Here is a 60,859-nt window from a genome sequence, read left to right on the forward strand (position 1 = left end):
AACCACACCAGCTCTCCTGGACTGTAATTTCACTGTCTGGAAATTCCTTTCTGAGAAAAGAGCAGCTAAAACGAAAAGTGCTGCATTTACATTCATTGCCTCTTCTATCTTTTTCCTAAAAAGATGGAGTAAGTGATCTAGTGCATGAGTTCTCTAGGGCTTCACAGCCCAGCTAAGGTTCTTCAGCCTAATAAATGTTGAGAGATGTAACTCTTCTCCTATACTCTGCTCCCCTAAGACCCCGCTTGGAGTCCTGGATCTAATCCTCAGGAAGGACATGGACCTCAGTACAAGAGAGATATGAAGTTCCTGGAGATCTAGCAGAAAGCTACAAAGGCGGTCAAGGGACTGGAGCATCCTTCTTATTAAGAAAGGCTGAGAATTGGCCTGTTCAGCCCCAAGAGGAGGCACTTGAGAGGGGACGTCACCAATGTCCATCAGTCTCTGAAGGGACGGTGACAAGAGGACGGACCAGGCTCTTCACGGTGGTGCCCAGCAATTGTACAAGAGGCAATGGGCAGAAACTGATGAACAGAAGTTCCACCTGAACATGAGGAAAAACTTCTTAACTCTGTGGGTGACTGAGCATGGGAACAGGTTGCCTAGAGAGGTGGTGGAGTCTCCCTCACTGGAGATATCAGGAACTCTCTGCACACAATCCTGTGCCATGTGCTCTGGGATGGCGCTGCCTGAGCAGGGAGACGGGACCGGATGACCCTCGGTGCTCCCTTCCAACCTCACCTGTTCTGTGATTCTGTGACCTGTTGGAGCAAGTTCAGAGGAGTGACACCAAGATGAGTGGAGGGCTGGATCACCTCTCCTGTGAAGAAGAGGCAATCCCCGAGAGAGTTGGGATTGTTTAGCCGTGAGAAGGCTCCAGGGAGACCATGAAGTTTTCCACGGTGAGGGTGGTGAGGCACTGGAACAGGTTTCCCAGAGGAGCTGTGGCTGCCCCATCCCTGGGAGCGCTCAAGGCCAGGTTGTAGGGGGGCTGCGGGCAGCCCGGTATGGCGGAGCTGTCCCGGTCCAGGGTCCGGTGACGCCGCCACGGCCCCGCTCCGGCCCGCCCGATCCGCCCCAGTCCGCGGGGGCGGGGCGAGGGGCGGGGCGGAGCCGCCGGGCCCCGCCCCCTGCGCTGCCCGCCCGCCCGTCACGTGCGTTAGCGACAGGCGGCGGCGGCGCCCATTGGTGGAGGGGCGGGGGGGCGTGGCCGGCGGCCGGTCCGTCAGCTGCGCCGGGCCCTGACAACAAAGGGCTCCGCGGAGGCGGCGGGGCAGGGGCGGTGAGGTGGCGGTGAGTTCGGTGCGCGGAGGGCTGCGGGCACCGGGCGCGCTGCCGGTGGCCCGGGTGGGATGGGCTCCCGCCGTCTGAGCGGTGGAGAGCAGCAGCGGCGGAGCCCCCGTTTTCCCGTGCGCCCATCCCGGCTTCTCTCCGCTGGGGCGGCGCCGGGGCCGGGGGCTTTTGGCGGTTTCCCGGCTGTGGAGCAGCCGGCGGTCTCGGCCGCCCGCCTCCCGGGCAGCCTCGAAGCGGGGCCGGGAAGGTGCGCAGCCGCCGCGGCTGTGCCGGGTCAGCCCGCGCCGCTGGCCCGGCCGTGTGGAGCCTCCTGGCGGCGGCCGCGGGGCTGCGAGCGGGGGGCGCGGGGCATCGGCGGCTGGCTCCGGCTCGGGGCTGCTCTGGGACCGACTGGGGGGTGGCTTCTTTGGTTGTGTTTTCTTTTTGCTTAGCGCATACCTCATCTCCTTTGCTAGGTTAGAAACAAACAAAAACCCATAAAAAAGGAAAAAAAAAAAACTTTTTTAATTGCAGCGATACTGTATTGTTGACATTCATTCGGTGTGTTATCTGTAACAGCCTCTTAATCATTACTGTCGCTGAGTCAGTTGTTCCCAGGCTTGTGTTTTCCTGCCGCTGACAGCTCCTGACTAAGAACCCGAAAGCCTCTCTCGGTCTCTGTCCTTTTTTCCTCCCCGGACGATGGCCCTTGATAGCAGCCTGACTTCTCTTGTGCTGCCTGGCTTGCACAATAGCACACGAGCGTGGCCTTTTTAAAGGCGCTTGTCCAAAAGGATGTCAAAGCATCAACCACTTTCTAAATGTGCCGTGGTTTTAAGCCCAGCTGGAGATGAAACCAGGACAAAATGATTCAGATGTTTTTTTGGATCCTCCTTGGGGTGGGGGAAGGGAAAAATGGGACAAACTGCTTTTGATCTACAGAAAGTCATTTGTGGGTCAAAAGCTGAGGTTTGTTTAGCTCACATTCTCAGGAACAGGGATCTCTCTCTTAACTTGTTAGAGGGTAATTATTTTACGTTGCTGTGATGCCTTGGGAGCCTTACTAGGGGAGTGTGAGCTCTCATCTTGCTCCACTCTGCACAGAACAAAAAGGCAGCCTCTGCCTGAAGGTACCTCCAGGCTTGATGTAGTAAAGAGACAACACACGTGTGTGGGAGTACAGGGAAAGCCAGTGCTGATCAGCAGCCACACAATGGCTTACTAGTTAGCCTAAAGAAAAAATAAACTCATTTTTTCATAGGCCTGGTGCCAGGAGAGAGTTAGGGAAGGATGTGGAAGGTGACTGGAAAACTACAGACTTAAACTTCCACTTAGAATTCATTTCCTTATCCATAGTAAGCTCTGCCTATAACTGAAGCATTCAAACCTTCTCAAGAAGGTACTTGGGAACACTGTAGGCATTTGGCATTTCCTTAGGTAACCCATCCAGGGCTTAGAGACCTTAATGGTTAAATGTGTTTCCTGCTAGTAACCACTGAAAGTTGAACTTTACTGCAATTAAAGCCACTTCTGCTTGCTCTGGGTATAGAAGACAGTAAATGTTTGCCTCTTTCTTCACATAATTGACTACTGTTGTAATTTTTTCTTTCCCTCTATTAAGATTTACCATTTTTAAAGTTTTGTTGATTTTCTTTTGACTTCTGATAATTTTTGTAGCTCTCTTTAGGAGAGACCTAATGTTTTATTTTCATGTGTGGTCCTTAAAAATAGACCTGTATCACTATTGCAGCTGAGCCTGTTGTTTCTAGTCTTGTGTTTTCCTGCAGTCAGTCATTTCTCTTGAGCATAACTTCTTGAGTTTCACTGTAGCTTTTCATATTGCTCCTGAAGACTACTTTAAATTCTGCTCCTCTCCTCCTGTGCTGTCTGAACAAGGAGGAAGCTGCATAAATGTGTACAGGAGCAGTGCTGCGTGGAGCAAGTGCTTGTCCTTCCCTTGAACAAGTGGGTGATGGGGTCTGGTTTCCTGGAGTAAGATGACACAGGAGGCCAAACAGCTCTTTGGTGTGGCCTTAGAGTTCTAGGGTAAAGCAAGGTATAATGGTCTATATATAAGTAATATTCTTCATGAGTTGTATCTTTTAGTATCTAGGTTTGTCCACTGTCATGTGTCTTGCTTCCTTTCTGAATGCAGGCACTCATACTGTCTTACATGGATATATTCTTTCCTATTTAATAATCAAATAGGTATTTAATCAGTAATAATTCTGCTGTGATGATTCAAATTTTGCTATGGGCAAAAATAACTTGTTAAGTTGGTGAATATTTTTCCTCATGGTTTTTGCTTTTTTACCTGCTTTAATGGCTTCTATTTATTGGTTCATACATAAATATCAAAGGCAGTTCTGGGGTGTTTAAACATTCAGTTTCTTGGTACTAATGGGATTTTTCATATTCACTGCCAAATGCAGAGGTCAGGCTTACAGTGACCAACTACATGTAGATTTAGGGGAGTGAATTGAGAAATAAGCACTAGGTTTAGTTAAACACATCCAATACTTGTCCATGTTCCTTCGACTTAGGATACCTGACTAGTTGGGTGGTTGCTGTGAACATGATCTCGCTGGTAACTCTGTGGTGTACTTTGAACCTGAAGACAGGATGTGCCTTGCTACTGTGTTAACTTGCAGTCAGGGTGGAACAGAGAAGAAGCCCTGCTTTGGGCTTCCCTGGGAGCGCTCACAGGGGCTCCTCTGTGTCAGCAGGGGAGGTGAGTTGTCTGGAGCAGAAAACCTGCCCTTGCCCTTGGTGTCTCTCTGACATGGAGGGAGCTGGGGGAGTGTAGACACAAGAGTCCTATACACCTCCTCCCTTAGGAGAAGGGGGGACTGACACCTACACAGACCTTTTTTGGGGGAGGAGGTGTGAGACAAAGGCACTCAGCTCCCAGGAGAGACTTAGGATTGTGTTTTTTGTTTGTATCTAGCTGGGAGGGGATGGCAGATGCCACTGAAGCTGCCTCTCTTCAGGGAAAAATGTTCACTGGTACCTCAGACTGCACTAACAAGGGGCTTCTAATTTGTTTCCCTAGGGATGTTACCTGTGGTTTTGTCATTAAGATGCTTGTCATCATTTTTTCCAGGTTTCACGTAAACTGTTTACAAGTCATGCTTTTGCATGTCCTGTACCTAAGCTGATAAAGCATCTATGCACTTTAATCTCAAGTCTGTGCCACTCTGCTAGTAGTGTGAGCTGTGCCTTGAACCTTGGATATAAAGACCTACCAGCCAAAGTCTTGTTCCTGCCTTAGTAATGTTCCAGAGGTTAAATAACATGCTCATGGGAGAGATTGATAGCTTGTCCAGCCAAGAGCCAGAGTTCAGTGAGAAGGAAGATGACGAGTGGATTCTGGTTGACTTTATAGGTAAGATGTCTGTCAGACATGAGTTCTGCCTTTGTCTTGCTCTGGCTCTTGCTTGTCTTACTTCCATGTGAACAAACCAGCATATTGGGGAAACTATATCAGCAAAACCAGTGTGGGATTAGAGTGTAGGGCGTCTTCCAAACAAATATTACATGTTGTGTAAATTGGTGAGAAGAATGATGTCAGGTTTATAAGCCTGACACAGGCTTCAGCAGAACCGCTTGTACAAATAAAACCTATTTGACTTATTTCGCAATTATATAGCTTTACTGATAATGTTGTTTCACATGTCTAACATGGCTTGTCTGGGAGCTCCCTTTTCCCCTCCCCTGCTTTTAAAAAGTAAACATTTGTGTATGTGCTAACAGGGCTCTTTTTTAAATTTTTCTTTTTTTATTATTATTTCATATCCCGTTTCTGGCTGTGTGCGACTGTGTTGTTTTTGACCTTCTGCTATCACCAACATCCATGGTTCCTCTCCACTGATGACTGGTCCCCTGCAGCAGACACTTGCACTAATTGCTCCATGGAGGAAGCAGACCTCGTTGAAGCATCGGCCACGGACAGCTCGCCCGTCTTCTCTTGTTTATCATCTCCCCTGGAACACTTGCCGGAGGCCAGCGAGTCCTGCTTCATCCAGTTTGAGTCATGTCCTATGGAGGAGAGCTGGTTTATTACCCCTCCCCCATGTTTTACTGCAGGTGGATTAACCACTATCAAAGTGGAGACCAGTCCCATGGAGAACCTCCTGATAGAGCATCCCAGCATGTCTGTGTATGCTGTCCACAACACCTGTCACAGCCTTAATGAGGCTGCATGTGGGGATGAGGAGTTTCACAGTCCAGGTAGCCCCAGGTATGTCTGAATTCTCTTGTCAAGGAGTTCTGGTGCTGAAAATATCTGGTTTCTCCTTGATCAGCTTAGACACTTAATACTGAATTTTCCAGCTTATTTCAGGGGCGGTGAATAAAGCATGAATACCGCACAAGGTGTGTAGAGTGGTCAGGTGCCTGCCTGCTCAGAAAAGTGTTGTACAAGATGGCAGTGTTGGCAAACAGCTGGGTATGCATTTTGGCACTGCAGTGAATATTCATGGAGCCTTGTTACTCCCTTGCAGAGTGTGTTCCAGTCCTGTATAGACTGGTGGCAGTTAACTGTATAGCCAGTAATGTAGATATGAAAGCACTTTGCCCCCTTCACAGCTATGTGTGTTTTTCATAACTGCTAGTCAATATTCTTTCGGTCACCTTGTGAGATGAAACACAGAACTTTAATGATCCTGACAGGGAAGTAGCTTTGGTGAGAGGCTTCTATGTTTTTTTTTTTCATTCCTCAACCTAGTGATAAGGACAGGATTAAATTTGCACACAAGTGGCTTGTGGAGCAAAAGTAAACTGAAAGATTCCACAAAACTTAGTCCCCTCAATGTGAAAATCTGTGCTGCAGCCTTCTACTTTTAGCAAAATAAGTGCTTTTGGGTCCTGAAAATCTATCCGTGTGGGTTTATTGTAGAGGCATGTTTGCCATGCCCTGCCATTCTTTGATGTTGGTGTATGCAGCTGTACCAGTACAATGAACATGGCTGTATGCAAATAGAGGATTCCTTTGCCATTATGTCCCCGTGTGTTCATTGGGTTTGAAATAATTGGGTGTTTTGTGAATCCCAGTTAGTAACAAAGACTGACTTTTCATACCATCTAGTTCTTAAGTTTAGAAACAGTAGTACTAAAGAAAAAAAAAATCACAGTATACTGAGCTTTGATATTTAGGAAGAAATTAGTGTAGCTCTTGAGTTGCTGTAGGTAGATGCCTATTGACTTGTCCAATCAGCCCCTTGCCATATTTAAGTTTTTAGCTCAAAGAAGCAGGTGACTTTGAAATTACATACTGCTGTATAATGTTGAAATATAGTGCTGATACTATTGATCTTGGTGTGGGATCTGTATAATTATTTGGGGAGGACAGTTTATGATGTTAAGCATCAGGGTCTAGTTTAAGTTAAATTGGAGGAAACTATGAACAGACAGCACCTTTAAAATGAGAGTCTGAAGGAATCTGCAAGAGTGCTGTAGGCTGCAGGACATGCCCTAGCACTTTATCGAAAATACAATTTTCAGTGAATAGTAACACTCAAAAGTTGGATACTGACTTTTCAGTCACTTGACCTGGGGATCCTGATGTAAATTCAGCCAGAGAAGAATCCTGTCTTGTGTTACACAGCACAGTTAAGCTGCTTCAGTGCCTGGGGAAGCTAGAGGTGTGCTCTTCAGCTGGTGTGTAATTAAGTTTCTTCACACTGAACTCTGCGCTGTTGCTTTATCAGAGGATCCAGGCTCTTGTACAGGATATTTTGTGTGATAACTGGGGTGAGACTTAGGTCTAAAGCTGAGGTAGACTGCAGAATTTGGGAACATTGGTTACACTAATACTAGAGTAAGTTTCAAAAGCTGTTATGAAGTCTCTAGTGGTTTAATGGTTGGCCATTTAATATTGTAGGGCCAAGAAAAGCTGCTTAAGGCACACTGGCACAGTAAGTACTACTGTTTTGGAACAGTGCTTTTTGTTTGATCAGGCTGCTAGCAACACTGCTTCCTCTAGAGCCTTGTCTGCCAAAGCAATACTGGTTTTAGGACTAACCTTTGTGCCAAATGATTACTTGATCAAGCCTAACTACATCTGCTTTAACAAGCCAAAATGCTAAGTGCAGAAAAATTACTGAAATGATTGGGTTGGGTGTCTGAAGCCTTTAATGTTTGTTGTGAGCTGTGGTTGTGTAGCACGATGAGCAGGACACTTCTGCTTTCTGGCAAAGTAGACACTGGAAGCACAGCAGCAAGCGCATGTAGTGATGGTCTGGCTTAAGACACAGCCCCTCTAAAACTGCATTTTGACAATGTGATGGAGTCTCATCAACCCTGTTCTCTCAGTGCATGGAGCTCACTAGTGCCAGCCTACCAAATGCACCTAAGGTACTGAAAGGCTGCATTTTGGAAGAACCTGTGGATGTTTAGCTCATTCAAACCACCTCTGCTATCCCAATGTCACTTTGATGACAAATAAAGTGTTGGTTTGCAAAGCATTGCTGGAAGAGTATTTGATAAGAGGGGGGGAAAAAAGCTAAAGTATTTTCAGCCAGCAAGTTTAAACCAGTTTTTCTCCTTTTGTGGAGGAAATCTCTTTTTTCATTTTAAATTCCTTTCAAAGCAAAAGGATGTTGTATAAACTTCCCTATTTGTCAGATTAATCATATTTTTCCATAACAAAACCACAGCAGTTTGTATTAACAGTTGCTGCCTTTTGCTAGTTAAGGGTATACTTAGGAAATACAGATTGCAATAACTGTGGTGTGGCTTCCTGCCTCTGTAATAGCTTTCCCTAGAAAGGCTTCACTTGCAGTTCCACCTCCAGCACTGTTGGATGCACTAAGGGATTGCTCCACAAGGAAAATAGTAGTCCCATATTTGCAGGTACCCTCATGTAAATTAAACTGGTGTAATCTGCAAAGAATGTCTTTACAAGGCACTGTGAATTGATCTGTGCTTGTTACTCACTTTTTGTTTGGTATTTCAAGTGCTAGGTATAGGATAATAACCCGTGAAAAATAGGGGAAGACCAGCATGTCACATATGACTGTTCTGCAGTCTCTACTCTTCAGTCATTCATATCAAACTACCCAAGGATCCAAAAGCAAGATTGGGATATTTGAAATAAGAAAAAAGTAGAAGGGAGGGAGTATTCCCTTGATGACAAGGAGTATTTCCCTCCAGTGTGCAGTGGGAGGAGGCAGAAGAGTTTACTTCATGTCAAGCACCTGCAGCCTCCCAGAGTAAGGCTACAAAGGGTACCATGGGCATAGCAGACCTGACTTATGTCTGCAGAGACATCATACAATAATTGCTAGGTAAGCTCTTCCAGAAGAGACTTTATATGACAAAGTCATGCTAATGTTGACAGACAGATTTCCCAAGAGACCTCCTGCTCATGCCTGGGCAAGTTCCTGGTCTTGCAGCCATCTTTCCTGGGCACCACTGACCAGTTGACAGCTGGTTGTTGGGCCCTGAGTGGGGAGAGAGAAGGCAAGAAACTCTGCTGCCACTGGTCTCACACCAGTTCTAGCACTCAGATGAGGGTTTTGCTTTATTTTTAAAAGGGCTAGGCTATTTTTAACTTTACTTTGGAAGTTTCAGGAAATGCCAGTGATTGTTCTGTCAAGTAGGGAAGTCCTTTTTCAGTTGCTGCTTGCATAGGCTGCTGGTTTGTTTTTCACTAGTGCATGATGAAGCAAGGGTTTGCCAAAACTGCTGACTCACTGCTCATGACATTTAGGGGGCTGGTTGAGGAAAAATCTGAGTTATTTTTCATGTGTGTCACAACTGGTCTACCTTTCCATTCCTCTGCATGAACATTGTTTGTTTGGATTTACTTGTGTGGCTGGCAATTGAAATGCACTTTTGTTAGTGTGCTTCTGTTTTCAGGCTGAACCACCAGTGTTCAAGATGATTTTAAACCAAACTTTGCCTAATGGAAAACTCTCAAGTCTTCTAAAGCTGGAGCAGTGTGACACACATTGCCCTACATGTCTGATCTCTATTGCATCTTGGGCTTAGGGAGGTGGTGTGGGGAAGAAAGAGCACAGTAGAGTAAGAGCCAAAAGTCCTAAGGCTGTTGTGGGGCCCCCACACAGAAAGTGATTTAGCAGCACTACAGGTTACTTACCGGTGGGGTAAGTGGCTTGACCTTACCTCAGCCCAAATCTCTGTCCAGTAGAATGAGGGTTCCCTTTTGAAGTGCTGGATGCTGATATCCCTGTTCTCCCCTTTGTTTTGCTTGTCCTTCCAATGCTCCTCAGTGGTGACTGATACCTGCTTGTTACATTTCTAGACAGGAGGCCCAAAATGAAACAGGACAGCGTGTTCACTGCTATGTCACGGCTCTTGCTACTAGTTCAACTTTTCTGGAAAAAAGCAAGAGCTTTCGTCCTACCCACTGGATAAAAGAACATAATGAAAGACACTGTCTCAACAGGAGCAGTCTCCGTCGCCAAAACCTCGCCAGGGATTGCCACTCTCGGCAAATCAAGCACAACGGACTGTTGATTCACCAGCCTTGCCAGCGTCAGTTCAATTACTGACGGCTCTTGTGGTTTTAATCTATGGCCTAATTGTTTCTTAGGTTGCTTTTGTTTTCATGTGTAGGTAAGTGTGGTCAATCTGAAGCTGATTGTCAATCCCTCAAACACAATCATAACTAGTGTTGCATAATTTTCAAAAGACGCGTAAATCTCCGAACATCTTGCATCAAGGTCTAAATGTTGATGTTAAATATCAATGTCTTGGAAGCCTATCAGTATGATAGTTTGTGTGCTGTTTTATAAACTTTGATGTATAGATGGGTTCTTAGTTGGTATTTTAAAGAAATTTAACTGAGATGGAAATCAGTTACATTTTGCATTAATCAAAACGAAGTTAGAAAATTTGAGGTTAGCCATGTGCTTTAATGACCAGTACTTGACAGCTTGTGTATCTGTCTGTATTCAGCATATATGATTACTTTCTGACAAGGAATTTCTACAGCTGCCAGTGGATATTACATAGCTGTGCTGAGCTGTTTCAAGAAGGACATCTCATCTAAATTCCTAGAACTTACTTGTGTTAGTGGGGGCTGTGTAGGTGTGCTGGGTACTTGGTATGGATATTGAAAGAGGGTTAAATGTCCCACCAACATTGTTGCAGTACAATATGGCACCAGTGTTACAGATGTAGTACCTCACATGGAGTGGGAAGAAAAGTAAACCCTTGGGTAACATGCAGATGCACAACACAGAACTGAACTGGGCTTTACCAGATAAAGTTTGAGTTTCTCTAACTATTTCTGTCTTTGAAGCATGTATTTCCCCTACCCTATCTCATTTAATCTCTAGTCTAGTTAAAGAAGAAAGATGGTGGATTGACCATTCTTTTGACCTGTCAGTAGCTGACTGCTCTTCAAAGAAGTCAGACTGATAGACAGCTATTTCTGAGCTACAAATTGCTATTAGATTGTCTCATATTCACAGATTGAGAGTAGCTCAGAAGTCGCTAGAAGGAAGCTTTTATTCAAAGTTCTCCTAATTTTCTCTCCTTTTCTCTATGAAAATGAAATCCAAGTTAATGGGGACTGGAAATGAAGGGCAGTGTGAGGTAGGGGGAATTGGATGCTGAGCTAAATACAGTGATAGCAGTATATAAAAATTGATCAATCAGCTGTGGTTGTTCTCCTAGCCCACTGGAGGGCTTAATAGCAATTCCACGGGCCAACAGGAAAGAAAAGCCATTCAAAACTATCAAGTAGTTTTCTTAAGAGCACTGAGCAAGATGTTTTGGGAGTTGGCAGGCAGTGCCAACTACAACTACAGGTAAAGTTCACCTGTTAACAAAAGCTGTGTTATACAGTAGCCAGTGGTATGCTGGACCCTGCTAGATCAGTCTGGGAAGTGGATTGAATGGGAATGGACGTAAGGAAGCAGAAATCTTCAGTGAGTGAAGGGGGGAGGAACCAAAAGTAAGTTTATCTTCCTTTCTGCCAGTGCTTAATGTGATTTGCTGTTTTCCCACGTGTTTAGTGCCTAGGGCATTACAGTGTTAACATTACACTCAGCTGTGTCTTCCAGTAGTCCTTACACAGAAATTGGTACAAGGAGTCATGTGAGGAGTCCTTGAAATAAGACAAGGTCGATAAATGTGAATTGTTCCAGACTTAAGAAGTATTTAAATTCAGCCAGATGCTTCAATTTCACTGAAGCAAAGCCCCAGCAATTCAAATTGACCTTGATGTAGTGGTACTGTTGTGTGTTCTGCAGCTGAAATTGTTGTGGAACCTACTTAGCATACAGGGAACAGCATTCATAGCCTATGTTTCGCTGCAGATGTCCTGCTTCACTGCAATTAGGATTGTCACAAAGGGATGTTGAAAATAATTAAATGTACAAAAGCAAGAGGTGCTTTCCTGGATACGCTAGTTTTTGGGGTTTTGTTGTTTGGTGATTTTTTTTTTTTGACAAGTTGAATTCACATGGACACTGAAAGAAAACAAAATTGGTCACACCATAATTTTCCGAAAGAGATATTTTGTTACTGCTGTTTTAGCAGTATGTGCCCATGTCCATACAACAATTCTCATGTGGTCCAAATACTTTGGTTTATCTGCAAATAGCTGTAATTTCACCAGTCTCTTATCTGTTCACAAGTACTCTTACTTGCCTCAGATTATCTACCTACCTTTATCACTCCAACTTTTTGTCTAGCTTAAACTTCCTTATCCTTGGTGCCAACTTTCTAGCTCAGGAAAATTCTTTGCTTTCCTGTATTACTTTTCTTTATATAAAAGTAACTACTTTCCTTCAGCTTTAATTTTCTTAAAGTGCAATGAAGGAAGATGGAGTCTCCACCTCCCTGTGTTGGAAGGAGTAAGTAATCCCTTAACTCCTAATGGGGAGGTGGAGTTGAGAGTATAAGGCTCCCAGGCATTAAAATGAGAGCCTTGGTCTGTTCTTCTCAGTAGGCAAGTAAATGCAACTTTAGACTGCTCCTAGAATTGGGAGATACTGATCTTTTTATACTGCATTACTAGATGACTTTCTGGTGATGAAAACCTATATCTTTCAGGATATAAACTATTTTGTTGCACAAAGCTGTGCTTCTCAATTTGTAATATTGGAACCATATTATTGTGTGAGATAGTACTACATCAATGGCTTTTTGTTAATTTGTTTTACGTATTTATGTTGGTCTAGCCCTGTTTTGTGCCTGGAGCTATTGGGCATTTAGATTTGTTTTGGTTTACTGTTTTAATAGTGAGCTGTGTGGCTTTTTATATGGTTTTTTGAATTGTATTAAAGTGTGTGTTTTTTCTTGTAAAAGTGGAGGCCTTGCACTGTCTCATACTGATTGATATTCATGAATCTTGCGAAATTGTATTTTCATATGTATTGGTCAATGGACAGATTTGCATTTTAAACTGTGCCTTCTACACAGCAAACTTGAAGATTCAAAAGGGACATTTCAGTTGGGATTAATACTGTACATCAGTCTATGCATATATGGCAGCTTCTCTCCAGAGCCACTTCTCTATTTGTAGCAGTCCTTTTGATATGGAAGAATCTGTGGCTCTTATTTTTAATAGTTTAACACAAGCTGAAAACAGACAAAATACAGCACTTTGCCAAAAAAGGTAGCATTGCTTAACCAGTGTGTATTTACTAAAGTGATCTTCTGTATTTTGTTTTCATGGTGCGTTCTGCGCACTGTGGGGAAACATGATCTTAACTCTCAATAAAAAATGGCCTATTAAAAGTTGTCAGTCTGTTCTTTAATGTTATAGGTTAATGAAAATCCAAATGTCTGAGCATCTTGTGCAGGTGGCAGGTCCAATGTGTGTCTCACTGCTAGCTCTAGTACAGCAGTTGCTCTGGGCCTTGGCTTGCATTGCTGATCCAGTGACATCCAAGCAGTGTTGCACATCTCTGCTGACTGCTGCCTTTCCTGACCAACATGCAGGAACTCTGTAGGTGAGCAGGACAGAGATAAAACCCACATGAAATGTGCATTGTGGGGGGGATGTTTTTCTGTATCTTAGCTGAACCTTTCTTGTGTCAGCTCATACCCCACTGCCTATCATTGCCCTGCCATGCACCACCATGAAAATCTGTGGAAAGCTGCTGGTACAGGTGTCCTATGAGGGGGCAGAGACCCTGTGCAGATGCCTGGGGATGGGGTTAAGGAAGGCAAAGTAAAGCCACTTGCAGCTGAACTTGGCAAGGGATGTGGAGGGGACCAGAATCCATGTGACAAAGGACATGGAGAAGGCTGAGGTACTCCATGTCTTTGCCTTGGTGTCTACTGGAAGACCACCCTTTGGGACTGCAGGCCCCTGGCACATGTGGGAAATGTGAAAGCAATGAAGATTGACCCTTGGATGAGAAGTCTCAAGGTAAGAAAAGCTTAAAGAAATGCACCATACAGTTTTATGGGATGCACCTGTAAGTGTTGAAGGAGCTGGCTCAGAAACTCACAGCTTGCTGGGCTGCAGCAGGCAGGGTGTTAACAGCAGGGAGGAGGGAGGTGATGTTGCACCTCCACCCTGGGCCAGGGAGACACATCTGAATGGCATGTCCAGTGCTGAGCTCCCACTAGGAGAGGGCATGGATGTGCTAGAGGGTATCCAGCAAGAGGCCAGGGCATAATAGGATTGAGGACAGAAATAACCAGGAGAGGATGAGAGCTGGGACTGTTTAGGCCCGGGAAGAAAAGTCAGAGGGGATCTTGTCAAGGTATATAAACAACTGAAGGGGGCAATAAAGGCAACAGAGCCAGACTCTTTTCTGGTGGTGCCTAGTGAAAGGACAAAAGGCAGTGTGTGCAAGCTGAAATGCAGGAAATCCTTGAATGTAAGAAATGGGCTCCCTGATCTCCGTGTTATTATGGCTTTTTCTGAAACTATATGAATGAGTGGGGATTTTTGCCTCCAGTCATTGGGGATCCTTGATCTCTGTGGCTTTCCAATTTATGGAGATTTGCTTTGAAATGACATCAGCCAGCTCTCTCAGCACATTGGATACAGGCTTCCATGGGTTTGTATGAGCTGAGTTGTTAGAAGTAGTTCCTGATTTAATTCTCACCCACCAAACAAGCAGGGTGACAAAATGATCTATTTAACTGACAGCAGTGAAAAGGTATTTGTGCAACAAGGCATCCATATTCCCAGAGCAAGAAGTGAGTAAAATCTCTCCCTTTGAAATGTAGATTTTGTCCTGTACATCTATCAAAGCAGCAAGTCTATACTGAGAGCTGTACAGTATTCTTCAGGAGAAGGTTTGATCAATTATGCTTGTATTATTGTATCTATGCAGATAACATAGTTAAGCTGATAGTATTCCTTTTGGGGGTGCTTATTTCAGACCCGATGCAACTTTTAAAATTTAGCTTGGACAGTCTCCAAAACACCATGAACTAGTGTCTTTTGTAACTTCTCTGTGCTGAAGCAAAAATGTTTGTATGAAGGGTTGCATTAGTGTAACTATTGGCTTAAGTTCTCACTTTACACTCTAGTTTTCTGTCTATATAAATCCTTGTATGTCTCTGATACAGTGCCTTCATCGGTGTTAAATGTCAGAGAGAACCATAATTACTACTCTGGTACCTCATCAAGTAATTTGGTATCTGCTTTCTTTGTTCCATTGACTTCTGGTGCATGTTTATAGCCACAAAATATCGTGACTGTTATTGAGTGATACTCGCAAGGAAGGTTTGGAACATGTAGGAATGACTCTTTAAAAGAACATGCTGATGCTGCTGTGGCACTGTTGTTCCCATGGTGTGGTCATGATAAATCAGTCTTAGAGTAAATTAGACTGAACTTAGGCTTAACAGGATACCTTTTGCAGCCAGCTTTTTCTTGATGAAAATACTGTTCTGGAGTTACTGCTGTATAACTGATACTTCAGAAGAGTCTTGACTTGTTCAAAAGTTCTGTGGGCAGACTGATAGCTCAACACTCAAATACCTTAATAAGGCAAATTAATAATTGCAATTTCATGAGTAAGCTAGGGAAAAGGAATAATAACAACAACAATAACAAAAAAACCCCAACAAATAGATAAGAGTAACAAAACTAGGCTAGTGTCCAGGAGCAGGCTTCAGATCTCAGCTTGCAGACATGGGCTGTGCCATAGGTCTATACTTTTTCCTCTATAGATTTCAAATTATGTCCAAGCAAGGTGACTTAGGCAATATAATAAAAAAATACCATTATGCACAACAATAAATCTGTCAGAGTGCTAAAAGAATTGTAGATTCCCTGAAATGAGGCTGTACAGAGAATCAGCAGCAGAGAGAGGTGGAAAAGGGAAGGGAGGCCTCAGGCTTTTGGGATATGTGGTTATCATCCAAGAGCTGTCAATTTTTGCAAGGTAAACAAAGGAGATGAGATCTTGATCAAGAAAGGGAGGACTGACATGGGCAGAAGCATCCCCTTGTCTACTCCTAGCAGTCAATTTCAGTTCTAGCTCTTCTATCTATGGGACTTAGGAATGATTGATGGGCCAGAGCCAGTGGTCTGAGATACAGTAAGGCCAAGTGCTGGATCCTTCATTGGATCACAATAACCCTGTGCAGTGCTGCAGGTTTGGGGAAGAGTGGCTGAAAAGTGGCCTGTGAGAAAAGGACCTGGGGGTGCAGGTTGACATGTTTGGATGGTTACAGGGTCTTTGGGAGGGTTAGACATGGCAGAAGAGGTAGGGGTTGGCACTGTATGTAATGGAAGGGCTGGAATGTGTGGAGCTCACAGCTGGCAATGGCACAGTTGAGGGACTCAGGATAAGAATCAAGGGGCAAGCAAACAATGTGGATGTCATTGTGGGAGTCTACTATAGAGCTGTCAGGCAGGACAATGACATCAACAAATTATTCTTTGAAGAGCTAAGGGACACTTCCAAATCCACTGCTCTTGTCCTTATGGGGAATTTCAACCTGACAGAAATTAACTGGGAGCATCACACAGCTGGTACAACCTGGGCCTGAAAGATGTGGACAACAATTTTATGGAACAGGTACTGGGGGAGCTGACTCAGAAAGGTGCCCTCCTGGATCTGCTGTTTGTCATCACAGTGGATCTTGTGAGCAATGTGGTGACTGATGCCATCTTGACCACAGCAACTACAAAGTGATTGAGTTTAAAATCTTTGTTGACAGGAGGAAAAGTGCAGGAAAACCTCAACTCTGGACATAAGGAGAGCAGACTTTAGGCTGCTCAAGGACCTAGTTAGAAAAGTCCCCTGGGAAATGTTTCAGTAGTGCTGGGGTCTGTCAGTGCTGGTCACTTTTCAAACATCACCTTCCAAGGGCACAGGAGCAGCAATTCCCCAGTGTCAGAAGTCAAGCAGAAGGCTGGCTTGGTGAACAGGGATCTTCTTTTGGGTCTAAGGCAAAAAAGGAAGGTGTGTGCCCAGTGGAAGCAAGGTCAGGTGACCTGGAAGAATAAGAGATGCAGCTTGCCACTGTAGGGAGAAAATTCATGCAGTAAAAGGCCAATTGGATTTGAAGCTGGCCAGAAATGTGGGAGGCAGAAAGAAGTTTTTTCAAATGCATTAATGGCAAAAGGCAGCATAGAAATAACATCACCTGTTACAGGATGTGGATGGGCACCTCACAAACAGGGACATGGACAAGGCAGAGGTGTTTAATGCATTCTTTGCCTCTGTCTTCAGCACAGATGATGGACCAAGGGGGTCTCAGTGCTCTGAGCTGGAGGACCATGGCTGTGAGAATGAGCAAATCCCAGCTGACCCTGAACTTGTGCAGGATCTACTCCTCCAGCTGGATCCCTAAAAATCTATAGGGCCTGATGGGATTCATCCAAGAATCCTCAAAGAACTAGCTGATGTCATCAAAAAATCTCTCTTGATGATTTTTGAACTGGGAATCTAGAGAGGTCCCAGCTGACTGAAGGCTGGTGAACATTGGTCCAATTTCAAGAAGGGCAAGAAGGGGAACCCTGGAAAATACAGACCTGTCTGTTCCACTTTAGTGCTGGTAAAATAATGGAAAAGATTATTCTGGGAGGTATTGAAAAACACCTTGAGGTCAACACAGTCATTAGTCACAGCCAGCACAGCTTCATGAGGAGAAAGTTTTGCTTATCAAACCTTCCTTCTGTAACAGAGTAACCCACCTTGCTGATCTAGGAAAGCCTTTTTGGACTTCAGCAAAGCTTTTGATACTCTTTCTCTCAGGATCCTTCTGGACAAAATGTCCAGCACACAGCTGGGTAAACACATCCTGTGATGGGTGAGCAGCTGGCTCAGGGGTCAGGCACAAAGGGTGACAGTGAGTGGGGTGACACCAGGCTGGGGACCTGTCACTCGTGGGGTTCTGCAGGGCCCCATCCTCAGCCCAGTTCTCTTCAACAACTTTATTAACAACCTGGACACAGTGCTTAAAAAAATCCCAAGTAAGTTTATTGAGGACAGCAAACTGGGAGGAGCTGTTGACTCTCTTGAGGTCAGGGAGGCCCTGAAGAGAGAAGTCAACGAGAGAGATGGGCAATCACCACAGTATGATAACACCACAGTTTAACAAGGACAAGTGCCAGATTCTGCATGTGGGGTGGAGCAACCCAGTGTAAGGACAGCCTGGGGAACGAGAGGCTGGAGAGCAGCTCCACAGAAAGGACCTGGGGGTCCTGGTCACTGGAAAGGTGAATGTGAGTCAGCAGTGCCCTGGCAGCCAGGAGGGCCAACCCTGTCTGGGGGCATCAGGCACAGCATTGCCAGCCAGGCAAGGGAGGGGATTGTCCTGCTCTGCTCTGAGCTGGGGCAGCCTCACCTCCAGTGCTGGGGGCAGTTTTGGGCACCACACACAAAGAAGATATTGAACTATTAGAGAGTGTCCAAAGGAGGGCCACGAGGATGGTGGAGGGTCTGTAGGAGAACCCTTATTAGGAGCAGCTGAGGTAGGTTTGTTCAGCCTGGAGGAGACTGAGGGGAGACCTCAACATCCTCATGAGGGGAGGCAGAGGGGTGGGACTGACCTCTTCACTCTCATGACCAGTGGAGGACCCAAGAGAACAGCATGAAGCTGAGCCAGGAGGTTTAGGCTGGATATCAGAAAAATTCTGGTTCTTCACCCAGAGGATAGAGAACATTGAAATAGACTCCTCAGGGAAGTGGTCACAGCACCAAGCCTGACACAGCTCAAGAATTGTTTAGACAATGCTCTCAGGCACTCGGTGTGATTCTTCGGGTGCCCTGGGCAGGGCCAGTAGTGGGACTTGATGATGTGGATGATTTCTACTCAGCATAATCTATGATTCTATCACAGCAGCTGAACATCAACCACCACTACAGGTGCTCCTTCTCACTGCAGAGACATTATCCCTACTGGGGTATGAGTGTGGGCTCTGCTCAGGAGATTAGGTGTAAGAATTGTTCTTTAAAGGTGTTTCATCTTTGGTGTGTCACAGCAGGAGTTTAAATCTTTATGTACGGGAAAGGCTATGGGTCTCTGACATGAATATGAGTTCTCATAGATACAAATAAAGTGCCTTCTGCATGAAAGGGCTTTCAGAACAAGAGAATGGTATTTTCCAAGCTCCCTTCTGATAAGAAAGGTGCATGATCTCAAAAAGAAAGAGGCTACTAATAAGAGCCAGAAGGACATAGTTCATTGGTTTGCTTTCTAACTGCTGTGAAGTGACAGCATCCACTTTCTGAATGTGAGTTTAAAAGGCTGGTGACTGATTCCCCACCTCCTTTAAAAGTGTGCCTTCAAAAATTTAATTAAAAGAGGAAATCCTTGTATCATGCTATACTGTTCAAGGCTTGACACTGTAAATTGTAAGGGAACTAGTAACTTATTCTTGATCTCTACTTGAGTTTCCTCCCTCTATTATTAAAATAATTCTTAGTTAATATCTTTTAGTTAAAACTCTTGGTTTGGATGTCTTAAGCTGATTTGATTGTCATACAAGCTGCTTATCAATAGATGGTCTTTGCCTATGCTCTCTGTTGCTGGTATTTGCCTTAGAAAGAGATATTCATTTGCTTATGACTAAAGGTTTACTCAGCTATGTTTTAGCTAACAGGTTCTTAATAACAGTAATATGAGCTCTTTCCCCACCAAATCAGAAAAAAAAACAAACCACAAAATGAGTTCATCTTGTAGGGTCCTAAAAATACTCCTTAATGTATATTAAACTGCATCATGCCTTGTTTAAAAATAAAACGGTTGTGAATATCTCTCACTGGAGATATTCAAGAGCTGTCTGAATGCAATGCTGTGCCATGTGCTCTGGGATGGCCCTGCTTGAGCAGGGAGGTTGGGCCACATGACCCACTGTGCTCCGTTCCAACCTTGTTGATTCTGTGAAAAGATCTCTGAATGAAATGAGCAGGAAAGCAGAACATTGTATGTTCTAATACAAAACAAGAGGTTTTTAAACCTCAGAGTTTCAAGCTGTCTCAGCCTCTTCAACATAAAAAAATACCTTTATGGAAGGGTGTAACTTCCTGCTAAAGTATTTCTCTTTAGGAGGTATGAAGCTTTAACGGTTCTTTGTTTAGGCTATGTAGCTGAAGCCATAAATAACCTTAAAACTCCTCTTAATAACAGTGAAGTTCATCCACAGAAGAGCAGGCCTTTCCCTTAACTGCCTTACAGAACAGCTTTGACAAAATGGCTGTGACTGAGAAGGACAAAGCCTGACAGCACAAGCAGATGACCATAGCAATACACTTACTGCAATGTAGGAGGAATATGGGACATGATATTCCATGTTATTTTTGTGCCCAGATCACAGTGGAGCTGTGTACAAATGTTCTAATGAAATCCTGCTCCTTTCCTTGGCAACACCTAAATGGATTCAGAAAGTCCCTGGCAGAAGAGCAGTATTGAGCACACAGTAATTGGATTGATCCTCATAGCTTTAGATCTGTGCATTTTAGATCATTGGTAGATTCCAGAGTCCTTCAAATAAATCCATAAAAGGATAATCAAGAAACACAACCTCAGGTGTGTAAACTTGTAAGGAAGGCCTTAACACCTTCTCTGGAATATACCTACAAGTGGTAATTGGAAAAAAAGAAAAAAAAAAAAAGAAACCCACAAGATGTCTAAAAGGACTTGCCAGATCCCAACACAAACACTGCTCAGCAGTAGTATATTTCTGGAAATTTAAAAAATCTTCTTTTACATTCATCCTCCCTAAGGAGGCATCCTCACAGTGGTGAAAGAGGATGTATTATGTGTCAATCCACTTGGAAATGCCCCATTGTGGACTAACCCACTTCAGCTTTATTGCCACATCAAAAGGTCAGTGTGTTAGCTCACATTAAAATCATAATTTCATTGTCTGCTGCAGGATTCAATAGCACATTAGCTTCTGGGGGTTTGGTTTGGTTTGGTTTGGTTGGTTGTTTTGTGGGATTTTTTCACTGATGAAAATTTATGGGAAATGTTGCTGGCAGGATGAGAAATGCTCATGGGACCTGGTGCATATTCCACTACTGAATCAAAACCACAACAATGTGGCAGGCGACCTGCAGCAGCTCACATCAAAAGGTCTAGAAAAATGAGCAGCATAATCATTACAGTCTTTCTGCTGAGACCTCTTCGTGGCCATCCTGACCCATTCAATTTTTAGCTACTATTCCCTTTACAGTGTTCTCCTTTCAGAGTTTGCCATGGAATTCATTCCTGATGTACCAAACCCACTTTGCTGTGTGGAGCCTGTTTGCCAACAAACCCTAATCAAGCATCTCTGAAGGGTAGAGGACTTTTAGGGAAAAATTATAATTTGTCTCTCTTCTCTTGCTAGCTGACGTTTCAGTTGTTTCAAACAAATTAGCTATGGTAGTATTTCAACTTCAACAGTCAGCTAAAGGCAGGAGGTCAAGTTTGCCCAAATTCAGGGGACCACCTTTCCTCTGTAGTCAGTGGAGTAGGAGATGAACTTCCAGACAGCAGGATGCATCTTGCTGGCAGATTTCAGTGGAAGTCAACTAAAAGAGATACCTGCATGCCGACTGCAGGCATCCTGAACTATGACATGGGTTACATTTCTTACAATGAGCTGATGCAATACATTCAGTTGACAAAAGACTGCTTAAATGACAGTGTTTTGGGCTTTTTTTGCATTCCTTTTGAGCCACAACTAGCAGATTTTCTTCATGACAAGGTCTAGAACAGATAGTTTGCAGAGCTGAGGTGGCTGGCTGGCTGCAATGCCCATCTTGCACATGTCAGTGCTTTACTTCAAGTTTGCAGGTATTGTTGGCCCCACTTCATCAGGTACTGTAAGGACACACAGCTGAGAGATGGTCCTCGGTGCCCAAAACTTGGGACCTGTTAAACTGCTGTCAGTGACCCTACTGTGACACCTCTGCCTTGGTGGGCTGCACTGCTTTTTCTCTTGCCCCCTTTAAAATGGCAAAGCTACCAGAGGAGAAGCACCTGGTTATTGTGTTTAATTATTATAATACATACTTGGAGGCAAAATCTACTCTTACTCTGCAATAATGTTACACTGGGGAAAAGAAAAATAAGAACAAAAAAAGAAGAAGATGTGGATTTACTTTAAGGCAGACATGGCTTCTCTTTATGCTGTTTTGCAGGACACGTGCTGAGCACTAAGAGAAAGTGCCAGTTGTTCCTTATTAGCAAAATGGCCGTGGGTGCCCTGCATTGGGTGTTTTAAAGAAAAGCATCTGCTTACAGCATTGCTAGGTATGTGGTGTTGTGGGGTTTCATTGCTTTTGGGATAGTGTGGTTTTTTGGGGGGGTTGTTTTGGAATGTGTATTAAGAAAACTCCAAGCAACCATTGAGCGATGTTAACAGGAGGTGTGCTGGTGCTGAGGGTAAGATTCAGCATGATCTGCTGGAGAAGGGGATTGCAGGGTGGGTGCTCCTGCAGTGGGCCCTGCTGCCTTTGGACACAGTGGGAGCCTGAGGGGGGCCTGGCAGGAAGGTGTGGAAACCTGCTCTGCAGGGAATAGGGCTTGTCCACGCGATGTCATGGAGGCTGTGCTTGGGGGAGGCCTGTCCAGCTGGCACAGAATCACAGAAATAATTAGGTTGGAAAAGACCTCTGGGATCATCGAGTCCAGCCTCTGAACGAACACCACCAAGTCAACTAGACTGTGGCACTAAGTGCCACATCCAGTCTTTCCTTCAACACCTCCAGGGATGGTGACTCCACCACCTCCCTGGACAGTCCATTCCAATGTCTAATCACCTTTCCTGTGAAGAAATTCTCTGTAATGTCCAACCCCAACCTCCCCTAGTGCAGCCTAAGACTCTGTTCTCTTGCCCTGTCCCTTGTTACCCGGGAGAAGAGGATGTTCCCTGCTTGGTTATAACCTCCTTTCAGGGGGCTGTAGGGAGCGATGAGGCCATTCCTGAGCCTCCTCTCCACCCGGCCATACATCGTGCAGCGGGGTGTATGACAGCCTGCGGCTGCCGGCGGCCACCCCCGTGCACGGTGCGGGGTGTCGGGGCGGTACGGGCCCGGCAGGGCGGTGAGGATCCCAGCAGGGCGGTGCGGCGGGGTCCCGGCGGGGCTGTGGGGATCCCGGCAGGCCGGTGCGTCGGCGCTGACAGCTGTGGCGGCGGCAGGCGGGGCGGGGCCGTGTTTACATCCCGGGCCGCGCACGCTGCCGCCGCTCCGCGCGCTCCCATTGGCGGCTCCGCCGGCGGCCCCGCCCCGGGGCGGGCGCGCTGAGCCCCGCTGGGCGCGCGGGGCCGCCGGCGGAGCCGCCGCTCTCTCGGCGGGGCCCGGGGCCCGATGGAGCGGACCGGAGCGGGGTGATGGGTGCCGGGGATGCCCCCCGCCAGCGGGGCAGGGCGGCGGAGAGGTGCAGGGGCAGCGGGCGGCGGCAGCGATGGCAGCGCTCCCCCCGGCGCTGCCTGCCGCTTTGCCGGCGGAGCCGGAGTAGCCGGGCCGTTCCGAGCCGTTCCGGGCCGTTCCGGGGGGCGCGGGGGTCGGCGCGGCCCCACCGCACAGGGGCGGCGCTGGGGCGAGCGGGGCGCGGGCGGCGGACGGGCGGGGAAGCCGCCTGCCGCCCTCGCACATGCGCAGCGCGGGCCCGGCCGCGCTATATAGCGGGTTGGCGCCGGCGCCAGCTGAGCAGCGCGGCCCGGGCGGCAGCGGCGGAGGTGAGCGGGGTCCCGTCGGGGAGCATGGGGGCTGGCTGGGGGGTTATGATAATAATAATAATAATGATGATGTTAATGATGGTATCAGTGATGATGGTAGCGATGATAATGGGAGCGGTGGCCGTGTTGAGGATGGTGGTGATGATAGTAGTAGTGGTGGTGGCGGTACCGGCAGACACGGTGCCGGTGGTGGGGGGGGTGTGAAGGGGGCACTGGCAACGATGACCAGGAGCGGTGAGGCGGGAGAGGTGGCCGGGAGCCGTGACCGGGAGTGGTGAGGCGGGCTGCCCGCCCGCCCGGGCAGCATTTTGGAGGGAGAGTTGTTAAGGAGAGCCTGGGGGGAGACGTCCCCGGGGGCTGCCCCATCCGCAGGGAGCGGAGAGTAGCGATGGCCCGGACGGGCATCCCCGGAGGGAGCGGTGCGGTGGGCCGGGGTGCCGGCGGGATCCCGCCATCGGCTGCCCCCCGCCCCAGCGCGGAGAGCCCCGCGGGAGGCGGGCTGCCCGGTTTTGGAGGGAGCCCGGCGCGCTGGGGGCGGGGATGCCGGCCGAGCAGCTTGGCGGGCTGACCCCGACCGCCCGCCTGCGCCGCACCCCAGCGGGACCCGGCTCCCCGCCCTGGCCCTTGGAGCGGGGTGCCTGTGGGGACATCCCCTCACAGGCCCGGTCCCTGCACGGGGGGGTCCCGCCAAGGGGTGTCCCGGCGGGGGGTGGGTGTCCCCGCGTGTGAGGCGCCGTCCCGGCAGCCCCTTCCTTCCCCCTCAGGTTTTGGAGGGAGCCGCGCTCTCAGCCAGGCGGGAGCGCGGAGGGGGGGGGTGGGGGGAGCGGTCCTGCCCCTCCCGCGTCCCCTCAGCACCCTCGGGAGCGGGTGGGTGTCGGATCGGCCCTTTGGGAGGGGAAGGCGGGAGCCGGCGGTGTCCCCAGCACAGCCTGACCCCGGCACAGGCCGCCGCCGCCTCCCCGCTCGCTGGAAATTGGCGCGGAACCGGCGCGGCGGGAGCGCGGGCGGCGGCGCCCGGCCCATCGCGGCCCCGCCATCCCGGCAGGTGTGGGGGGCATCGCCCCTGAGGGAGCGGCAGCGTCCAAACAGTGTCTGTGTGGGTGCCTGGAATGGAGGGTGCGGGGAACTAGAGGGGTCACAGCCCCAGGGACCCCTCCACATCCTCTTGTGTGGGAAATGTCCCTTTACAACTTCCCTGCCCCCACCCCCAGGCAGCCTGAGCTAAACTGCTGGCATACCTGGGCACCCTGCAGCAGGACATGGAGCTGCGTGCGCTTACATACCACAGTCATGCTCTGCTTGGGCATTCCTCAAGCCAGGGGAATACTTGTGCCCTTCTGTTTGAGCTGTGTGAACCATGCTGCTCTTTGTGATGATTTCATGACACAAAGTAGGGACCTTGGTTCTAATTTTGTGAGGATGCACTAACTGAGCTGGTCTTATTACTTTGATCCAGGTAGAGATCTCATAGCCCAGAGAAGATGTCAAGGCGCAGGTAAGCTGTTAGCATTGTACTCAGAGTATCTGTACTAATCTAACAACTGCTGCTCTCCTAACATCTCATGTCTTTTTACTCTTTGCAGTAGCCGTTTGCAGGCCAAACAGCAGCAGCCACTGTCCTGTCCAGAAGAGGCTCCACAAGAACTGCAAGCACTAGATTATCTCCAGACCAGAAAAAGGAGAACAGCAGAGGTGAGCAATTTGAGCAACTTGGAAAGTTGGATGATACTGAAAGCTCTCCAGTGCATTTGGATGGGACAGTCTTTATTTTGCCATGTTACAAAGTGCAAGGCAGGGGTAGCAAGAGATTTTCTGAGCTGTAGGAGGGTGTGCTGGTCACTGTCAGTGTATTGATGTGTCTCTCTTTTCAGCAGGAGATTAAGAAAAGAGAAGATGGAAAAATTGCAAAAAAACATCAATATGAAATTAAGGTAATTCAATTGTGAATACCATTTCAAACTAGGTAAGGGAGTCTGGTTTGTGTTGGTAGGTGTGAAACCACGCATTCCACACCAGAAGGTATTGAATAGGGGAAGTTTGTATTTTTAGATATTAGAAACTATAGGAGCTTAGCACCTTTTTATCTGTTTTACACGACTTGATTGCAGATAAAAGATCCTTCAACGTAAGGAAGGATCTTGCCACTGCAGAGTAAGATTAAGTGAAAAAAGAGAATCACCCCTGATATTTCAGAACAATTCCATATGCAGAGCAGGTTAGGCCTAGAGGCAAGTCTAAACAAGATCACTGCCCTTGTTTTAACTTTAGGTGTGGTTTCATGGCCATTTAGTTGAGATTCATAACCATGCAGGCTATCTTTAGTTTCATTTAACAGTTCTTTTGATTTTTTAAATCAATTTAGGAATGTGTTTTCACTAACACAGTAAGCTCTTAAAACTGACAGGCCTTATGGTATTCTGTTGTAAAGCAGACTAGTAAAATATTATAACTTTCTCTTGCAAATAATATTGTTTGTAATTATTCTGTTTGTAAAGTGAATGAGACTAACAGCTATGGTGAAGCAAAACTCTTCTGATTGTGAAGTTGTCTTTGTAAATCTTGAGTAGGGAAAAATGCTGCATAAGTATTTCAGCTGTACCTGGGGTGAAACTTAAGTGTGAAGTGTTTCAACTTTGCTGAAAGGGGGACATCCTGTGTCCCTGTCTCTTCTTCCTTGAAGGGCTGTGCAGTCCATCTCCAGCCTTGCTCCATTCCTTGAACAAAGCAGTAGGCAGGTTCATCTTGCTAATTTGGCATTAGAAAATAAGTTAAAGTTCTGCCAGGTTAGTGAATTAAGTCAACTCAGCAGAGGGTCTGGCAAGCATTGGAGTGGAACTTGGGCAGTGAGGCTCACAGGAGAGAAGGAGGAGTACGACCTCCCTTTTCTGTTGGTTGTGTTTGTTAAGGTCAGTTCTGCTGGGGTATGTAACTTCACTCTTGGGGTACTTCAGTCTGGCTATAAATAGGTTGGGATATACTGAGGAATCCTGTGTAGCTTACCTTGCAAGTCAGCTGTATAGGAAAAGCTTCTGTGTTCAGGGACAAGTGTTGCCATTCTTTGTGACTGGGATTCCCTCTCAGCTCCGCAGGGGATAATTTAGGTTGTGTGACACCATTTTGAAGGCTGTCAGCCATTACAGCATTGCATGTGCTCCAGGGATTTGATACCCCCTTACTGATTGGTTACTTACAACCAAATAAGCATTAGTGAAACAAGTTACAGTTAACCAAAGACATCTAGAATTCCTTCCTAAGGCTTTCTGCAGGAATACCTTTGCAGTCTTCTCATTTGGAGTCACTGCATCCCATATTTGGCATTGGCAAGCTGAGAGAGAGTTCACAGCTGCTGCTTGCTCAGTGGGTATCTAGCTCTGGAGCTGAGATGGGTGGCTCCTCTCTGGAGCACTAAACTGGAAGATAACAAGTTGCTGAATTTCCACTGAGAGACAGTAAAACCTCCACCCCCTCCTTTCTTTTCCTCTGAATAGATAAGTAGATTGGACTAGTAACCTAATGTCCTGTGTTTTAGTAGCAATTAATATCTTTGCCTTTTGTACTGTAACTGAGCTTTTCAAGCAATGGATAGGTTACTTGTGGGTTCATAAACTAAAGATGGTCATCTTCCTCAAAGCTGAGTTCCCAAATGCATCCAATTTATTTATATATATTCCATCTTGGCTATGGAAGGTTTTGTTGGCATTTAATTTTCTTCTTTCTTGGTTTCAGTACTTGAATCAATGCTGAGATCTAGAAAGACTAATGTACATTACATGTATTATTGCTGTTACTGTAATCTATTGCCTTTCTTGCTCTCATAGTAAACACAGCATTTAAAAGACACCTTGTTTATTTTGCAGAGTTGTTGGCCCCCCACGATAACAGGAGGTATCTCACCTTGCATAATTATTGAAACACCTCACAAAGAATCAGTAACCACTGACTTCTCAAGATTCAAAAAATACAGATTCAGGAACCTCTTCATAAATCCATCTCCTTTGCCAGAACTCAAGTAAGTTTAACAGAGGCAGTAATTGTTAATGTGTGAACTACTCTAATAAAATCTTGTTTTATGTGCTTATATAATACATACCTCTACTTGTCTCCTTATCTCACAAAAGATTTTATGTACAAGCAAAAGAGAGAAATTCTTGAGTTTGGTTGTTTGAATATTTTTTTCCTGATCTTATAAACACACCAGACAGTTTTCACATTTCAGAGCTGTCCTTTTATAACTTTACAGTGGACACTCTGAGGGTTAAGGCACTCTAAAGGTTAAGGGTTAAACTAAACTTCTTTCAGTGCTATTGGAACTGTGGCTAAAAAATATTTAACCAAATTTGCTTAAAGAACTTAAAGTGTTCAAATAAACTTGTGGCAATACCACTGTGCAGGTAGCCTGCTAGTGCAATGCAATGTGCTTGGTGCAGTCACAGTTCAGACAGTTGCCCTTCTGCAGAGAGATAGCTTTGATCAGGCTGTGCTAGAGAAGTACCCAGCTGCTGTTTGTATCAGCCTGGGCTTTGATGAAGGAGGTGGTAAATTTACTGCAATGTGTTGAGGAAAACTTCTGCCTAGGTCAATGAGAAGAGAAGCAGAACAGGTAGCATTACTTAAGAGAACCTTTCTATAGATATACATATCTTGGTGGTTTTTTGTGCTGGCCCAAACTGGATCAGAACTTCAAGATGCTGCCAGGTGATGCTTTACCTCAAAGACCTGTTCAGATACAGAGTTCCATGCAAGGTGCTTAATCCTGTTGTTGACAGGCATCTGGTGAAGCTGAACTCCATCCTTTCTGATTAGCTGAATTAGAGGATAATTTACTTCTCCTGCCTTCTCCATCCTTCCCTAACTGCTGTAAGAAGATCATAATTCATTTCTCAATGCCTGCCTGCTTAAATGGGAAGAGTTGTGTATTAAACAAGCAACTATCTCCCCAGCTTCTAACTTATGAGGGCAACACAATGAAACTGACCTGGGTTAAAATTTGTAGGCAATACCAGTGATCAGCTTTGTCTCTCCCCTTCTGCTTGAGGAAAGGTAAATAACTCCAAAAATTTCAGTAGGAAATCGTGATTTCATTGGTTAACATGCTTTTCCTCTTAGTACCTGCAGGATGAGAAGAGCATCTAAGAAAAAGCCCATATGGATTGATAGTAACAATTACAAATAAAGCCATATTGATGATATAGGCATCATCTTCCCAAACAGACTGGAGCACTAATAATTTATAAGTTAACAATAAAGAAGAACATATTTTTTTCTCTAAATAGCTTGCTTCTGAGCTGTGAAGTAAGCTAGGAAATAAAGGGATGGATGAGTGAGTTTTAAACACTATCTCTAGCTTTTCTCAAGCTAAGCTTATGTATGCTTTATGTTTCCTGAGGAGGAGTATATTGTTCTTTTTTAGGGGGAGGGTTTGGTTTTATCTTGCTCTCTGAACAGCCACCAAAGTAGGCAAAATAGGGAACTCTAGTTGCACATACAGCTTTGAGTGGCACATGTTCAGTTTTACTGCCTGTTCTGTAGAACTGGGCTTGTTGGTGAGCTTGCCAAGCTGCTGTTGTGGTGATGTAAAATGTTCCAAATGTTCCTGCACTTTTCCAATTACCATAAGGATCTTATAATATGGATTTTTTCTTTTTGAATATCTGTAAATAATAAATAACGTGTTTGTTTGGTTTTTATTTTTTTAATTGTGCATATACTTACTAATGCTTTGTGTAACTTTATTCCATAGCTGGGGCAATTCCAAAGATGTCTGGCTCAACATCCTGACGAAGGAAAACAGATATGCTCACTGCAAACACTTCACATCACTACATTCTAGTTTGCAACCTCACATGAGATCCATACTGCTAGACTGGCTCTTAGAGGTGTGTATCTTTAGTTACTTTATCATGTGTTATGCCCGTGAAGTAGGCAGGTAAAAGCACAGCTTTTACATAAAGATCTCATAGTAACATGTGCAGTTGTAAAAAATGGCCAAACTATTTTGCAGCAGAACAAATGACTGCTTTTGATGCTCTTGGTGAGCTACACCTGGGCCTTCCCAGGCAGGAGGTACTGAACTTCCTCTCCCCCCAGGACAGTAAGCAGCAGTATTTTAACTTTTGCTCATGGCACCCTGCATCCTACAAGAGAGAGAAATCTGGTTTTGAGACACTTGTATTGAAATTATGGATCTCTAACTTAGGGGGTAGACTGTATCTAAGCCATGAGAAAACTGCATCTGTTGAGGATTTATGGCCTGACCATATCAAGAGCTCTTGAGTGTCAGCCCATGATGCTATTTTCTGATTTCATAGCAAATTTTCAATTTTATCATAGGAAGAGAGCAGAGAAGAGTTGCTTTTTTTTAAATCTTGAACTAGGAAATCATCCAACTTCCAAACAATCATCAGGGGCATTGCTTTTGTCCAGCTCAGTGGTTCTATATGCCACAGCAGATTTAAATCCCAGCAACTTTGAGACCTCTTCAGTAGTTCCTAACAGTCTTCTGTAACATTATAACAGATGCTGCTTAACATGGCCAAGTGTTGTTATGTTGGGAAATTACACTTCTATAGAAATTCTGCCATTTATTTATGAGCAGGCCTGGTCTATGCAGTTTTAGCTCTGAATCTTCTTTAGAGCAGTCGTTAATAGTATCAGAGTAATGCATCGTTTATCAGGTTTAAAAGAGTGGAGCTGTGCTATTTCTGCCAATCAGTTGCATTTTTGGTGGTCAGGAAGGGCTTTAATTTGCAAATGAGCTTCCAACCTTATCTTGAGAAATAGCTTGTAGTAGCGAGATTATATTCTGATGTTGTATCCAAGTAAAATAATAAAGTGGCTGGGATCTATTTCTTGGATGTTCTTTTCTGCTCTTGTTCTTTACTGCAAGTAGATTGTAAGTAATTAATGGATATCTAACTGCTTTCTAGTTGTGAAAGGGGGATGGAGTTGCAGGAGAGCTGGAAATGTGGTAGCCCCTCCCAGTTCAATTAGAGATTAGATGAAAAGTAGGGCTCTCCCTAAGATCTCCAGGTCTGGGCACTCTCCTTTCTTTTTTTGTTGAACTGGCATTTGAAACACTTTGATACAATGCGAATATTAAAAGTTCTCCCTGCCAGGGAAACCAGCAATGGGATGGAGCAGATGGCAGCTCCTGCAGTTTTGTTCCTGCTTAGTGAGGCTGCTGGTGTGCCTGAGGGGCTGCAGGCAGTGCTCCTGGCCTGCCAGCACAGCCCACTCCAGCAGGAACTTCCAGGCTCTTTTGCTGTAGAGCCTAAGATTTTGGTTTTTTTAGTGGCTCTGCCCTGGGACAGACCTACTGGGAATTCAGCGGGGATTTGACTTCAGCTTGAGGCTTGAGAGTATTCTTAATCAAGATAATTAATATGTGTGTGTGTAGGTGCTGCTGTTTTGTTGGGGTTTTTTCCTCCACGGGCTTTCTTCTTCCAGTGGAAAAATGGTTGCTATTTAATTTGGAAAAAATACTTCTTGAAAGTCTTTTAGTACCTCATAGGCAATTCACATTTAGGTGGAAGCATGGGAAATACCTTTTCCAATCCCATGCTAACCACTGCATCACACCATACCTTGGTATGTGAAGCTTTGTGTGTGCAAAAGATGAACTTGCATTTTGCTGTTAAAGCTTGAATACTCCTGTGTGTGTACACAGAGTTTTATAACAGAACTTTTGGGGTTTTTTCCCCTGTTGTAGGTGTGTGAGGTGTATGCACTCCACCGGGAAACCTTCTACCTAGCTCAAGACTTCTTTGATAGATTCATGTTGACACAAAAGAACATTAACAAGAGCATGCTTCAGCTCATAGGAATTACCTCATTATTTATTGCCTCCAAACTTGAGGTAAGAAGCTCTGTTACAGGGAGGAGGATCTTGAATTTGGAGTAACTAAAAAGACAGTTATAACAATTATTTCATGTCTGAATCTTTTGAACTTGATGGTGTATGTACAACACTGAAGGTCAGAAGGGGAGATTTTTTCTCTTCCTTCAGTTGTGCATTTGTCAGTCTCTCAGAGAGTAGTTTTTGTCCTCCCTTTCTCCAGCAGTAGGGAAGAGACCACATAAGCTTAAAAGGCATGCAAATGTGCCAGAAGTAGTTTTGTTTTGTCTAGTCTTTTTCCAAACATACTGCAGTTGGCAGACAATCTCAGGAATGGGTGTGGGACGTGAACAAAACCAAGCCTAAGTCTCAAACTGCCTGTACATCAGGCTGATACCCTTACAACAGCCTCCATTTAGTGGAGTGTGAGTCCTGAGTGCAGCGATGGTGAGACCTCACATTGTGTGCTACATCCATGGACCAAGAGCTTTTGGGTGATGCATAGTGGGCTAGACTGACATGAGAACTTGGGTTTGTTATCTTGGAACCCCCAGATCTCACTGTGGTTCCCAAAGCAAGGTTGTACATATGAGCAGTCATTCCTGTCCTAAGGAATTTCATGGGGCCATGGTGGTCACAGAGCCAGCTGGTAGGGAAGCACTTTTGCTGGCAAGCTCTCTTCTACTTACCAAACTGTGCTTGGCCCCAGCTGGCATGACTGGCTTAACAAATTTCCTTGACCATCTCTGCACCATGGATTTTGACAGTTGCAGTAGGTGGTTGTGGAATTTTCTCTCTTCTTTTTTTTAGCTTTTCTCTTTGGTTTTTTCATTTTTTTAATTTATGCAATTACATCAGCACTGACAATGCCGGTAATCTGTACCAGTCAGCCATCTGTAGGAAAATTGGGATGATGTATGTTTTTACAGCATTGGAATGGCTGAGTAGAAAGATCTAAAAATGAAAGGGTGTTCTGATTTGCTTGGTCAGCATTTATCTCCCCAGAAGCTCAAAGGGTTGCAATAATCCATTGCATTGTAAAACAGATACTAAAACCCAAGTAGGTTATGTGTCATCTCCTTATCCTGTAAGTTTCATGTCAGTTCATATAATGAAAAAAACACTGTTATAGCATAAGAAAAGTTAAAATGTCAATGTGGACAGAAAAGTATTTCCCAGTATCTTCTCAACCTTTCTTAGAACTGTAAGATACACTCATCTTCATTTTCCCTCCCTTTAAAGGAAATCTACGCTCCTAAAATACAGGAATTTGCTTACGTCACTGATGGTGCTTGCAGTGAGGAAGATATTGTAAGAATGGAACTTATTATGTTAAAGGTAATAATTTGCTGTGTTTGTAAATGCTGGGTGAAAGACCCTCCAGCTGAGCCTTCTGTTTTAATGTCACTTACTTGCTTAGGAAAAGGAACCTGTCCTTGTTTGTGCACAGTAGTGGAGCCTTTGTTGTGTGTGTGTGGACCTCTGACACCCTAGCTGGGATGCAATCCCTGACTGGTAGAAAAGGGCAGGTTTCTCATGCTTGTGTGACTGTAAAGGCTCTCAAGAGTGCAGGCAGCCACAGGCAGGCTGGAAAGCTCTCACTGTCATGTACTGCACTTGCCAACATCCCCTGCTGTCCAGAACAGGGGCTTCTGGGGAGACAGACAAAAACTTCGCTCTGCTTGGTGCTCCTTGTGTTGGAAAGGATCTATCTTTACCAGCACAGGACTCTATATATTTACTCTTCCTTAATAGATATGAGCTGCAGGTTCACACAGCTAGCCCAAAAGCTTGAGGAAATAATATGAATTTCCCAGCTTCTGAATGAAGAAGACATATAAAATCCAACTGCACAGGTGAAAGGATACAGATTTGTGCTGATCCTAATACAGCCTTTTCAAAAAGCAGTAAGAATGCAACTCAAGAAGAATACTTATACTTGAAACTGGAAATATTTTTTGGCGTCTTTTAAGGATATGTGCAATAATCTCAGGAGAGGCATAGGAAGAAATCGGAGCACAAAACTATCCTTGAGTGGTTTATGGCACTTAACTGTTTGTTAAATATTTGCAGGCTTTAAAATGGGAACTCTGTCCAGTGACAATTGTCTCTTGGCTGAACCTCTATCTTCAAGTGGATGCTCTGAAGGATGTTCCAAAAGTACTGCTACCTCAGTATTCTCAGGAAAAATTCATTCAAATAGCCCAGGTAAGTAGTAAAACATTGGAAAATGGTTCTTGGGGCAGTGACAAGTGCTACTGAACATTACACCCTGAAAGCCACTTCGTCCTAAGTGTTCCCTTGTTTCCCCCTCACCTGTTACTTTGTTAAGGAGCGTGCAAGTTTGACTCCACCAAAGAAATTCAGTTTTGAGGACAACTACCCCTGTGTTTCTCATTTCCCTGCTTTCACATACTTTAAGACTTTTCTGTGTGCTGGAAAAATAAAAAAATCCATTTTATTTCTTTAATCACTCCAGCATTCTGTAAACTGTAGCGACAGCTCTGAGAGGAAGGTGGATCATTTTGGGCTCGAGGCTGTTTTTTAACTGCCCTTAACAGTGTATCTGTGTAATTGCCAAGACAGCAGCCTGGGGAGTGTTTTGACTATTTTGGAAGAGCTGTGGTTCTGTTGGTATGGACATGCGTTGTGCCCAGCCTCAGAGAGGTAGCTCAGTGGTGTAAATACTACACTAGGTAGTATTTAAATTTAAGACACCTTCCTGGAGCTCAGCCCTGTTCTGGCTGTAGGAGGACTGCTGTGTGCCCAGTCTTCTTTGAGAAAGGATCATGCCAAAGTATCAGCTTGTGAACATTTGTTACTCTTCATGTCCTCAGCTTTTAGACCTGTGTATTCTGGATGTGAATTCTTTGGACTTCCAGTACAGAACACTAGCTGCTGCAGCACTCTGCCACTATACCTCAATTGAAATAGTTAAGAAAGCTTCAGGTAAGATGCCTCTGCAGAGCTTGGCCTTGTGGGGCAGGGAATTCTGGGAGATGTCACAGACCCAAATTTGCTTAAGATGGTATTGGTTTACCAAGCTGCAAAGACCAAAACCTACATGGACACTAATATTTGTTCTGTGTGCTTCTTTTCCTTCTAATTTCACTTCCTACCACTATTTCAGATGTTACAAAGACTCAGAAGACGGAAACCCCAGCAGTGCAGCTTTTGCTAAGGAATTGAAACATTTATTGTTCTTGCTTTTGGGCTAATATTTGCTCAATGGCTTCCAAGTGTTTGGGGAATCATTAGCTATATATTTAGCCACTTTTTCTCCTGAAATGTAGTTTTCAAGTAGTCGTGCATGTCTGTCAGCAACACCCAGTGTGTTTTTATAGCATGACCCACAATCTTGTGTTCAAGCCACAAGTCACTTCAGCCTCCCCTGGAAAGCAACAACCCTTGTGACCTCCATTCACCCTCCAGCCACCACCTTTTTAAGTAAAAGCATAAGGAATGTTGGCTGTTTCTGGGAGGATGTTTCTGAATTTTTATCTGCCGTATTATTGTGTTTTTTAACTCATGGTCATATGGGAACACTGTGCTACATCTCATGATTTCTAAATATATTCTGGTGTTCTACCTTTCAGGCTTAGATTGGGACAGCATTTCAGAGTGTGTACAATGGATGGTTCCTTTTGTCAATGTGGCAAAAAAGGTCCCTGTGAAGCTGAAGAACTTCAAGAAGGTTGCAGCGGAAGATCGCCACAATATCCAGACCCACACAAATTATCTGGACATGCTGGTAAGTGGTTTGTGGATGTGCAGTTTGGGCAGCTGAGAGTTCATTACACGTTCCTTGTCCCAGGGCAGCTTTTGAGAGGCCAAAGCACCTCCTTGCTCACACCTGGCCTGGCTCACCTCAGTGAGGGAGTGCCCACCACCAGTGCTGCTGTAAACAACACTTGCTTTACCCTAACACTCCCAGCACACACTTGCATTACCAGTACAGGGGAGCTGTTTGTGACTTTGTTATGCAATGTCACTTTGGTTTTCTCAGTACCCTGACTTTAGAGCACTTGAACAGTGTGAGTGGTGTGAGGAAGCACTGCTGCCTCTTCCTGCCACAAAAAAGGTATTAATTGTCACAGGTATTAATTGCTGTCTTCTTTCCCAATATGCAGGAAGAAGTGAACAGTGCAGTAGTGTCTACTGCCCCAGGGCAGTTATCACCTGTGTCAACAGGAGGAATTATAACCCCTCCCAAAAGCACAGAGAAGAAATGAAATACAGTCAATTATCACAAATGGATTCAGAAACAGGACTTGGTGCTTCAGAACAAGACCACACTAAAGGTGACTCATGCTCTTTACTGCTATTAAAGACTTTGGCAGTAAAAGACACAGCAGATGGAAACTGAGACCAGCATCCTCCTACTAAAAGACTTGACAAAAAGAGCTCAGCTGAGCATTGCACCCTGCTACCACAAGAGCCTGGACCACTTTGGTCCATTCTGACAAGACTTAATGGTGGGAACTGAATTCTTAACTTATGACTTTCAAGAACATCCTTAAATAGGGCTGGGTGGCAAGATTTGTCCACTCAAGCTTATATATATAATTAAAGGAAATTACTTGCTTTAATTTGGGCTAGATGAGCAGGAGAATATTGACAGCTTGTATGTATTACCTCTTCTTGACCCTTTTTCTTTTCCTGGGAAGGTCAGAGCTCACTTGTGTCAGTCAGTCAGTCCCCTCAGGTGCAGTATTACAGGGACCCTTGGGTAAGCAGTTCACATCTCTGAAACCACTCTGTGTGTGCAGGACACTGCAGCCAGCCTTGTACCAAATCCCAGCTCCACAGGAGCCTGATGTATTTAACGCCCTTTAGGCCTGCCATGAACTTCAGTTTAGTGCATCACTGACCTCAGGTAAGAGTACCAGCAAAGAAGCTGCTGCTGCAGTAACCCTAACTGGAAGAAGTACAGTCCCCAGCCAGCCACTTGCACCAAGAAAGAAAAGCATGAGAACTGGAAAAGGTGTGGAGCAAAGGGAGCCGCAGGTACTCTGCAACCACTCGCATCATAGGAACAGTATTTTAAACTGTGGAGCTGTATGCCAGCAGTGCTTATGAACAGCATTAACTACTGTGTTTTCCTTGGAATACTCACTACCTCTGAGTCACTTCTGTGATGAAGGGCAGTACTGGGAAAGAAGGGTATCATTCCTCTTCCCTCTTTCATGATGCTCCAATCTGTGCTGCACACCCAGGGACAAGTGTTACATTACACTGAGCAGCCCACAAAGCTGCACTAGAGCATCAAGTGCCACCCACATCCACTTTACACTCACAACAACTTTGTAAACTTGAATTCATGTCTTCTCAAACAAGCCATTGTGGAACTAGCTGCAGTTGCTTCCAGCCTTCTGTACAGTTTGTAAAAATAAGGGGTTTATTGTAAGATTTCATCTATTTCTAAGAAGAAAGATACTAGACTGTAAATGTTGTACAAAAATTTAATTGAATTTTTAAAAATAATAAAGTCTTGAAAGATTTTTTTCACTTTTATACATTTTGTAATCATCTTCCAGCATTAGCCTAAAAGTAAAGTTTTGCCATTGCTTGAAGAAACTTCTTTTTCCTTCTCTGAGCAGCAAGCTGTAGGACTTCCTCAGGATTGCTGGCATTCAGCTCTGTCTGGCCAATGGCTTTTATCTTGAAACAAAAGAGTAGACACAAGTAGCATGAGGCCTTCCAGTAGAGCTGTTTCATTTCAAGGCACTTTCAGCACTAGTTCCATGGGTGATTTATTTCTGTTTTAATTTCCTGTATGCCCCATCACCCCACCCCTTCAGCCACAACTTGACATAAGCACCCAGATTCTAAAAGAATTGTGTGATGGAATTAACTGGAACAGAAACCACCTTTTCAGAGGTGATTTCAGGGAGGGAAAGACTCTAAAGAAGTCCCAGCACCCTGAGTTAACTCACTGCTATCTGCCGCTTGTCTGTCTCGCCTCTTTTGTGGTGGAGATCTGAGGATGAGTCAAGAAAAGTCAGTAGGTAATGGACTTTTTCTCAGCTGTCAACATCCAGCATGTGTGGTATTCCAGCAAAAGGATACATGTCAAGTATTCCAAGATGGTGACATCCCAGATGTATTCATAGTAAGAATCCATGGCATCGTGACTGAAAGACAAGGCAGGTTAAACTGACAGAGTCACATACTGTGTTTAGGCATCTATAAACTCTGTTGTACCATTTACCTGTTCTGTTCCTGCAGTGCCTTAAAAGCAGTTTTATAGTCTACTTCTCTGAGGAACTGGCACAAAATAGCTACCTGTAAGGAAAGACTCGGTGATTCTGACAGCCTCAATTCCCCACAAACAAACCTTCCACACAATGCCTTGTTCATGCCACTTCTTTTCTAGACCTAATCTAGACCTTGTTACCAGGGCAAGCAAGTTCTGAGCACCTGAACACAGATCATTCTCACACAGCAGTGGCAACAGCTACAAGAAAAGGGGATTGACTCAGATCAGAAGGGAGCGACTTGGCTTCCAGGTTTCCAAATGCATTGAAGAGCTTTAGAGCGCAGTACAAGTGCTGTTACTTCTTGGAGAATGACTGACCCCATGGATCAGCAACAGAACCTGAGTTTTGAAAAACAAGGCCAGGTTCCCAACACCACCCCATGGCTACCTCCTCTCTTAAAAAAAAAAAAGTCTATATTATCAGAGAAAAGTAGAACAAAACACCCCCAGACTACTTCTACATTTTACATTTCCAAGTATGTCTTATATTTACTAATTTTAGTCCTCTAACTGTCCTAGAAGCAAACATAACAAAGCCTACTCTAATGCAGATTGTATTTCCAAGGGAAGTTGAAGTTAGTATTTTTTAAATTTATCCCCTATATAAATATTTATAAGCAAATGTTTAAGTTAATGCCATGTTTCACCTCTTACCTGGGTGTGACAATTGAGTAAAGAGCAACACTTGATCATTCTTTTTATCACCTACAGAAAGGTTTAAAACAGAACACGTTCTGAAATGCATGTTTTGGAACACAAACTGCAGGTTTTATTATTATTTTCAAGGGACCATCTAAGTAGCTATCTACATTCTTCTGCCCCCTAGAAACTCCCAGGCTTCAGCACATCCCTATTTGTCACTATAGAGATTCCCAGCACAGTAGGAGCCAGATGTTTTCAGCAGCTGGAGCTCAGGTGAGCACTGCTGGTGAGGCAGGGCTGCTGCACTGTCCTGAGCCCCTCTGGCCCCAGCCCTGCCCAGCACGGTGTGGCTCTGCAGGGATGAGCTGGGGATGGTCAGACCACACACTGATTGTGCTCTGGGGTTTTCCATTTGCTCTCCACGCTCCTGGTGTCCCACAGTGCTTTCCCAGCACACAGCTCTGCAGGCTCTATGAACTAACAGAAAAGCCTTCTGTGATTCAGCAGAGGAGAAGGCTCAGATTTCCTCTGGCTTTCAAGCAACAAGCCAAAAAAGAAAAGGACTGATGAAGACATCTGTTCCTAAATGCATCAAGATACACCTCACATGCTACAGGAAAGTGTGTGTGCTGGACACTTTTGTCTCTACATAGAATCAGGATGCTGTCTGAATCCAAAGAGATTTCTGCAAATCCCACTTTAGCTCACCTGGTCTGTGTACACATCTGGTGGCACCATCTTATTGAAGAAGTCCGAGCATACAGCTCCTGCCTGCAGGTAATAGTGAAGGGCTGCTGAATACTGATTAGTTGCTGCCAAGGGAAAAAAGCCAAATAAGGTCTCAAATACAGCAGTTATTTAATACTCAGATCAACTGTTTATATAATTATTCAGATACATCTCTCATAGCTGAATTCTACTTGTCTTCAGTGAGCTGAGCACACACAGGTAGTGAAGGAGTTGGTGTGAGTGAGAGAACAGCACCCTCATGGCTCAGCACTACTTCACTCCCAGGAAGCCCTTCCTGAGCTGCAGAGAAGGCAGCAGCCTCCAGGCTCTGTGGCAGAAGCAAAACAGAAATACAGCCCACTGCCACTGCTCTTTTAAACACCAGCTCTGAGGCTCCCTACATAAATGTCCTCCTTCTGGGATGCTGCTGCACTTTGTATAGGCAATAAACACTGGAAAACAGTTTATCACCCTGAATCACTCTCCCACATGTAACATGACAGCACTGAGCACTGCATTAAGACTCCTCCTCTTACCCCAAGAGTTATAAAGCTGTAGCTATTCCTCATTTACAAACCCTTCCTCATGCTTCCTCATTTACAAACCCTTGATACTTCCCTATATAAAATACAGATCCTCTCCACTCTGCTCATCTTGTGCTCCACTGAAGCTGATCTCCACATTTAAAAGCAATCACTGTTCACAAGTTTCCATTCACTTATAAAACACTGAAGTGCCATGGTTTTGCACAGTTACACCAGTCAAGGACCAACTGCACTAGAAGAGGGAAGTTAAGGGTAACTCATAGTTTCCCTTCCCCTAAAAGCAAGTCTGCATGACCTATCAGAAGCTCAGGCTATCTGTGGGCTTAGACACCTTCCCAGACAAACCCACCTACACCACTGCATCTGAAGATTTGAACCTCATATATCACTTAAACTTCTTTTCATGAAAGGAAATACAAGGAGGGTTATGTCAAACAAATCTCAGAGCAGCAAGGTTCCTCTACACATGTTAAACACAGACATTGGTTTCACTTACCAAAATAAATATCTGCCTGAATAATTAACCAGAAGTGGTTGTTTGCATTGATAGTCAAGGCATAGCTGACCAGCTCTTTTACTGTGATAGCCACAGCTTCAAAGTCCACTGATTGAAGACTGAAAGAAAAAAGAAAGAAAAATAATTCCTAACTTACTGCTTTGTTTTTTTAACCACTAACTTGATTTCACCTCTAGGTGAGGTCCCAAGCACCTTGCCCTAAGTGTGAAGCATAACTAACTCCAGAAAGGATTTTGTGTTGAGTAATACTACTGTTGTTACAATATAGTAAATCTGACTGAACAAATACAGCCTTCACAGGCTTGAACAAAATGCCAGAACTAAACCAGATTCTGGGATCCCACCCCACAGAGCCTCTAAATTTCAGTAGAGAAATAAAATTCAATACAGTCAGAATAAATCAATACATACCATTTGCTACTTCCTATTTTGGCTATTATTCAAACACATCTCAAAAAATATTAGTGATTTCACAATAAAGTATTATATGGTTCAGATAAAGTGAACATATAGTTCAATAAAGCACACAGATTAAAAGCCATACCTTTTCTCCTCCTCTTTCTTGTTTCCCCTATCTCCACCAGGACCATCAAACTAGGAACAAAACTCTCCATGTCCTCAAACCAACCTTTCCAGAGACAGAATGGGGGCAGTGATGCCTTTACACGGAGAAACCACACTAACAGTAACTGGGACCAAACCCATCACATACAGTATTTTGAAAAAGTGTTCTTAATCATTATCTTACTTGGGGATGGATGAGGGCCAGATAGAAATGTGTTCTGCTGCAATATCATTCACAATGTCTTCCTAAGAGAAGAAAGATGGTGTGAGAAATCAACAAGAAACATTTCAAGAAAACCAAGAAAGACTTTGATGATATATACTAACCCGAACATTATGAAGCTTGACAAACAGGGACAATATTGTAGTTAGAACCAATGGTTCCTGTAGGGGAAAATAAATATTCCATGAACTGACAAAACTCCACTTTCTTCCCTAAGCTTCAAAACTATGTAAGAAGTCAAGCAATCATTATAGTTTCCTATTGAAATAGGACAATATTTTGTTAAGAGATCTGCACCACAAGGATACTGCAAGAATGTTTCTGTAGAAAGTTTTTAATTACTTCATATTTTCCTGAATAACTCCTTGGATATAAACTTTACTTTTGTTTTACAGATCTTTATGTTGTTTCTGTGATTACTACCTAACCTTAAGCTTAAGCTAGGTTTACTACAACTTTCTATGCATTTACAAACCCAGAAGCTATAAACAATTTCCCTCCTTCTTACTTCTGCTGCTTAGTATGATGCATGTAGCAGCTTCTGTCTCCCTCCAAAAGGAATGCTTTGCTTCGTGACAGCTGCAATAAAATACACTCCCAATGTAAACAGATCTCCACCAGAATTCAGGGTAATTTTTTTACAAGCTATTCCACACTGCTGTATGCCAGGTATAGCAAACTCTGACGTTTTACAGCCATACAAAGCACCCATATAACTGTTAGATTTTTTGGAATTTAACACAAAAACTCCAGAAAAATACTACACCAAAAGGATGTTTTGGTTGCAAACATATTTTCAACACCACTGTGACTTACCCGAAGCTTTTTGATGAAGGACAACAATTCACTCCTAAATGAGGGACACAAATACCCATGTAAGAAATCATCCACAATAAAGAATATATGCACACTTAAAACACAAGTCAGTAGAGCAAATTCTTCACCTGCTAAAACACCCCTTCACCTCTAAGTTTACAAATATAGGGCATGTAAATGAAAATGACCAGCCCATTCACTTTTAATACAGTTACTAGCAAATTTCAAACCAAAAATAGGTTAAGTATGTTCTTCTATCAAACTATAAAAGGCATGAAAATCACAGAAGTCAACCACTGACTCTAAAGGGGAAATCAATTGAACTGTACTGCGATTCCCTAAGCCAGGTTTGCAGCAATGACCTACACACTTAGAGAAGAGGGTACACAGTGATCACTTATAATGTACTTCAGTTTCCTTGTAATGAACATCAGAAATTGTCAGCATAGGACAATTCAGACAAGGACAACCTTTGGAAAAGTTTTCACTACTTCTTTTCCATAATAACAACAGGGTCACTGCCCTTTACTTGAATCAGAGGGATGAGGAAAGGTTCAGTAACCTGGAGTACAGCTGTGCTCCTTTTCCTTGCCAGAGTACACAACTGGAAGCTGCAGCACGTTGGTACCCCCTACACCTGCCCCAGAGCAGCGTAGGCAAACGCAGCTGGCCTTTGGCACACCTTAACCTGATTAGCTCAAGGAAGGCAAAGACACAGAGGTTTGACAGAGGCACCTCTCCCAAGGATTTAACGTGGAAAGCTGCTCAATACAGGCACACAAACCAAACTATACCATATTAGACAACTTATACTTAGGCTCAGACTTCAGAACAGGCCAGAACTGGACAAATCAGGTGCCAGCACTGGACAAATCAGAGAGTCCTGAATCAGTCATTTGAGGCTAAGGCTGCTAAGGTGTCTGACAGAGAAGACTCTTGACCAGAGTAATTTGATTTTCTTACTCTGCAGAGTTTAGCTGAATTAGAATTTCATTTCAAGAACTCAGTAACATTTAGCTTTAGACCCAGATACGAATCTAAGTATAGATACCCATGCTGTGAGCTATGTGCTTGAAACAGCTATAAAAGTACAAAACTGATACACAATAATTCTATTTGCTGCAAAGTAGACACCTCCAGCCATCAGCTCTACTGCCCTCTAGATGCATTGACTTTACTGGTTATAATGGGAGCACAGCCATATATGCTTCAGTTTCTGCAGGGAGAGCTGCCTCCCACACACTCCTCTTCTGCCTCTGAAAAGGAAAGCCAGCACATCCCTACTAAAAGCCAACTCCCACAGTGGACAGGATTTTTACTCAGATCTTTAGCTGCTGCCATCACTCTGATAGTGGAATCCAGACAATTTCTGACGAGAACATGGGATCAAACAAACCATTCAAGCCATCTTCAAAAATAATTTTAGAACCATACCTGTACATAATACCCAATGTAGACTCCCTGTGTTTTATCAAACTCACTCTTCCATCATTGCCACGTTTGTGCTGGTTGGATACACTGCAGATTTGTACGACGACTTCCCAGAGATCTTTAGCTGTGCGTCTGCTTTCTTTGGGACCTGGCAGTTCCTTGCACGTGGCAGCCAGCAACTGGCCCAGCTACACAACGCAACAGAAAAAACACAGCAACTAAGGCTCCTCTGCATATCATCTACAGCAAAGGAATTACTGGCCTTTAAAATGGCAAAGCAAGTGATTTTAAATTATGAACTACAAAGGAATGTGACTAAATTTTGCAGCAGAGACCACTGATGAAGAAGCTGGAAAACAGGAATTAAACAGAGCATTTTGCCATTTATTAGCTTCCTTGGTATCTATTTCATTATTAAAAGCTCCAGAAAACAAACATATATTACATAAAACCTAACCCCCATAAAATATGGTTTAATAAAGACTGGCTCTTTAGAGCTCATTTAACTTCCATGTAGTAATTAATCTTAACTGAAACTGGCACAATATTATACAAAAAAGCTGAACCTCAGAACAGAAATTAGGAAGTATCATAGGTAAGCAGAGCAGGGTAAAAATGAACCTGTCCTGTGATACAACCTGCCTTCTGCTCCATGCCCTAACTGTGAAGTAGAAACATTGGAGCAAAACAATTTTGAAAACAAAGTTTCAAAGAAGGCAAAGTTTCCAAAAATTCAACACCACTGTTGGGTAAAAACCAGAACTCTTACAGTGCATTTGGAACATAAGTATCTCAGGAACAGAAAAGAAGCCAGACCTGAAAACAGAGATCTGCACACTTCTCATACCTCCTACATCAACCTAGGCTGAATTCCAGCTGAGAGGAGAGTCCTTTAGGAAGTGCTACAGCATTTCAATCATGGATCATAACCACACACCCCTGATGGAACCAACCTTAGCTGGCAGCCAACAAGGGGCAAGATTTCATGTGTTCCTGCAGCACAGCTTCCATGTTTTTTGTCAAGTGCTAAACATGCTTGTTGCTTAGCCCTATGTTCTACCCCATACTCAATTCATTAGAGCCACAAAGCCCCACACTCTTAAGCAGAAAGGTACTTGCTTTGAAAAGTACAAAATACTTCAACAAAAAAAAAAGTCAACTACAGTCTGAGAAAGCCTTGAGAGTGAGCACTTGTTACCTTCACATAAGGATTAGTCTGAACCAGAGGTAATGGAACTTGCATGGTCAAATACTCGTTCTCACACCAGTTTAACAGGAAAGCAACACATTCTTCAGCTATAACTTGTCGAAGAGGAATATCTAAAAGGAAAGGGATTCTTTGTTTAGCTTTTTATTTTTGAGAAAACAGTGTTGTAAATGGTGTTGTATGAAAATAAGCATATCCCATTCCCTCTAATCAGCTGTTTTTGCTCCACTGCTATCACAGGAAGATATGATGCTTAGCCCAATGGGAGACCTCACCTCTGGAAATTAGAAGCAACAAGGGTTTCACCTAATCACAACAGTACAATGCTACTCTCTTATTGTGAAACCAGGAGGAATCTTTAAGAACTGGCAAAACCCTCTGGCAGAAGTGCAGACATCTTAATCCTGTTCAAGTCCTTTAAGTGGCACTGAATAGAAACTGTCAATGTTTAGCAACAGGCAGGCATCATGCTCACTTCAAAATCCTAAAATCTAATAAAACTTCTGAAGACTTACTAAAACCAGCGTCAAAGTCACTGTTTTTCCATTTACACACAGTGGTTAATCTGCAATACAAAGTTGCTTTATTTTGCTGTGGATTTTTTCCCCTTCTCTCAAGGTTTGTGCTTTACTGCTCCTCAGAAAGACAGTAATGTACTTACCAGGCACTCTCATTTCCAAATATCCTCGGACTCTGCTTATAAGATCAGAAGGAGGACGCTCTCCAGAAGCACCAGCTCCAGCTTCGTGAGTATAAATGTCCAACAGCAGCATTTCATTGAGCATGACCTGACGGAGCTTTGGAGAGAACTCAGTCACAAGCTCCAAGCAAGCAGCAAAAAGCTGTTTTGCATGGACAAAATCCTGCAATAAAAATTATATGCGTTAATGATTCCTAATAAATTTCTAAGGGGAAATACTACAAGCTAAAGTGCAATCAGCTCTATCTTGGCTGAACCAGACTCAGCATCCATTAGCATCAGCGTTGCTCAAGCATCTCACAGTGTCTACTTATGAGTCCTTTGGACTTGCTATTAAGCTTAAGAGTTCCAGATCTTCTGAAAACAAAACAAGGAGTTTAAGCAAAAACATGCTAGAATCAACTACTGGTATGCTTGCTACAATTTTGTTTTAGCTGCAGTTTAGCAAATTTGTCAATTACAAGGAAAATAGAACAGCATTTCCAATAAATTCCTTAAGTAATACACTTATTCAAAAGAATCGCACTTCATATCAGTAAATCAAATCACCACTGGATGTAGATGCCACATGATCTAGAACAACATAATCAAAACTTTATATGAATGAAATTATCTCCAGGCCCAACTCATTGGAAAGCCATTATCTTTGCTCTGCTGATGAAACTCTGAGAGACAGAAATCCTTATCCATTACACAACACATGGAGCTTGTCACAATATCTCCCTCACCACCCAATTTTTCAGTTCTTTTTCTAAAAAAGGGCTTTCAAATTTTCCATTTCATTAAGATTCAATTGTCCAAACCAACCAGTAAGCTCATATGGCTTGCTCACCTTAATGGCACAGCAGTGCAATCCCTTGGCCATCAGGATGTAGACCAAATCCCTAGTCAGACTGTCTTTGATTCCTAAAATAACACTGCCGTAAACATTTGGTACTTCCCACTGGGAGAGAAATGCATAGGATATTTGCACAGAAACAAGTTTTAGAATTCACATCACTGTTTAAAACAACATAAACAAACCCCAAATATTGAAAATTACTGCCAATTCCTGTCTTTACATCTCATCACAAGTAATGTATGGTACATTTAGAAATACGATAAAAACGCCTGATAACCCTTTGTTCACACTCTGAATATGCAGTAATTAAAGGGAAGAGCTAAAAAGAGACAAGAAATCTTTACTTAAACAAAGTCCTCCTCTCTCCTGCTCCCACCTTCTAATGACAGAAATTTAAGCTAAAACTATATTGCTATCTAGTCAGAACACTAAAAGGACAAGCTACAAAAAATCTTTTCTCATAAGGAAAGCTTGTGATACAGCCAGTGATTCCTTAAAACAAAGGTTATAGGTTTTTTGTAACACTCTTCATACAGAATGTGTGTTAAGATATGTATCATCCTTCTTAAAAAACCACCACTATGCAGAGAAGGAAAAGATAAATCACCCTGAGGATCTATAAGAAAATGTTTCTTGTTCACTGCAGTATGATACCTCACCAGTCCTTGAATTACAGTCTCTTGTGAGCACATGAGCTAAGTTACCTTATTAGAAATTGTCCAGAATTGGCGTTCTGAGGTCATACCATGCAACTCAATCAAGATCTGGCGAATCCTCCATGGATCCACTGACAGTATGAGCTGATGCTCAAGCTGGCCAATATTGACACTTGCTGAAGCTGGAAGAAAAGCAACCAGGTCTTCAGCACATTTCTTCTCAATGTAGATACTTCCAATTCTTTAGTATATAACACTTCAATCAGAACATAGTAAGAACAGCAGATACATCATGCTTCCATAGGTCCAGACATCCTTTTGTGTCCTCTGACAAACACGTTGTGCTACCTTCACACCCGACCTAAAGGGCTGCTTGCAATCCCCTTCCTCACTCCAGCAGCTCTGACCACTCTTGCTATAGCAGAGCAAAGATTCAACCTCAGAAAAGGTAAGGCCTTTCCAGCTCCAGCCACCATCTGGCTCCTCTTGTTAGCTTTGACTTGTGCAGCTGCACAGCCAGCCAGCTGTATTGGGGAATTTAACTGGTTTACTTTGGTAGGTTAAAAATTTCATTCAGATGCACTCCTGTTCCAGCTTACCGCACAGTCACATCATCATTAATGTATGTAAGTCCAGAGGCAGGGCTCCCTTTCTGGGAACAGCTGCCACAGCCACATTTTGTTCAAACTAATGCCATGCTCTCTCACTCTGTCACCGAGGACACATTCATCTGGGCTTATGTATTACACTCACTTGAGAAACAAGCAAGTAGCAGCCAACTTCTTGAACAAGCAGGACATGCGCCAACCAATAACAGGAAGTACTCTCTCTAAAAACATTATAAACTTTTTTGAGAACAGACCTGCACTTTGTAACCTCAAGGTACTCATCAAGGAAATAGGACACTAGCTGCAGTTAATGAAAATGCTGTGAAAGTTACCTGGGATATCATAAAAAGAAGTGACAGGTTTTGTGCACAGATTGATTCGAGGAGATCTCTTCCGCATTTGGTCAATGAGCAGCTTCCGTTCATCGTCTTTCAGCAGTTTTATGAAAAGCTCATGAGATGAAATCATGAAGACAAACTGAAGATCTTCCATGCCCAAACACAAGTTTCTAAGCAAATAAAAATGTTAGTACATAAGTAGGAAAAAAATGCTTATTTTTCCAGTTGTAAGTTCTTGAAATTTTTATTGTGTTGTATTACATTGCTTACAAAGTGCAAATTCATGTTATCTTAATATGGATACATACTTGAGAAACGCTGCCATTCTTCTCTTCAATTCTTCAGAAGCACTTTCCAAGTTTATTGATCCTGAACAAACCTGGAAAAGGAAAGCAGAAAATAACTAAGCAGTCACCTTGCACATATTATAATATTTAGTTATAGCCAGTGTTACTGACCAGCTTTCTGTCTCACAAGTAGTAACAGCCAGTAAACCTCTACCTCAGGTGAAGCAACAAGTTATGGAATAGTTTTGGTTGGAAGAGACCTTAAAGATCATCCAGTTCTAAAAGCCCTGCCATGGGCAGGGACACCTTTCACTAGACCAGGTTGCTCAAAGCTCTGCCCAGCCTGGCCTTGAACACTTCCAGGGATGGGGCATCCACAGCTTCTCTGGGCAACCTGTTCAAGTGCCTCACCACCCTCACTGTAAAGGATTTCTTCCTAACATTTCATCTGCCATTTTGAGTAGGAACCTATTACCCTTGTCCTGTCCCACAACAAAATGCAAAACAGCTTTCTTCTAGTCCCCTTTAGGAGCCTGAAAGTTCTCAAGGATGCCATTGGAGCCTTTGCTTCTCCACCCAGAACAATTCCAACTCTTTTTGCCTGTCTGTTGTTTTTACTTTGTAGAGCAATTTTTGAATCTGCTCAAGTGCTGTTAGATGGGAACCAAGTGCAGCATTGCTGGGTGGTTACCCTAATTAATCTAGAATCAAACCAGTATTTCTGTTGTGCTCTGTGTAATCCTGTCATGACTCAGTTACTCTATTGTAGAGATGAGACCAGCTCTCAAGGGTTTCTTGTAAGCCAAAGAAAGTAAGGTAAGATTTGACTGACAAAGCTTGAAAAAGAAATCTCAGTACCACTGTGTGAAATAAGACTGTCTCTGAAGTAAACCTGATAAAAGCTACTGCCATCACACATGGATCAGTTTCCTTCAACTTGTACACAAGATAGGATGCTTCAGACAACTGTCATCTTCTGTCAAGACATAATCCACATTCCTTTTTCCTACTTCTCTGGTATACAGAAGCACTGACACTGGGTGCCACACAAGATCATTTAGCACATGAGTTTAAAAATGAAGTATTTCTAAGTGCAAAATTATAAGATCCACTAGGACCTGTTTTTTTTTTTTTTTAAACCAGAAGTTGAAAAATAACTAGACAGTTGAATTTATCAGCTTGCAATAATTTTTTTAGAAGTACATTCCAGTTCCAATATGAGCGGTTGATGTAAGCTTATACTTGCTCTGCAGTACAGAGCACTGTCAATTATTTTTTGCCACATGACTGAAGAGACAAGCAAAAGAACTAGGCTCAAATTAATAAAATACATTAAAATAACAGCAAAGAAATAAAACTATTAAGTTTAGCTTAAGCAACATTCAGTTTCCTAAAAAGCTTCACTAAGGGTAACAGTGCAGGTCTCACACGTAACAGTAACTCAGGATCACTGCATCCCATGCTAACTTCTACAACAAAGCTAATAAGGGAAAAGTGGTCCTCTTCCACAGGTATTTTTTCTACTCATTCTCTCTGTCTTGGAGAATTTGATTCTTTGTTCCACTAAAACAAATATTCAGCAATATCTCTACATAATTTAACAATATCAGGAATAGCAGCAATTTCAAATACAACCTGAAGCAACAGCTCTCCACTGGACCCTCCCTGACAGATGGAAACAGAGCTATGAACAACAGATGCAGAACTGATCACTGAGTGGAGCTGCCCTAACTGCAAATAAGTTGAATAATGTTTGACCTTTCTCTGCTTCAGAAAGCAGAGCATCCCTTGCAATAATAACAGTCATGTGGGGAAAGAAATCTCTCACTAAGTATCATTTTCACTTCCAATTTTAGGCTAATGTTTTACCTCAAGAAGGAAGTCTATTTTCTCTTTGCTGGGTTTCAGGAACAGTTGACAAAACTGAATATCAATGATTCGCCCTTGTAACACATCACAGACTGTATTGCACACGCAGACTTTGAAACACACTTCATCCAGAGCCTCATTCCTGCAAGAACACAAAACTGAAGGTCACAGAACAGCTCTGACACACAAAGAGTGGTGTCACAACAGGTGGACAAAAATTTTTTGAAAGAATCAGTCAAGTGATAAAATCAACTGTTAACGTGCATTACATTTTTTCCATCTATGGCCACAGGGAGATACAACCAAGGAGCTGTAGTGTGATGTAAAATGTAGTTTAGACTACTGCTAAAAGAAACAAAGGCTGAAGTTTCATGGATGTAAGTAGTTTGTTGTGAAAAGATTTTACACACTTTCCACAAAAAATATTACCAATGAAAATTACTCTTCATCATCACTGAACATTGATTATATTCTGATGTCTCACCCTTGCTGAGCTTTTTGGAAGAGTTCTCTCAGCACTGATTGTCTGAACTGTTCAGGTAAACTGAGGGTTAGGTTATCTTCAAGGAATATCTTCACTAAGTCCTGTAACAAAAACAGTTGGAATACTCAATGCATAATGCAATAGAACCAGACAGAAAATTATTTTACCTGGTAAAAATGAGAAAACTAAGAGAAGCATCTCACATCCATATTTAATACTAAAATTAATTGATCAAAAAGAAATCAAGTAACAAAAGAAGTTCTTTATTATCAGAAAACTCAAAGAAAAAACAAAAAAAAAACCCAAAACAAACTTGCACATCTAAGTAGCAACAGTCTCTGAAAGCCAAGGAATTAGAACCCGAGAATTAGCTGAAAGAATAATTCTCAATACCCAAAGAATTATCTGAAAAGCTCTTATGTCAGCTGGCAGGAATTATTTACCATTGTATGGAATCCAAGATATTTTAATCCAATATGTACCAGATTATATTATATTCCTAAACACATAGAACTTAAACCAGTATGTAAACGGTTAAATTGCCATTAAACATTTCTTAAAATCCATACCAGTTCAAACTGAATCCTCCACAAAGAAGGATAACCCCCCCCCTCAAATATACATGGGTTTGTTTAGGCATTCTACCTGGTATTTGCCAGATTTCATACAGCTGTGGATTTTACTGTAAGGAGTTGCCTGTTGAGATGCATCATCAGAAGATGAGGTGAGAACTTCACAAGCTTGACAATACCCAGCTAACCGTGCTTCATCTATGGTAAAATGAAGTGATGATGAGCCATTCTGAAAAGTAAGAGTTACAGCAGATCTTAGTAGCCAAAGCATTATGAAATCTATGCTTAATTCACAAAACAGAGACTCACAATTTCCAACAGCAAAAGAACAAAAGAATGTACATGCACACACTTCATTTAAATAAAAACTGGAATTCTGAAGTTTTGAAAATATGAATATGAAACAAAATAAAAAAGGAAGCAAACAATTCTTAAAAAATAAGATGTACTTTTTTAAAAGGTTAGAACATAGAGAATCTGATTTCCAAGGGAAAGTTAGGTTAAAAAAAAAAACAAAAGTGCTGTATGGTTACCTTCCTCAAAAACATGTCATCACCATGGACACAGATGTACTGTTCAGTCAAGTTACTATTAGCACTGGAGCTGTCATTTCTACGTTTTTCGCATCAATACAATTTGTGTAAAAGACTATTCATTACAAAAGGTAGAACAAAGCAGCAATATACTGCAAACAATTAATATAATTTCAAACCAGGCACAACGTGAATAAAATTACTCTCAAAACTTCAGAAAGTTTCTTTAAAAACTCTGTGTACCATTAAGAGTTATTAAACTGCTAAAGAAGGAAGCAATAATTTAGACAAGGCATTTTTTTAGAAAAGAGTTGAACACACATACTAAAAGAACACTTCTTACCTTTGCAATCAACTCCTTTGTTTTGAAAAACTTTTCCTTAGCCTTTTCATGAACAGCTGCATTTGTAGACCCTTGTTGGAAATAGATTGCACCCAAATCATAGCAAACCTGCAAAGAGCACTCATTTCAAACACACACTCTTGGACATCATGTTCCAAGTCAAGATGAAGTATTTCAGCTTTGTACTTTAAACTACTCCTACTTTTATCTAATTTACCAACATACACTGCACACCTGACCCCACATACTTCAATTGCTTCCCCTTTAACTGCAATCTAAGTAACTCTGCACAAGCATAACAAAATTAAAGAATGATTTCCTCATAATCATTGAAAACAATGCAGCAAGCTATCCTTGTCATATAATGGGTTATTTCAGGGGACTGAGAGGGCAAAAGTGAGAGGTTAGTGGGAAGTAACAACAGTTACAATGATTAAAAAAAGTTCTATTAATGTAAAAATGAAGGCAGTATTATTTCATTGTATTACACAAGAAACCGACAGACAAAAAAACCAAACCCAAAATAACACAAGGAACATTAATAGAAAAAAAACTGTGATTTACCTCAAAATTATTACTAAACACTTTTTCTAAAGAAAGAGATATAAACTGAAAGCTTTAGTACAAAATGTGAGCTACCTGGCACTGTATCTCCTCTGTACTGATTTTCAGTCCAGCTGTAGAACTTTCTGTTTCTCCATTCACCATCCCAGGTTCCATGGCCAATAAATCCAGAGTTCTTATAGTATGGACATAAAGATCTTTGTTCAATTTAAGTGCTCCTTCCAGGACCAGGATGGAATCAGCAGCCTGCTCCTTCAACTGTAATAATTCAAATGCATTAAAAGAATTAACCTCTTGGTCTTGAGTTCAACTCTGGGTTTCAGTTAATGCTACATTTTAAACAGGTCAGTAAAAGAACAGTTTTTTAAAAAGTCCTTCAAAAATTCTACACAATGTAGAATTGGTTTTTGTATTTCTTGTACAATAAAGAAATTCATATTTACATGCAAATTTGAGTAAAAATATGAGGGAAAAGAGTCTCACCACTTTCAAAATATTTTCAGTTAGTTCCTTTTCTTGCTGAATATGATTCATACTGCAAGTTAGATACAAGAGGTCAAGCATTCAGTTATAAGGCAGATCTGCACAATACTTCATGTTCTAGATATAATAATTCATTCATGCTTGGTTTTCTTAACTACATTTTGAACATCATAATGCAGGACGACTGACTGCTCTTATCTATCTCTATCTGAAATACAGAACTTCATAATGAAAAGATAGTTTTGTAGGAGAATGTGGTTCAATAAAACAAAAAGTTGCAAAGTTATCATTGCCTTTTTCCAAGATCAGATTGTTAATACCAATTCAATAGCAAAATGATAATGAAGAAAGCTTCCACAGCCTCAAGTCTCATGAAGCTTCAACATTTAAATCTCAAACATGTCAGGAGCAGAAGCATGTCCACATGTTTATGCAAAAATTAAAAGTATTTTTCAATTATTTTCCCACAGAGATTTTTTTTTTATTCAGGATCAGACTCAGATACATATAGGACTATATAACATCTATAGTAAAATACGGAGGAGGAAGAAGAGTATGTTTAATCAACATATTTAACAGACTCTGTCAAACAAGTATGGTCTAATACTTAAGTGTAAAATTAACATAAAACATATGAAAAGCACCACTTAGATACTTCCAAATTTTGGAGATAACTGTAACATAAAAGTCAAGGACAAGCTGTTACTAAAGCCTCACAGCTTCTAGAAGGCAAAATGCAAAATTGATTTTAAATTACAAATTACTGCCTAATGAAGCAAATACTTCATTATTTCTAAGGTTATCACACACAATGCTTCCAAATGGTGTAACAAAACAACAACATTAAGCAAGCTACTGAAAGTCGGGGATGCAAAAGAATGCAAGAAATGTACCCCAGCTAAACTAGAGCATAAGCATTCTGTCAAGGGAAATTGCCACCTCTCTTCCTCTCTTGATTTTTCATGCCATGACAAAGTCACAGAGATTATAACATTGACAGAGTGGAACAACAGACAAGTATATGTACCAAGCATGTCTGACAGGAAAGTGAGAATATACTTGAAATAAATCCAAGTTATCCATGTAACAACTAGACATTTTAGAAACATTATTTAATCCACTTAGAAATTACATTTCTGATTATAAAATACCTATGACATCCAAATTAATGATATCTGTAACTTACACATTTAACTGAGGTGGACCAGGTTTCACTTGCTTTACAGGAAAACTACTTTGAACGATGGTCCTTATGGCCCTACACAGGGGAAAAAATTAAGCAAAGAATGGTATTAGCCTCAGAAATGTAATAAGCAGATTACAGGCCTCTTGATAATAGCAGTTTGCCATTTCAGAAACATTATACCATTAGAACATATCCCTTACTCAAGAGCACATCTAGCAGCTAAGAAATGCTTTTATGTCCATAAAAAGCTGAAAGATGAAGATTTTTATATTTATAAGGAGAGAGTTCAAATCATTATCTTGACTATTTTTTAGAGAAGAAAACCAGTTCTAGAATAGCTTTTCAGACTCTGCTCCTTCACTATAACCTAGCAACAGATCACAACACTTAGTACTTTAGGGTTCTTTCTCCATCTACATACAATTATACAGATAGAAGAAAGCACTGCTTTGTTCCATAATGATTTTATATTATTGCCATGTAGTAGTTTACCATCTGTTGTAGAGTAGTATTGCCATTGCAGTGGTTGGGGGTAAGCTGGACAGATCTACATCCACATGCTTAGTTCCTGGGGGAACTTTGCTGATACACAGAAGTTCATTCAATAGCATGTTCAATACAGGAACAGACAAGCTATTAAAAAATAAAAGACAGAATCAGATATTTCATAGAGTAAATCTATTTATGGAATGTTAAACAATGTACACTACTATTCAGTACTGGCTGCTGAATACCATTAAGTACTATTCAGTACTTAGCATCACAGGGATGTTTATTCAGCATTTGAGATCAGGTATGTAAAGCAGTTACCAGTATTAGCTGCATGAATTAAGCCCAAGAGAATGGGCCCAAGCAGTAGTTCAGCCACCCAGACAGCTGAAGTGCTACTCTGCACCACTGCATTACCCACACAGGGACCTTACCAGAATAATCCAGTCACCTGTAACAGCACGACCCAGCTAGTAAGAGTTCTTTCAAAGCAGCCCCAGATCATACTCCCTGAAGGTAAGCAACCGCATTTCCATCACAAATGAAATTTCACTCACAGAAAGTGAAGTTAAGACTAAGAACTTTTTGAATAGTGGTAAGTACAAGATACATTGGCTGGGACAGGACTCTCCTCAATAAAATGAGAAGACATGCAGGCTGGACTGCACTGCTCCAAGCTTTTGTGGTATAATTTAACACAACTAAAATATTATTACTAATTTAGACATTTTTTGAAATTAGATCAGCTACTGCCAAAGTACCTTTGATCTTGTGAAAAATTTGTATGCTTTGCAACAAGTATTGAAAACAACCAGTGAAACTACACTTTTAGCAGCTAAAGCCAGGATTTCTGTTTAATAAATTTCAGGTCTTGTGTTCTATCAGAAGCATTTCACAAGCAGTGACAGAGGCAACTGGGGGTGTTTAGCCAGGAGAAAAGAAGGCTCAGAGTGGACCTTATCACTCTGTACAACTCCCTAAGAGGAGGTTGTAGCAAGTGGGTGGCCAGTCTCTTCTCCCAGGCAAGTGACAGGATGAAAGCAAATGGTCTCAAGTTGTGTCAGGGAAGGTTTAGATTGAATTTTATGAAATGGATTACATTTTATGGAAAGTTTTTCACCAAATGGGTGGTCAGCCATTGGAACAGGCTGTCCAGGGAAGTGACTGAGTCACCATCATACCCTGAAGGTATTTAAATTATATGCAGATGTGGCACTTAGGGACATGGCTTAGTGGCAGGCTTGGCAGTGTCAAATTAACAGCTGGCCTCAATGATCTTAAAGCTCCTTTCCAGCCTAAATGATTCTACAATTCCATGTGAGTTAGAACCAGGGCAATTATTGTGCCCTTAAGATTTTACATTAAATTACAGATAAAGGGGGCAGGAGACCTGTGTGAATGAATAAGGAACTTCTGCCATTACTTAAGTGCCAACAGGAAGCCAAGTGTAAACAAGAGTCACCTGGACACAATCCTGTGCCATGTGTTTTGGGATGACCCTGCTCTAGCAGTGAGGCTGGATCAGATGACCTACTGTGGTTCTTTCCAAACATACCCATCCTGTGATTCTGTGAGTGCAGCTCCCTAACATGCACAGCACTGCCAAAGTGAAGTAGTTCTTGACTGTTCTAGCTCATCAGACCATCTTTTAGCTGAAATGTCCAAAGGAAAGATGCAAAGCTGGGGTCTGTCTACTTCAACCACAGTCATTTCAGAGATACATGGAGCAATTCACATCAACAACAGTGGAGAGAGACTTCCAATTTCAAGCATGTCAGAATGAGGAAACTTATGGTAGTTTTGTCACTGAAGAAAACATAACCTCAAATTCATCTTTATGAAGCTTACATGTACACATCTTAATGTCTAAGACATGCTGGTTTTCCTCTCTAGACATTCCTGATTTGTTCAGACACACTGACTTCATCAAAACTCTTCTATAACTTACAGCTAAAATACAAATAAATTTCAATTATCATACCCAAAAGGGAGCAAGAGAGACTTCCATTTTTTTAAATAAGTATCTCAAGCCACATCAATTTAGTAAACTTAGCATGAAGACTATACCTTTTCTCTAATACATCCAAATCCCACTTCAGATGAGCAGCAACTTTGAGAGCAAGAAGTTTTAGAATGCGGTTTCTTTTGTTATCAGGTGGTGGCTGGACTTGGTTCTGTTCATTCACTGATGGTTTTGAAGCTTGTTCCAAGAACTGAACAATCAGCTGCACAGGTGGCGGGTCTGCAAGAAAACACAGCCACTCCTCAAATTCTTTATAAGCCCAGAAATTATTTTTTTTTCCCTAGCTATGAACACAGTTCTTTTATCCTTGGTGTTTACAGTGCTGACATTCTTACTTGGTAGATTCTAATCCCAAATGGTGTCCTGCATGTGCTAACTCAAAACAGGCTGTCAACGTATCTTTGCTAAATGTTAAAATTCACTTGACCATGGTAACCACACTCTCACACTTTTATTTATTTTTCACTATTTTGTATTAATTATGTTTTGATACTTGCATCTACTGAAAATAAATGCTGCCTAAAGAAATTACAAGATACAAAAACTATACATCTACTTGTAATTATCCTCTGCACATAAAGTATATTTACAAGCAATTGCTGGTACTTCTGAATACGTTTACGAAATACTTTCTGATTGGTTAAAACACAGCATCAAAAAAGCACCCAATCTCTCCCAATAAGACAGCCAATACCTTTCATCTCTTTTGAAAAAAGAGGCCAAACCATAGCTATGACAATCTCACTGAACTCTGTGAAACATAAAGCAAGTATTATCAAATTACTTAATTAATTAAGTATAAAATCTTAGAGTATAAAATCTAAGCATAGATCTAAGATAGATTACGCTTAAATTGACATTTTGTAGAGGCAACACTGGCCCAGGTTTTCCTGTTTCCTCCACCTCCTCGCAGAATTCAGGTGCTGGAAAAGATGACTACCACTTATGATCAAAAGATCAGATAATTTTAAATACGGCCATTTTCTTATAACATATCAGACGAGAATTCTATTCCAGGTCCAGAGAGCAATTTCAGCACTGAACCTGTCGGAGGACTTCAGCTCCTGCCACTAACAGGACCCCAATGGCAGAAAACCAGCTGCCAGCTGCAATGATGCATGAGCAGCGCTTCCCACCGAATAAACAAACTACAACACTTCCGCACACAACATTCACACACGCGAAAGGAAAAGCGATCTACCAGACAAGAAAGACAGTGAAATGAAGTTATTAAATAGGAAAGATAAAGTGAAATGAGAAAACTCGCGTTACTGCCGGCGGTAAATGCCGCCGCACGGCCGCGGGCAGTGCCCGGCTCCCTGTGCCCCGCTCTCCCCAGCACCGCAGCAGAGCCCCCGCTGCCGCCCCTCTGCCCCCGGAACGAGCCTGCCGCAGGAGGGGCCGGGGAGCGCGGCCGGCCCCGAGGGGAGGCGGCGGCCAGCAGGGCACGCACCGGGAGAGGGCTTCTGCAGGTGCTGCTCCAGCAGCGCCTCCTCCAGCACGAACTCGAACCACGACGTCTGCGGCGGCGTGCATGGCCGGCTGGAGGTGGCTGCCTCCCGGTCCGCCGCCTCCGCGCTCATGCCGGCCGCTCGGCAGGGACCCGCACAAACCCCGCAGCCACCGACGGCCGCACAAGATGGCCGCCGGCCGCGCCCCCTCGGAGGCGGCCCGTGAGAGCCCCGCCCGCCGCGGCGCGGGGAGCGCGGCCCCGTGGGGCGGCCCTGCGGAGCGGGCCTATCGGCAGAGCAGTCTGGCTCCCTTATTCCATCGGTGGTTTTCTTTCCCAAGTCACTAGTTCGGCGCATATCCCTGCCTGTCCCCGCAGCCGTCCCTCTGCCTTTGCGTCCATCGCCGTCCTGTCCCCGCAGTGCTCCCTGTGAGCCCTCAGGCCGATAAATGGCTCACCCTCCATGCTCCTGCCCATGAGCCTCATGAAAGAATAAAGAAATTAGGACCTTGGTCCATGGAGGCAGATTTAAATCATGGAATCATAGAATGTTAAGGGGTTGGAATGGACCTTAAGGATCATCGAGACCCAACCTGTCCTGCCGCGGACAGACAGACACCTCCCACCAGAGGTTGCTCAGAGCCCCGTCCAACCTGGCCTTGAACACTTCCAGGGTTGGAACATCCACAATCTCCCTGGGCAACTTGTTCCAGGATTTCACCTCCCTCACAGCTGATAGGAAAGATGGGTGCTAATGTCTTTACAGATTATTTGATCAGAAGATGATTTAGGAGATTTAGGAGAAATGGGTGTTACTGTCTTTGAAATGTGTCTCTAGGAGCATCAAGCTGTGTGGGTTTGTTACAGAACCCAGGCATTTTGACCAGACATTTTGAATTCCTGAACTTCAGAGTATTAGGAGAAATGCATCTGTGCAAAGTCTATTGCAGAGCCCAGATGGTCTGAACTTTTGGTGGATCCACAGAACCTAGACAGTCTGAACTTCCCAACTTTAGGGTAAAATGACAATACATGTTTTTGGGGCAATATGTGGTACGTGGTTTGGGAAGGCTGTACCTTCCTAGTACCTCAGCCAGTGGGGAAACAAAGAGGGCAACATTGCGGTCGGGAGTTTAGGATGAAAGGAGGCTGCATTCTCCACAACCTCAAGAGTGACCCCATGGGGGATTGTCCCAGTGACTCTCCCCCTTTATTAGAATAAAATTGCAGGACTCCTCTGCCTCCTTTATGGACATTAGCTTTTCATAGCATGGCTTTTATGCACACAGTTAAGAATATTTTCCTAACAGTTAACCTAAATTTCCCCTCTTTCCATTTGTATCCACTCCTCCTTGTGCTATCACTACAGCTCCTGACAAAGAATCCCTCTCCATCTTTTCTGTAGGCTCACTTCAGATACTGAAAGGCTGCTATGAGGTCTCCACACAACCTTCTCTTCTCCAGGATGAACAGCTCCAACTTTCTCAGCCTATGTTCACAGTGGGGATGCTCCAGTCCTCTTATCAACTTCATGGCCCTCCTCTGGACTTGTTCCATGTCCGTGTTAGCAGCAACATCTTCCAGTGTTATTAAGGTGTCAGTATTTGCATGACAGTCCACGTGCAACTGTGCCACTCTCTCAACTGCAACTAGCCAGGATCTGGTTCTGAAGCGTTTCAGGTATCCCTGCTCTTAGAACACATATGTCCTGGGGAGAACATGTTGACCAGCAGAAGCTTTTATCTATTTCAGTAAATTAGCTGTGTCTCTCTAATGTTTTACCAAGCGAAGAGTTCACAAAGGCTGTACAGGAGGTTTGCAATATAGATACATGATTACATACAATAATATTACAGTACTAGAAAAGTTTTTCACCCAGAGGGTGGTTGGGCAGTGGAATGGGCTACCCAGAGAAGTGGTTTCAGCACCAAGCCTGGCAGTTCAAGAAGTGTTTGGACCATACTTTTCAGGCAAATAACATGACTCTTGGGGCTGTCATGTGCAGCTCTCAGCTATAAGCATTCTGCATCTTGCTATAAGTGACCCAAGGAGATAGAGGATAGAGATAGAGGTTCTTCTTTCTCACCTGCCATGAGGAAAGAAGTCCATTACATGTCCTGAGTTCAATGCAATTTATCTTCTGTTGTGCATTTACTTTGTATGTTCAGTTTTTTGAGGGAAAAAATTAAGTACTGCTTCAGCTTTCCTGAGTTATTTAGTGCATCCAAATGTAAAATGTTCAGTTTCAGAATATGAATTACAAAATAACCCTCAGGGAGATCATAGTCTGTTAGCATGATTTGTAGCACATTGTTCAAATTGGTCTCTTTTGGAAGAGACAGTTTACCAATAATTATGCTAAGTTTTATTTGATACCATATTCAGAAGAGGCAACTTAATAAAAGAGCAATAAAAATGTATATCCACTTCTTTCACTTAAAATGTTGTAAGAATTCAACACTTGGAAGAGTCACCTTACTGAAGTTCTGTGGCTCAGCAGTTTTCATTTGCAGCAATCACATATTAATATCCCTTCGTATAAGAAATGTAGTTTCTTACCACACTACACGTTTTTAGAAAGGAGAAAAAATTTACATGAAACAACATGTGGCTATATGCTAATATATGCACCCGATTTATTTTTTATGACTCCATAAGAACGATCAGTGCCCAGCCATGTGAGGTTTGGGCATGAAGGAGTGGCTCATGGTGACTCCTTCTCCAAATCTTTCTAATAAATACTACTAATTTAGTGTCATTTACACAAATAATTTTATTAAATGACTGCAAATTGTTCACATGGTACTTTTGTTCAGTTTATTTTTGATCTAAACTATTTGTTCTAATAGTATCAAAATCTTCCCTCTAGGTACAAAACTAATTTACATTTGCATTCTTTATGCCAAGTAAAATGATGAAGAGTGATGAAAAATCTAATTTTAAAACATCAATAATAAATCAAAGCAAGTGTCAAGACTATGATAAAAAAACAAATGTTGAGTATCATGGTAATTAAAAAATCCCACTGAGTTGAAAACAGTTAAAAACCCCTTGGTGCTTTAGAGCTTACAAGCACTCTGTAAGCACCTATTAACATTCACACATTACCCCATGCATTGGGAGCTGCCCAAGAGGGGAGCTCCAGCTTCAGAGAGTTAAGAGAGAAAGGGAAAGAACAAAGTGATTTGCTCATGGTCACAGAGGTGAGTGTTCAAGTCAATGTCAGATTTCAGAAGCTTCTGATTCCCTTTTTTCCATTCTAAAACCAGTTGTTTTTTGGAGAGCAGGTGGAGACAAAGGAGTAGAGGCTAGGTTTCCCATGCTT

The 60,859-nt window shown here is 43.0% G+C and overlaps 3 protein-coding genes across 7 annotated transcripts; 2 read left to right on the forward strand and 1 right to left on the reverse strand.

The window, feature by feature from the left end:
* Nucleotides 1–1,240: 1,240 nt before the first annotated feature.
* Nucleotides 1,241–12,973, forward strand: TP53INP1 (tumor protein p53 inducible nuclear protein 1). Of its 3 annotated transcripts, none has more exons than XM_058813251.1 (4): nucleotides 1,241–1,293; nucleotides 4,376–4,657; nucleotides 5,161–5,512; nucleotides 9,539–12,973. In XM_058813251.1, exons 2-4 carry the CDS (start codon nucleotides 4,546–4,548, stop codon nucleotides 9,786–9,788), a joined length of 714 nt encoding a protein of 237 aa, XP_058669234.1. In that variant the 5' UTR covers nucleotides 1,241–1,293; nucleotides 4,376–4,545; the 3' UTR covers nucleotides 9,789–12,973. The 3 variants fall into 3 exon arrangements, with proteins under 3 accessions (XP_058669234.1, XP_058669252.1, XP_058669243.1); XM_058813269.1 differs by lacking the exon at nucleotides 1,241–1,293 and adding an exon at nucleotides 7,154–7,187 and having other exon boundaries at nucleotides 1,462–4,657; nucleotides 5,164–5,512; nucleotides 9,539–9,793; XM_058813260.1 differs by lacking the exon at nucleotides 1,241–1,293 and having other exon boundaries at nucleotides 1,462–4,657; nucleotides 5,164–5,512.
* An 11,828-nt stretch (nucleotides 12,974–24,801) lies between these two features.
* On the forward strand, nucleotides 24,802–36,914 carry CCNE2 (cyclin E2). 2 transcript variants are annotated; one of them, XM_058821397.1, is made up of 11 exons: nucleotides 24,802–24,836; nucleotides 24,925–25,033; nucleotides 25,213–25,272; nucleotides 27,199–27,350; nucleotides 29,082–29,217; nucleotides 31,050–31,196; nucleotides 32,418–32,513; nucleotides 33,249–33,383; nucleotides 34,013–34,124; nucleotides 34,772–34,926; nucleotides 35,306–36,914. In XM_058821397.1, exons 1-11 carry the CDS (start codon nucleotides 24,823–24,825, stop codon nucleotides 35,405–35,407), a joined length of 1,218 nt encoding a protein of 405 aa, XP_058677380.1. In that variant the 5' UTR covers nucleotides 24,802–24,822; the 3' UTR covers nucleotides 35,408–36,914. The 2 variants fall into 2 exon arrangements, with proteins under 2 accessions (XP_058677380.1, XP_058677382.1); XM_058821399.1 differs by having other exon boundaries at nucleotides 25,216–25,272.
* INTS8 (integrator complex subunit 8) lies at nucleotides 36,578–57,723 on the reverse strand. Of its 2 annotated transcripts, XM_058821393.1 has the most exons (27): nucleotides 57,538–57,723; nucleotides 56,129–56,303; nucleotides 54,065–54,205; nucleotides 53,573–53,644; nucleotides 52,387–52,438; nucleotides 51,979–52,161; nucleotides 51,340–51,447; nucleotides 50,537–50,692; nucleotides 49,892–49,992; nucleotides 49,408–49,549; nucleotides 47,560–47,630; nucleotides 47,246–47,421; nucleotides 46,354–46,487; nucleotides 45,641–45,751; nucleotides 44,770–44,971; nucleotides 44,100–44,221; nucleotides 42,905–43,089; nucleotides 41,471–41,504; nucleotides 40,759–40,815; nucleotides 40,616–40,677; nucleotides 39,847–39,965; nucleotides 38,785–38,888; nucleotides 38,089–38,139; nucleotides 37,387–37,460; nucleotides 37,245–37,309; nucleotides 37,112–37,155; nucleotides 36,578–36,836 (listed from the first exon to the last, which is right to left on the reverse strand). In XM_058821393.1, the coding sequence occupies exons 1-27, from the start codon at nucleotides 57,665–57,667 to the stop codon at nucleotides 36,720–36,722; spliced, it is 2,988 nt and encodes a 995-aa protein (XP_058677376.1). In that variant the 5' UTR covers nucleotides 57,668–57,723; the 3' UTR covers nucleotides 36,578–36,719. The 2 variants fall into 2 exon arrangements, with proteins under 2 accessions (XP_058677376.1, XP_058677378.1); XM_058821395.1 differs by lacking the exons at nucleotides 36,578–36,836; nucleotides 37,387–37,460.
* Nucleotides 57,724–60,859: the final 3,136 nt, after the last annotated feature.

This window comes from Ammospiza caudacuta, chromosome 1 (genome assembly GCF_027887145.1).
Source record: "Ammospiza caudacuta isolate bAmmCau1 chromosome 1, bAmmCau1.pri, whole genome shotgun sequence".
Classification (NCBI taxonomy): Eukaryota; Metazoa; Chordata; class Aves; order Passeriformes; family Passerellidae; genus Ammospiza; species Ammospiza caudacuta.

Coding starts and splice junctions, on each gene's coding strand:
- TP53INP1 (XM_058813251.1), top strand. CDS start 4,546: ATGTTCCAGAGGTTAAATAACATGCTCATGGGAGAGATTGATAGCTTG. Junction 4,658..5,160: donor GATTCTGGTTGACTTTATAG/GTAAGATGTCTG, acceptor GGTCCCCTGCAG/CAGACACTTGCACTAATTGC. Junction 5,513..9,538: donor CACAGTCCAGGTAGCCCCAG/GTATGTCTGAAT, acceptor TTACATTTCTAG/ACAGGAGGCCCAAAATGAAA.
- CCNE2 (XM_058821397.1), top strand. Junction 25,273..27,198: donor AACATCAATATGAAATTAAG/GTAATTCAATTG, acceptor TTTATTTTGCAG/AGTTGTTGGCCCCCCACGAT. Junction 34,927..35,305: donor CAAATTATCTGGACATGCTG/GTAAGTGGTTTG, acceptor CCCAATATGCAG/GAAGAAGTGAACAGTGCAGT.
- INTS8 (XM_058821393.1), bottom strand. CDS start 57,667: ATGAGCGCGGAGGCGGCGGACCGGGAGGCAGCCACCTCCAGCCGGCCA. Junction 45,752..46,353: donor TCTGGACAATTTCTAATAAG/GTAACTTAGCTC, acceptor TTTCTCTCCCAG/TGGGAAGTACCAAATGTTTA. Junction 43,090..44,099: donor AGACTAATCCTTATGTGAAG/GTAACAAGTGCT, acceptor TGCGTTGTGTAG/CTGGGCCAGTTGCTGGCTGC.